The sequence below is a fragment of the Triticum urartu genome, chromosome 4A (genome assembly GCF_056163025.1).
Source record: "Triticum urartu cultivar PI428250 chromosome 4A, HENAU_Tu73, whole genome shotgun sequence".
Lineage (NCBI taxonomy): Eukaryota > Viridiplantae > Streptophyta > Magnoliopsida > Poales > Poaceae > Triticum > Triticum urartu.
In genome coordinates, this window is record NC_141876.1 from 93,196,594 (window position 1) to 93,268,682 (window position 72,089).

Sequence of the window (72,089 nt, forward strand, 5' to 3'; positions counted from 1 at the left end):
GGGCCCGAATTATCGGGGCAATACTCGATGTGGGAGGTGGGTGGGAGAGGAATTTCGATCTCTATGGACCATGGGGTTGATGCCCTGATGTTTTCAGCCTGCAAAGGGCGCGCGACCGCCGGACCGACCGAGCCGACTTGAAGAACAGACTCGTTAGTGGTTTCTAGCCCGCCGTTGTCGGAATCACGTTCCAGGAAGTACCTCGAACCTTCGCCCTTTACGGGGAGTTCAGTTGGGGGGGAGAAAGGTCGTGGATCGTTTCTTGCTCGGGAATGAGAAAGTGTGTCTCCGCGATGGGAGTTTTAGGCATGGAAACAGTCCCTTGGAGATTGGATTCATTGATCGACGAACCCATCGATCCTTTCTTGATCTTCACAGTGGAACTCTCAATGAAAGTACCATTGTCAGTGTGAAATCCGGTAGACCTCGGGGTAGGGGGTCCCGAGCTGTGGATCTCGGATCGATGGTAATAGGAACATGGGAGGCAATGTTTACCCAGGTTCGGCCCCTCTTGATGGAGGTGTATCAAGTACAGAGTTGATCTACCTCATGATCGTAAGTTGTGTTCGAACTATAGGGCTAGGTGAATGTAATTGTGATCCGGTCCCCTCTACGGGCTAAACCCCTTGGCTTACATACATGCCAGGTAGGGTATCTAGGGTTACATGGTCGGTATCCAGGAGATCATATGGAGGCGGCATGATATGTCTTGGAGTATACGTCAAGTCTCCGGGAGGTGCAGTCTTGATCCATCGTGCATCTACCAGAGTCCACCTCGAAGAGAATGGGGCCCCACCGGCCCATCCGAAGACTACGGGCCGTCTGAGTTAGTATCCCCACTTCTGGGACATCATCACCGTGATCATATCATGATGTGCCTGGACAGACGATGATGGATACCGTATAATGAATGGGCCCAAAGAGTATCTCCCCATTGTCGGAGGAGCAAATCTCAGTCTTGAATTATCAAGTCGCTCGACATATTTTTAAATGTACCTGAAAGTTACCATTATGATAACCCATTTACAAGTAACGTTGGGAAACCCAAAGTAACCATCTAGTATGAAGGTCCACAATATTCTCATGGTCCAAGGGCGTGGGTATATTTTAACATATAACATGAAAATATCGACAACAATGTTGACGATTTGATCTTGCAGTTATTTCATAAGTTGGGTCTGTCCAACACCACTATTCTGCTAACAATGTGTTATCATTATTGTCAAGATCCTTGTTTTGTTTAAAAATGCCCACCATCAGGAAAACAGGATCATCTGCAGTACATGAACTAGTCTTAGAGGCGAGACAAGGGATCTACTTGATGTTTATCTTTCCATGTATGCAACTGAGTTTTCCTCTGAATATCATATTCTAGAACCATTGAAATTATAACATAGAAACATAAACTTAATTATAAACCTGAAAAGAAATAATAATGTTTTATTATTGCTTGTAGGGCATATTTCCAATAGGAACAAGGTGGGTCTGATGCCAAATATTGGCCTGAGCTATGGACTCCGGCGAAGCCAAACACACACATAAAGATCTCGCCGAGGAGATTTTGCGTTGTGTAATTGTGTGCAACCTTTTGTTTTCTTCTTCCATTTATTCAGAAATAAAAATGATCGTGTTGATTGTGCTGATACGTCTCCAACATATCTACTTCTCTAAAAACTTTTGGTATTGTTTTTGCCTCTAATTTTCATAATTTGAATGAAACTAACACGGGTTGATGTTGTTTTCAACATAACCGCCCTAATGTTATTTTTATGGAGAAATAAAAGTGGCCAGAATTGAACGAGGATTTTTGGAGAATTATTTCAAAATATTTAATAATTTATGGAGCGGAAATGGACTGGAGGGGAGTCACCTGGCCTTGGCACGACTAGGTGGAGCCCCCTAGGGCGCGCCATGGGGGGCGTGTGTTGGGGAACGTAGCAGAAATTCAAAATTTTCTACGCATCACCAAGATCAATCTATGGAGTAATCTAGCAACGAGGGGAAAGAGAGTGCATCTACATACCCTTGTAGATCGCTAAGCAGAAGCGTTCAAGTGAACGGGGTTGATGGAGTCGTACTCGTCGTGATCCAAATCACCGATGATCCTAGTGCCGAACGGACGGCACCTCCGTGTTCAACACACATACAACCCGGTGACGTCTCCTACGCCTTGATCCAGCAAGTGGAGAAGGAGAGGTTGGGGAAGACTCCATCCAGCAACAGCACGACGGCGTGGTGGTGGTGGAGGAGCGCGGGACTCCAGCAGGGCTTCGCCAAGCACTACGAGAGACGAGGAGGAAGAGAGTTAGGGCTGCGCCAAGAGGGAGAGGATCTCGTGTGTCTTGCAGCCTCCAATACCTCAAGTATATATAGGGGAAGGGGAGGGGCTGCGCCCCCACCTAGGGTTCCCTCCCTAGGGGTGGCGGCAGCCCCCAGATCCCATCTGGGTGGCGGCCACAAGGGGGAGAGGGGGAGGCGCACCTGGGGTGGGCCTTAGGGCCCATCTGCCCTAGGGTTTGCCCCCCTTCCCTCTTGGAGGCGCCTTGGGCCTTGGTGGGAGGCGCCCCAGCCCACCTAGGGGCTGGTCCCTTCCCACTATTGGCCCATGTAGGGCTCCGGGGCTGGTGGCCCCACCTGGTGGACCCCCGGACCCCTCCGGTGGTCCCGGTACACTACCGGTGATGCCCGGAACACTTCCGGTCGCCAAAACCATACTTCCTATATATTAATCTTTACCTCGGGACCATTCCGGAACTCCTCGTGACATCCGGGATCTCATCTAGGACTCCGAACAACATTCGGTAACCGCGTACATACCTTCCCTATAACCCTAGCGTCATCGAACCTTAAGTGTGTAGACCCTACGGGTTCGGGAACCATGCAGACATGACCGAGACAACTCTCCGGCCAATAACCAACAGCGGGATCTGGACACCCATGTTGGCTCCCACATGCTCCACGATGATCTCATCGGATGAACCACGATGTCAAGGATTCAATCAATCCCGTATACAATTCCCTTTGTCTATCGGTACGATACTTGCCTGAGATTCGATCGTCGGTATCCCGATACCTTGTTCAATCTCGTTACCGGCAAGTCTCTTTACTCGTTCCGTAACACATCATCCCGTGATCAACTCCTTGGTCACATTGTGCACATTATGATGATGTCCTACCGAGTGGGCCCAGAGATACCTCTCCGTTACACGGAGCGACAAATCCCAGTCTCGATTCGTGCCAACCCAACAGATACTTTCGGAGATACCTGTAGTGTACCTTTATAGCCACCCAGTTACGTTGTGACGTTTGGCACACCCAAAGCACTCCTACGGTATCCGGGAGTTGCACAATCTCATGGTCTAAGGAAACGATAATTGACATTAGAAAAGCTTTAGCATACGAACTACACGATCTTTGTGCTAGGCTTAGGATTGGGTCTTGTCCATCACATCATTCTCCTAATAATGTGATCCCGTTATCAACGACATCCAATGTCCATGGTCAGGAAACCGTAACCATCTATTGATCAACGAGCTAGTCAACTAGAGGCTTACTAGGGACATGGTGTTGTCTATGTATCCACACATGTATTTGAGTTTCCTATCAATACAATTCTAGCATGGATAATAAACGATTATCATGAACAAGGAAATATGATAATAACCAATTTATTATTGCCTCTAGGGCATATTTCCAACAGTCTCCCACTTGCACTAGAGTCAATAATCTAGTTCACATCGCCATGTGATTAACACTTACAGGTCACATCGCCATGTGGCCAACATCCAAGAGTCTACTAGACTCAATGATCTAGTTCACATCACTATGTGATAAACACTCAAAGAGTTCTGGGTTTGATCATGTTATGCTTGTGAGAGAGGTTGTAGTCAACGGGTCTTGCCATATTCAGATCCCTATGTATTTCGCAAAACTTTATATCGTAGATGCTTCTACCACGTTCCACTTGGAGCTATTCCAAATTGTTGCTCCATTATATGTATCCGGTATCTCTACTCAGAGCTATCCGGATAGGTGTTAAGCTTGCATCGATGTAACTCTTTACGTCGAACTCTTTATCACCTCCATAACCGAGAAACATTTCCTTATTCCTCTAAGGAAAATTTTGACCGCTATCTGGTGATCTACTCCTAGATCACCTTTGTACCCTCTTGCCAGACATGTGGCAAGGCACACATCAGGTGCGGTACTTCAGCATGGCATACCGTATAGAGCCTATGACAAAAGCATAGGGGACGACCTTCGTCCTTTCTCTTTCTTCTGCCGTGGTCAAGCTTTGAGTCTTACTCAACTTCACACCTTACAACTCAGGTAAGAACCCCTTCTTTGACTGATCTATTTTGAACTCCTTCAAAAACATGTCAAGGTGTGCATTCTTTGAAAGTACCATCAGGCATCTTGATCTATCTCTATAGATCTTGATGCCCAATATGTAAGCAGCTTTATCCAGGTCTTCCTTTGAAAATCACTCTTCAAACAACCGTTTATGCTTTCCAGAAATTCTACATTATTTCAGATCTTACAATATGTCATCCACATATACTTATCAGAAATATTGTAGTGCTCCCACTCACTTTCTTGTAAATACAAGTTTCTAGCAAACATTGTATAAACCTAAAAGCTTTGATCACTCCATCAAAGCATATATTCCGATTCCGAGATGCTTGCTCTAGTCCATAGAAGGATTGCTGGAGCCAGCATACCTTTTAGCATCCTTAGGATCGACAAAACCTTTTATTGTATCACATACAACTTTTCTTACGAAAACTAGTAAGAAAACTTGTTTTGACATCCATCTGTAAGATTTCATAATCGAAAAATACAGCTAATGCCTATCATGATTCCGACGGACTTAAGCATCGCTACGGGTGAGAAATTCTCATCGTAGTCAACTCCTTGAACTTGTGAAAAGACTCTTTCCCACAAGTCGAGCTTCATAGACGGTAACATTACCGCCCACGTCCGTCTTCTTCTTAAAGATCCATTTATCTCAATGGCTTGCCGATCATCGGGCAAGTCCACCAAAGTCCATACATGGATCCTATCTCGGATTTCATGACTTCTAACCATTTGTCGGAATACGGGCCCACCATCGCTTCTCCATAGCTCGTAGGTTCATCGTTGTCTAACAACATGATATCTTAGACAGGATTACCGTACCACTCAGGAGTAGTACATATCCTTGTCGACCTACGATGTTCGATAGCAACTTGATCTGAAGCTTCATGATCACTATCATTAACTTCCTATTCAACATACATAGGTGCCATAGAAAACATCTTTCTGTGTTGCATCACTTTATGGTTGAAATAAAGGTTCAACAACCTCATCAAGTTCTATCTTCCTCCCACTCAATTCTTTCGAGAGAAACTCCTTCTTGAGAAAGGACTCGTTCTTAGCGACAAACAATTTGCCCTTGGATCTGAGATAGAAGGTATACCCTACTGTCACCTTTGGGTATCCTATGAAGATGTGTTTGTCCGCTTTGGGTTCGAGCTTCTCCGGCTGAAGCCTTAAGCATCGCATCCCCAAACGTTAAGAAACGACAACTTTGGTTTCTTGCCAAACCAATGTTCTTATGACGTCGTCTCAACGGACTTAGATGGTGTCCTATCTAAAGTGAATGCAGCTGTCTCTAACGCATAACCTCAAAATGAAAATGGTAGATTGATAAGAGACATCATAGATCGCACCATATCTCATAAGGTTCGTTTATGACGTCCGGACACACCATTACCCTGTGGTGTTCTAGGTGGCTTCAACTGTGAAACAATTCCACAATGTCTTAAGTGTTTGCCAAACTCATAACTCAGATATTCTCATTGATCAGATCGTAGGAATTTGATCTTCTTGTTATGATGATTCTTAACTTCACTCTGAAATCGCTTGAACTTTTCAAACGTTTCAGACTTGTGCTTCATTAAGTAAATATACCTATATCTACTCAAATCGTCAGTGAAGATGAGAAAATAGCGATACCCACCGCACGCTTCAATTCTCATTGGATCACACACATCTGCATGTATGATTTCCAACAAGTCACTTGCTCGTTTCATTGTACCTGAAAACGGGGTCTTAGTCATCCTGCCCATGAGGCATGGCTAGCATGTGTCAAGCGATTCAAAATCAAGTGACTCCAAACATCCATCGATATGGAGTTTCTTCATGCATCTTACGCCAATATGACCTAAGTGGAAGTGCCACAAGAAAGTGGTACTATCATTATTAACTCTACATCTTTTGGCGTGAACATGTGTATTACCACGACCGAGATTCAATGAACCATTCACATAGGGTGCATGACCATGAAAGGTATCATTCATGTAAAACAGAATAACCATTATTCTCTAACTCAAATGAATGACCGTATTGCAATGAACATGATCTAATCATATTCATGCTCAACGTAGACACCTGATAACATTTATCTAGGTTCAAAACTAATCCCGAAGGCAGATGGAGCGTGCGATGGTGATCTCATCAACTTTGGAAACACTTCCAACACACATCGTCACCTCGCCCTTAGCCAGTCTCCGTTTAGTTCGTAGCTTTTGCTTCAAGTCACCAGTAATAGCAACTGAACCGGTATCCAATACCCAGGTGCTACCAGGAGTACTAGCGAGGTACACATTAATAACACGTATATACTTTGTTGAAGTTGCCAGCCTTCTTATCTACCATGCATTTGGGGTAATTCCGCTACCAGTGACCGTTCCCCTTACAATAGAAGCACTTAGTCTCGGGTTTGGGTTCAACCTTGGGTTCCTTCACTGGAGCGGCAACTGATTTGCCATCCATGAAGTTTCCCTTCTAGCCCTTGCCCTTCTTGAAACCAGTGGTCTTGTTAAACCATCAACACTTGATGCTCCTTCTTGATTTCTACCTTTTGCGGTCTTAAGCACCGCGAACAGCTCCGGGATCAACTCCATCCCTTGCATGTCATAGTTCATCACGAAGATCTAGTAGCTGAGTGATAGTGACTAGAGAACTCTATCAATCACTATCTTATCTGGAAGTTTAACTCCCACTTGATTTAAGTGATTATAGTACCCAGACATTTTGAGCACATGCTCACTAGCTGAGCTATTCTCCTCCATCTTGTTGGCAAAAGAACTTGTCAGAGGTCTCACACCTCTCAACACGGGCATGAGCCTGAAATCCCAATTTCAGCTCTTGGAACATCTCATATGTTCTCTGGCATTCAAAACGTCATTGGAATCCCGATTCTAAGCCATAAAGTATGGTGCACGAAACTATCAAGTAGTCATCAGGACGTGTCTGTCAGGTGTTCACAACATCCACAGACGACATTGTAGGGGTTTGCACATCGAGCGGTGCATCAAAGACGTAAGCCTTCTGTGTAGCAGTGAGGACACTCCTCGGACTACAGACCTAGTACGCATTATTGCTTACAATATCTTTCAACTTGGTCTTTCTCTAGGAACGTATTGAAACAGGGAGCTACAACGTGAGCTATTTATCTACAACATATTTGCAAAGACAATTTAGACTATGTTCATGATAATTGAGTTCATTTAATGAACTCCCACTCAGATAGACATCCCTCTAGTCATCTAAGTGAAACATGATCCGAGTCAACTAGGCCGTGTCCGATCATCACGTGAGACGGACTAGTCAACATCGGTGAACATCTTCATGTTGATCGTATCTTCTATACGACTCATGCTCGACCTTTCGGTCTTCCGTGTTCCGAGGCCATGTCTGTACATGCTAGGCTCGTCAAGTCAACCTAAGTGTTTTTGCTATGTAAATCTGGCTTACACCCGTTGTATTCGAACGTTAGAATCTATCACACCCGATCATCACGTGGTGCTTCAAAACAATGAACCTTCGCAACGGTGCACAGTTAGGGGGAACACTTTTCTTGAAATTTTAGTGAGGATCATCTCATTTAAGCTACCGTCGTTCTAAGCAAATAAGATGTAAAACATGATAAACATCACATGCAATCAAATAGTGACATGATATGGCCAATATCATTTTGCTCCTTTTGATCTCCATCTTCGGGGCTCCATGATCATCGTTGTCACCGGCATGACACCATGATCTCCATCATCGTGTCTTCTTGAAGTTGTCTCGTCATCTATTACTTCTACTACTATGGCTAACGCTTTAGCAATAAAGTAAAGTAATTACATGACGTTTAAGTTGACACGCAGGTCATAAATAAATTAAGACAACTCCTATGGCTCCTGCCAGTTGTCATACTCATCGACATGCAAGTCGTGATTCCTATTACAAGAACATGATCAATCTCATACATCACATATATCATTCATCACATCCTTTTGGCCATATCACATCACAAGGCATATGCTGCAAAAACAAGTTAGACGTCCTCTAATTGTTGTTGCAAGTTTTTACGTGGCTGCTATAGGATTCTAGCAAGAACGTTTCTTACCTACGCCAAAACCACAACGTGATATGCCAATTTCTATTTACCCTTCATAAGGACCCTTTTCATCGAATCCGATCCGACTAAAGTGGGAGAGACAGACACCCGCTAGCCACCTTATGCAACTAGTGCACGTCAGTCGGTGGAACCAGTCTCACGTAAGAGTACGTGTAAGGTCGGTCTGGGCCGCTTCATCCCACGATGCCGCCGAATCAAGATAAGACTAGTAACGGCAAGTAAATTGACAATATCGGCTCCCACAACTGCTTTGTGTTCTACTCGTGCATAGAAACTACGCATAGACCTAGCTCATGATGCCACTGTTGGGGAACGTAGCAGAAATTCAAAATTTTCTACGCATCACCAAGATCAATCTATGGAGTAATCTAGCAACGAGGGGAAGGAGAGTGCATCTACATACCCTTGTAGATCGCTAAGCAAAAGCGTTCAAGTGAACGGGGTTGATGGAGTCGTACTCGTCGTGATCCAAATCACCGATGATCCTAGTGCCGAACGGACGGCACCTCCGTGTTCAACACACGTACAGCCCGGTGACGTCTCCTACGCCTTGATCCAGCAAGGGGAGAAGGAGAGGTTGGGGAAGACTCCATCCAGCAGCAGCACGACGGCGTGGTGGTGGTGGAGGAGCGCGGGACTCCAGCAGGGCTTCGCCAAGCACTACGAGAGACGAGGAGGAAGAGAGGTAGGGCTGCGCCAAGAGGGAGAGGATCTCGTGTGTCTTGCAGCCTCCAATACCTCAAGTATATATAGGGGAAGGGGAGGGTCTGCGCCCCCACCTAGGGTTCCCTCCCTAGGGGTGGCGGCAGCCCCCAGATCCCATCCGGGTGGCGGCCACAAGGGGGAGAGGGGGAGGCGCACCTGGGGTGGGCCTTAGGGCCCATCTGCCCTAGGGTTTGCCCCCCTCCCCTCTTGGAGGCGCCTTGGGCCTTGGTGGGAGGCGCCCCAGCCCACCTAGGGGCTGGTCCCTTCCCACTATTGGCCCATGTAGGCCTCCGGGGCTGGTGGCCCCACCTGGTGGACCCCCGGACCCCTCCGGTGGTCCCGGTACACTATCGGTGATGCCCGAAACACTTTCGGTGGCCAAAACCATACTTCCTATATATTAATCTTTACCTCAGGACCATTCCGGAACTCCTCGTGACATCCGGGATCTCATCCGGGACTCCGAACAACATTCGGTAACCGCGTACATACTTTCCCTATAACCCTAGCGTCATCGAACCTTAAGTGTGTAGACCCTACGGGTTCGGGAACCATGCAGACATGACCGAGACAACTCTCCGGCCAATAACCAACAGCGGGATCTGGACACCCATGTTGGCTCCCACATGCTCCACGATGATCTCATCGGATGAACCACGATGTCAAGGATTCAATCAATCCCGTATACAATTCCCTTTGTCTATCGGTACGATACTTGCCCGAGATTCGATCGTCGGTATCCCGATACCTTGTTCAATCTCGTTACCGGCAAGTCTCTTTACTCGTTCCGTAACACATCATCCCGTGATCAACTCCTTGGTCACATTGTGCACATTATGATGATGTCCTACCGAGTGGGCCCAGAGATACCTCTCCGTTACACGGAGCGACAAATCCCAGTCTCGATTCGTGCCAACCCAACAGATACTTTCGGAGATACCTGTAGTGTACCTTTATAGCCACCCAGTTACGTTGTGACGTTTGGCACACCCAAAGCACTCCTACGGTATCCGGGAGTTGCACAATCTCATGGTCTAAGGAAATGATACTTGACATTAGAAAAGCTTTAGCATACGAACTACACGATCTTTGTGCTAGGCTTAGGATTGGGTCTTGTCCATCACATCATTCTCCTAATGATGTGATCCCGTTATCAACGACATCCAATGTCCATGGTTAGGAAACCGTAACCATCTATTGATCAACGAGCTAGTCAACTAGAGGCTTACTAGGGACATGGTGTTGTCTATGCATCCACACATGTATCTGAGTTTCCTATCAATACAATTCTAGCATGGATAATAAACGATTATCATGAACAAGGAAATATAATAATAACCAATTTATTATTGCCTCTAGGGCATATTTCCAACAGCGTGTGGCCCCCCTAGTTACCGCCTTACAACAATTCCACCGCCATAAATTCACATATACACAAGAAAAATCACGGAAGCTTTCCATGATACGGAAACGCCCCAACCTCTTGTTCTTCCTTTGGAGATCTGATATGGAGTCTGTTTCTGACTCTGGAGAGGGAGATTCGTCGCCATCGTCATCGTCACCCTTCTCCAACAACAATTCTATGATGCTTCCACCCTTGTGTGAGTATTCCCATGTAGGCACATTGAGGTAGATAACAATTGGATGAGAATTCTTATGTAATCGATGTCTGATTTGTTAGGGTTTGATGCCTAGTATCCACTATGTTATGAGATTATTATTGCTATGACTTTGATATGTTTAATGCTTGTCACTAGGATCCGAGTGCCATGATTTCAGATCCGAACTCTCTATGTTTTCATGAATATATTTGTGTTTTTATCTTACATGCAAGTTGTATGCACATGCTATTGTTCTGAACCTTAGACTCCAAAGTGACAATAATTGGGATATCGATGGAAATGACTTTACCTTGAGGATTACATGTATTCACCGCATGTTAGTGCTTTGTTTCGGTTCTCTATTAAAAGAAGCGTCTTAATTACAATTTTCATTAGGATCCCGATGCCATGGGAGGGTAGAAGAATAGATGTTATGCAAGTTCTTACCGCAAGCACGTACAACTATTTATGAAATGCATGTCTACAAATGATTGATGAATTGAAGCTAATTTGTTGTTGCTCTATGTTATGACCATTCCATATTGAATCTCATATGAACAAAACCCACAATCTACTTCCATACCTACGCTTTATTTACTGTTGCTCCCGTTACAATTACTACTACTATCGCACTTTGTTACTACTCTGCAATCTTGATACTCTTAGGGGTTGTTTGGATAGCAAATATTAGGCGTTGGTTTATAGAAAACGAGTTTTTAGCTGATTTTTAGCAAAACCAGTTTTACTATTATTTCGGTTAAGAATGAGTTTGTATAAGACTACGTTTGGGTTGGAGAGTGTGTTTGTCAGTTCCTTATTCGATAATGATTCAGAGTACTATTCCTATTCTACGGTGAGCTTCTTATTTTCCCGTCACATTCCGTCGAGGTACGCAAATACAGGAGAGTTGACTCATCGATCTCGCCGGACAGCCGTGTACACGCTCATGTAGAAGCTAGCTAATGAGGCAAGCGCTCGATCAATTCGATCCGCCTACTGCCGCACGCACGAAATTACGGCCGTGAACACGCACACAAATGTAGAATCTTGCTGCCTAGAGCGATGGCTGGATCAATTCTATCGGCCGGCTGCAGAACTCACGAAATGATGCCGCCCACATGTGTATCTAGAAGCTAGCTACCGACGGGAACAAGCTGGATCGATTTGATCTGCTGGCTTCCGAGTTCCGACGCATGTACACGCTCAAGGAGCTGACCTTGGCAGCGACAACGACAAGACGGACGGCGCAGAAGAAGCGGCGGCAGGCGGCAGGCGGCCGGTGGCTAGAGGATGACGGCGTCGAGGTGTGGCACACTAGTGAGAGCCCATCGAAGCTGTCGCCGGTCACGGGCACATCTGCAGATTCTAATTCTCTGGCTGACGAACGTGCCCACGAGGATCAGCGAGAGAGATATAGGAATCACGTTTATAGAAAAATGACTAATAGTCGTTTTTGTACAAACCTGAAATTCCAGGTTTATAGGAATCCAGTTTTGCATATCCGTGGATTAGTTAGAAGACCCAAACGTGGTTTTAGTCGGTTAAACAGTTTTTTTTTTATATAGAACCGATTCTCTATATTCTATCTATCCAAACAACCCCTTACTGCCACTGCCACTGTATCATTACTGCTACCATATTAGAGCATCTCCAATAGCTTGTCTATATGGATGTCTATACTCGTTTTTCACGACGTGAGCCCAAAACAAGCGTCCAACAACTTGTCTATATGGTCGTTCAAATATATACATCCTCTAAATCGACCTCGACAATGTTCACGCCTGGACAATATGAAGGCGCCGTCTAAACTCAGCTGCGGCCACGATGTTTTGCTCTCCCCAACGATGGCCCACCTGTCACGGTCCCTGTATATAGACGTTTTGATGCAAAACTGAACATGTATACGAGGGAATCCTTTTAGACCATTGTCTATATGAATATATAGACATCCAAATATACACATGCTATCGGAAATGCTCTTACTTTTCTAGTAATAAATTATTGGAAGCAAGTTATCTATTCAGATGCAAGTTATCCACCATTTCTTTAAAAAAATTGCATTTTCCCTACGAGAGGACTAGGGAAAAAAATCTGGGCCTTTAAATGCAAAGTCGACGAAATATTTGACCAGAGCGGTGATAGAAATTGCAGCTCCCTTGCCCGGCTGCCCCCACCACACCAGAGCGCGGAGGCCACGCAAAGTAAACTTGACCACTTCCTCTCCTAACCCTTCTCTCGCTCTCCCCAGCGCCGCCCCATTTCCGGGAAGCTCGCCCGCCTGCCATGGAAGACGCCGAAGAAAATTCCATGTAAGTTCCTCCGATTTTCTTCCATAACTTTTCTCTCTTCTCAGCACATATATAACTACTTCCCGGCGCACTCGACGCACAAAGGCTTGGCCGCTTTCGCTTCTCCCGATCCCGCCCTGATTTGGTGGTAGAAAAGGAGAGGAATTTGGGAGAGAGATGTATAGAGGAGCTGAAAATGCGTGTGCGCTTTGAAGGTTCGAGACCAGCCATGTCCTCGGCGCGCTGCTGGCCTCGTCGCCGCTGCTGGCGCGCGCCTGGGACCGGTGCGCGGCCGCCGCCGCGATGGGCGCCGCCTCCTCCGGGTTCGCGCACGGCGACGGCGGCGGGGACGGGGGGACGGTGTACGTGGCCTTCTCCGGCCTGCAGGCCGCGCTGTCGGTTGCGCGCCCGGCGGTGGCGAGCGGCGCCGACGTCTTCGCGCCGGTCGGCCTCGCCGGCGACGCTGCCGGCGCGCGGGCCTTCCCGCAGCTGGCGGCCGCCGAGCCGGACGCGGCCGCCGCCGGGGAGCGTGTCGCCGTGCAGGCGCTGGCTCTGCGGTGCTTCTTGAAATTGTGCGGCTCCCCTGAGTTCCAGGTAAATTAGTCAATCAATTAGCCGAGAATTTCTCATCAATCAGCATTTAATCGAGTGTTTATCTCCTGAATTTCCCAGATTAATCATTTTTTCTTGTGATGATTGTTAGCGTGATGATCTGATATTTTTTTGGTTCTGGTCCTTTGGGCCAAGTTATGGTGATGTTGATGCGCCTGTCTTTAGTTGGTTGGTATGTCCCTGTGTTCACACTTAAAAGACTTCAGACTGCAGACATCAGTAGATGAGATAATGTACTACTACTTGATTATATTATGACAGTGTCAATTATTTGAGATTTCACTCGATAATAACTTAACAGCTTAACTGGGACAATAAATTTAATAACATTGTGGCTTGTGGAGTAATGAAACAAAAACTAAATCATTTGTTAGAAAGAAAACCAAATCTAAAGGTTGCATGTGAGATTGCCGTTGACTTAACCTTCTTTGTTTATTGTAGTGCCGTCTGAAATTGATTTTGTGTTGCGGTAGGCTAGTTCAGTGCATATCTTCTCCTTTCTGTGTGATTTTTTTACGATCAGTTTGGTGCCTTTGGCATAGAGTTTGTAAGTTCATCGAAAAGATCCAATCTCTATCAAACTTGGCGGCCAGCTTGAGGTGCTGTGCGCCTGTCCACTTTATGTCACTGCAAACAAAAAGTACGGCACAGATGGCGCATTACGCATCACCCAACCAAGACTGTATGCTATTGCTATTTTGTTGTCACTTGCATGCAAGGAATTTTGGTGTGACCCACGGGCAACAGATGAGGATGATTGAGAGCAGCATGGAAGTATATATACCATACGGCTTTATTTGGAACGCATGAATTTGCTGGGAATTTTATGCAGTAATTTCACATGAAGTGGATGCAACAACTGCATTCCCATTAGAGTCGGGGGAAATTTCCGTGTTCTGGATGAGGGCTGCATCTAGAGCATTTATGAAATTCAGTGGTCCATGAAGAATAATAGTGCGTAGTTTACTGTCATCCAGAGTACATGCTGATTTTGATGAGATATACTCTTCATGGGCTGTCCAGATGTGAACAACTTTTTTTGAATTTGGTTATAATTACGTAGTATCATTTTACTCGGTCAGCAGGCATACGACCTTAATTGTTTCTTGACAAGTTCAGTAATGCTTCAAAGATCTTCACCTGTCTTCATCTGGTGCTATAATTCTCGTATCTTTCTTGCTATTCTAAATAAAATTTGTGGCCTGTTCCTTATTTATGAATCAATCTGGATGTTTGTATTCTCCTTGATCTTTCTCCTGAAAATAGTATTTGCTATTTGCAGTTATGCATCAGAAGATTTTTTTTTTCTTTTCTAGCTCAGTATTGTAGTGGTTTGATGCTTTTTCATTGCTGAAAATTGTTTCTTACTCATTGCATTCGGTTAATGACAATACAGATGCTGCTAAATCAGATCCAGGGCAAGGCAGTGGTGTTCACCGGCCACTCACTTGGTGGAGCCATCGCCGCTCTTGCGGCGCTGCACTACCTCTGCATCTCATCGTTAAGCTCGCCATGCAGTCCATCTCCTCCTGTGCTGTGTGTCACATTCGGGAGCCCACTGATCGGCAACGGGGCCCTGTCCAGGGCCATCCTGCGCGAGCGGTGGGGCGGCAACTTCTGTAATGTCGTCTCACAGCACGACGTCGTCCCGAGGCTCCTCTTCTGCCCCCTAGACGCTATCCCTGTGCGCGTCATCATCGGTATGCAGCTGCAGCAATGGCCAGGACACACTCACAACACGGGTGTAATGACCACTCGTGTTGTGGACGCCGAGCGGGATGGGCTGCGTCAACTGATACAGGTGCATGTCCGCACGGTTGCCATGGAGCAGAAGCTCGTGGACCCAGAGTCGCGAGGCGGGAGCCCTTATCGTCCGTTCGGGGCCTACGTGCTGTGCTCGCCGGAAGGTGCAGTGTGCGTTGACAACTCAACAGCGGCAGTCCAGATGCTCTATGCCACATTTGCCGCTTGCTACGCGCGGGGCGACACGACATCCCTGGAGGCCGCACACTCTTGCTACGGCGATCTTGTGCTGAAAATGCCACAGAACTTGCTCCTCAAGCGGCGCCCGCATGCCATGGACGTGTTGGCGTCCATGTCCAACTCCAACTACGACGCTGGCATCTCCCTGGCTATGGAGGCCTCCGGCATTGGCAGCGAGGCAATGGAGGCCACGACGACGCGATACTGGCTGAAGGCGTCTAAGCGAGCGGGTCGCAGCCCAAGCTTGAACTGCGCGGGACTCTCAACACGGCTGGGGCGGATCACTCCATGCCGGGCACAGGTCGAGTGGTACAAGGCATCATTCGACGGCGACATGGGGTACTATGACGCATTCAAGCAACGGAGGTCACCTAAGAAGTTCAACATGGCCGACATGTGTCGCATCAAGCTGGGCCAGTTTTGGGATGGTGTGCTCGCAATGCTCGACAACAGCCAGCTGCCGCACGACTTCCATTGCCGGGCCAAGTGGGTGAATGCCGCCCGGTTCTACCAGCTCCTCGTCGAGCCACTGGACATCGCAGACTATCACCGCAAGAACTTCCACAAGACCAGAGGCGGCTACATCACCCATGGCCGGGACAGCAGGTACTCCCTCCGATCTATAATAAGTGTCGCAGTTTTGAACTAAGATTGAGGGAGTATGTTGGATCTGCATACACCATTTGTTCATGCTTGGTCAGTGAGCTCACAGAGATCTACACTTCACAGGTATGAGCTGTTCGACAAGTGGTGGAAGGAGAAGGGAGCCTTCACTGGTACGAGCACCGGTGACACGGCTGCCACAGCGAGGAGCAAGTACGCCGGGCTGACTCAGGATCCATGCTTCTGGGCGAGGGTGGAAGAGGCATGGGATCAGACTGAAAGCGCCCAGGCTGAGCAAGACGTGGCGATGTTGGCGATGAAGCTTGGGAGGCTGCGGGAGTTCGAGCAGTATGCCAGGGAGCTGGTGGAGAGCAAGGAGGTGTCGATCGACGTCCTTGCGCCGCAGTCCAGCTACACCCGCTGGGTGGAGGAGTGGAAGAAGCTCTTGCTCAGAGACGAAGCCAGAACAGCGTCCTTGTTTTAGTTCTGATGATGAATTAGCTGGAGCAGCTCAAGAATTCTATTTTTTTTTTGCCACTAGTTTTAGGTAACTTAGTATAGCCCTCGTATAGGCGGTTGTAAATACGCGTAGGCTTGCAGACCGCAGTGGCACTGCATTATGTTGTTGTATCAGTTCTTGCATCTTGATGCTGATTTATTCAGTTGTTTCTTCTTCAAGGCCATCGTTGATCTGCATTATTGAGCATCTGGGTGGTATAGTGTCCCTGTATGATCAGCGTCTGATATCAAACTTTGCATGACACCGTGATACCGCATCGCAAATTCAAATCTGCAAGTTTTAAAAAAATTCCAACATGTGTCTACAATCCCTAAATTTCAAATCTAAATTAAAACTACACATGGTGAAACAAAAAAAGCAAAGGGATTGTAACACATGTATCTTGTGAATATTCAAATTTTCAGATTTTTTTGAGAACTTCTAAATTAATATTTGGAGACATGTATTCTAAATGAAGCAAACTGTGTGAGATGAGTCTTTCGAATCGAAAGGCGACATTTTTGCCATGATGCTTACAGTATTCTAGATCATCGAAATCTTCAACGCCACTCACTGCACTGATGGAATCTCTCTGTCGCAGCTGAACAGCTTAAGAGAAATTACAGGGTTTTTACTCAGGAAGAACGAAGAATTTTTGGAAAACGCTGTCACAAACTTACAGACTACAGCATTCTGAATCAAAATGACATTTTGGAACACAGAACATATCTGATTGACAACGAAGCGATTCAGTGATCATCAGCCACAGTGTTGCTTGTATTCAGCGCTGATGTGCATATGTCAGGAACAGACTAATATCAGCACCTAGGAAAATGCCATGTCGCCGGCGCCTCCTCGCCCTTGCACGATCCTCTAGGAAGCGGCGAGCGGACCGACTCATCACTCATGTCGAATATCGCGTACGAGCTCGGCGCGCTCGGCGCATGCTTCCAGTACCACTGGCAACGGTCGTCATCCAGGAAGAAGATGCAGTTCCCCTTCAGATTGTACTGGGACGCACAGACAGACTTGGAGCATCTTGGCCCAAGAAACAGCACCTGGTCGTCCCCCACGCTCCTCTTCTCAACCCACTGAGACGACTGAAAGTCTGCCTCACACACCTCGAATTCAAACCGTACTGCTCTGATCTCGAACCTGGTGTGGCTGCCGGCAGGTGTGTTGCCATAGATGGTCCCGCGGACCAGCAGCAGAGCGCCGCGGGATTCAGCCAGGTATGTGTCAAATACGAGGAGGAAACCCGGGAACCGCCTGAAGGGCCAGGGAGGACCCTCGATGATGCGCTCGATCCGGGAAATGAGTAGGCTGCCATTGTCACTGTCCTCCTCGACATCGATAACGTAAAGGTTCCTCCATCCATCAACAATGAGCAACTTGCCTCCGTGGAGAATTATGTCAAGGGACCTGTCGTAGCCAAGCGCACTTACAAACCATAGGTCACCTCCCGGTCGGCACACCGCAAGGGTGCGGAGGTCCCCAACGTCAACGATGGCGGCAACAAGGAGCTCTGAGCACATGATTACCTTGTATATTGACATGGTTGCATTCAGGTCCAGACAAATGTAGCGTATGCTGTGACCGTTGATAACTTCGTCAGGCTCCTCGATGGGGTCGTACATGTCTAGGTCAGGGAGCTTCAAGGTGGCCTCAGAGAAGGTGTCTACGAGGTAGCAGATGTCGTCACATGCAAAGACAAGCCACTCACCGCAGGAACTGTGGAATTCGGCACCGTTGGGGATCTGGAAGGATTCACTGTGGGGTAAGGTGAAGAAGGTTCCACCGGGGAGTATGAACCACGGCAATGGCGGAGGCAGCTGATGCTGCCTTGCGGAGGCGCACCAATGGCGGCATACAGCTGCGAAACGGATGCGGTCAGAGTGGGCAGGGAGGCGGAGGAGGACCAGGCCAGCAAGCTCTGGTGGTATGTCCGACCATGATCGCTGGTACCTTGCCATGCTGCTGCTTCCAGGAATCTGCTTCAGAACAAAAAATGGGGGACTCTTAACAGGGAGTCATATTGTATCATTGCAAAATGAATCACAGTAATCTGGATTAGGCAGTATGAAACATCAGGAATAGGCGATTAGATGTGCTCCAGTGCTATGTGGGTGAAATTGAATGACTAATTTAGTGCCTCTGTTTCGAAGTGTGAAGTCCATTTTCACTGTCCAACTTTCATCTTCAAGCTAAAATTTCCATTTATTGTTATTCAAGTGGTTATATAATCACAACCAAAAGAAAGTGTTCAATCCAATGGTGCCAATTTCCTGTAATACAACTCACATACTATCATACTCCATTTCTAAATCAGAGGGAATATTATTTCTACATCGAGCAGGCTTTATGTCCATTTTGTGCAGTTCTTATAATCGCTCTTCTCTGCTAATAACTGAATGAGATTCAATTTATTTTTCTCCTTCACCTCCTTTCCACACCAAGAAAGTGCACACATACAAACACGGTTGGCTGTCTAAGAGATAATGATCATTGATCAATATGATTCTCTTTTTCTGGCTAATACGAGCAGTCACAATCCATCAGTTCCACCCGTTAATCTGGGACCAAATCAAACCCTAGGTAGCAGCAAAACGAGCTGCAACATTTACGGGAGACGACGACGCTAAACCAACCAGCGAGGGCAAGCTATCTGGAATCTGCCGGATGAAAATATGCTGATTTGGCGTTACCTCTACGACTTACGTTCCTCGACGGCGACATGCATCCGCCACCGGCCCACCGCTGATCTAGCCGCCGCCGGTGCGCGCGTGAGGCCGTGTGCTCTGTACGACTGTGCCGGTGTACAGTTTTTTCTTCTGAGACAATCCGGTGTACAGGTACAAAGGCTTCAGAAAATGGGCTGTAAAACTGGAATTAGGCTGGGTGCGGTGTCTGCTGGGCTTGAGGCATCTTTGGGCCTACTCGCCGTCAGGTTTGGACTGGACCTTTGAGAAAAGAGTCTGCATCTGGGAAGGCCGAGAAAACGCTCGACGCGCCCTCTGGAAGGCCGAGAAAATGTATGGGTGAACCACTTCCTACAAAACTGGGACCTAATATAAACATGCATTTTGAAAGAACTATACTAAATTGACACTTCGGTAAAAGATGGGTAATTTCTGTTAGCTACCATGGCAATTTTAGTGTTTAGTCCATGCCATTTTTATTAAGTAGACAATGACATATTCAATTTAGGTAGCATGGTATTTTTATTCTTTCAGAGCATTACAATTTTAACAGTTAGACCATGACAATTTTAATTTAGATAGCAATGACATTTCTTATTCTTTAGAGCATGACCATTTTTTGTGTCCTAACTCATGGCATTTTATAAAAGATATTTATGTTCACATACCAAATTCATTTTGGACCCTGAAAAGTGGTGTCAATTTTTTTTCTAATTCATGGCAAACTTTAAAAAAACAACACAGTTTGGCCCACTTTTCTTGATTTTGTTTTCAGTTTCAGGCCTTTTTTGTTGCTTTAAAAAAACTTTTTATTGTTGCTATAAAGCTATGCCTTTTTTTCCTCAGTTTTTGGCACGTGATGTGTGGTTCGCTGTGGGGATTCTTTCCAGCGAACGTAAAACGTTCGATGGTTCCCTCCTTCTGAGGAAACGATTTGTTCGCGCGAGGGGCTTCCCGCGGGAACATTCCCGAGTTAATTATTCACGTCCATCGAAAAAGCTAGCGTGTAATCCTCATCAAAAAACAAAAACTAGCGTCGAAAATAATTAAGAAGGAAAGAGAGGTTGCCGTCATCGATCGATCACGAAATTGCGGCAATCCCGCGAGGGCTTGTATCTCGGTTCGCTTGCATGCGATCGTGGCTGCCCTACGACGACGAGTACGACGCCGCCAAGGCCGGCCGGCCGGTGCCGATCGAATTGGCGATGACCACCATGGACTCCCTCAAGGACGACAACGTGGAGGAGATCCTGCTCCGCCTCCCATCGTGGGCCTCCCTCGGACACGCCGTGCGCGCCTCCGCCGCGTCGCCTCCAGCCCCGGCTTCCTCCGCTGCTTCCGCGCACGCCACGCCTCGTCGTCGCCCCACAGCTTCCTCGGCGTCTTCTCCCGCTGGCAACCCTCCGGCCTCCCCCTCTTCCACCTCGCCGGCCCAGCCCGGTCCGACCCCGGCCTCGTCGCCATCGCGCACGCCGGCGACTTCCTGCTCGCCCGCCTCGAGGACGACCCGGGGTGGCCGCCTCCTCCTCTCCAGAGGCAGAGGCAGATCCCTCTCCGTCTACGACCCCGTCTCTCTCTGCCGCGTCGACATAGACCGCCCGCACCACGACCCCTTTCCGGACGGCTACATCGCCGACGCCAACTGCCTGGTCGACGACGACGGCGACGCTTCCTTCCGCGTGGTCTCCCTGCAGGTAGACGATCGCCGCAGGCTGCGGGCCGTCGAGTACGACTACAAAGCACACGGGTGGCGCTTCCACCCTTGGGCGGCGGACACCGTCACGCCGCCCCCGGCGTACCAGACGATGTACGCGGCCGGGCTCATGTTCTGGAACCACGACGGGGACACCGCCGGGGCCTCGTCGCTCTTGCTCGACACCCGCACGAGGGACTTCTCCATGCTCCCTCTCCCGGCAACCATTTCGGAGGCGGGCTCGAATACCACAAGGTACTCCATCGGAGAGACCGACGACGGCAAGTGCTGCCTTGTGTGCGTCAAGGACCGCCGGCTGCAACTGTGGCTGCTCAAGGAGAACCGTGGTGGTCGCAACCGCAATATTTGGGTGTTCGAGAAGGAAAAGCCATGGATCAAGCTGCTTGGCGGATTTTGCCAGGTGCAGCACGTCGGGAAGGTGGTCGCCGGACTGGTCATCGTTTGGGCAGGCAATCCCTCTGATGGCGGCGGGGAGTCGTTTCATCAATCATCATTATGCCATTGACATAAAGAGCCTCAGCCTCAAGGCCAAGCTTTCCGTTGTTGGAGGTGGAACGGTGGTTCATCCTTTCATACTACCATATCCGCCTGCTGGGTTCTTGACGCCTGCCACGCCACACACGCCTCAGATGGATATTTGCAAAGGTATGTATATATGTGTGTGAATCTCATTTTTCTGGTGTCTACTTACTGTCTAGATCAGCTTGCTAGGAAATATATATGTGTGTGATCAGTAGTTGCAAAAATTAATCAAATCGGTGCTTGCCATAATATTTTCAATCAAACTGGATTACGATTAGTTCTGTTAGATGGACATCGTGCATCATGCATGCATGTATGCAGAATTCTGAGAATAAAATTCTTCATCATCTAAAAATGGTTGGGCTGGTAATTCCTAAACTGAATTGACAATATATAGTACTCCCTATGTAAACTAATATAAGATCTTAGTATTAGTTTACAAGGGAGCACCAGCTGCAATGACAATATATATAATGAATATTCTTTGAATATTTTTGGAGTGGATCGAATTTTGAGCAGAAAACTAACATGTTTACTGCATGTGCTTCATTAACATTTGCAGATAATGAGACGCAACAAGAACCGTCTTCTTCCAGGAAACGTTGGAACGCCCTCCCGCCCACCCTTGAGCTCCTTCAGCCGCCCATCATCACCATCTCCGACGACGCTAGCACCGTGGCGGCCTCCGCTGCTCCCAGAGCCGCCGCGCCCTCTCCTTGCCGCAGCTCGCGCATCCAGAAGTTATACAACGGGGCATGTGTTGGCTCCATTGGGCGCTTCTCCAAGCGCAAAGCCGCTGTTAGCTCCTCTGACAGCGGGATGGTGAACCGCTCATTCTCCTCCTCCTCCAGGCGGAAGAAGACCAAGGTTCAGCACGCGGCTTCCAATGCTGCGACCTGAACATCGACGCCATCCTCACTGGTGCGTCTCAGAGCTCTTCGGCGGGCATCCGCGACTGCTCGGACTCTTCTGCATCCTCCAGGTCAACCCCATGGCTAGCCGTCACCACTGCGATCACTCATTTGAGGTTGTTGCATTATGCATGCATTTCAGGAGAATCAAGTCTTTTGGCTTCAGTCTCTTCCGTCAGGTCATGTTTAATCAGTGTCAGGTTTCATGTTTAAGTAGTGTCAGGTTTCAGTTAAGCTTTCTCTTAGAGAAACCCTCTGCATGTGCTGGCCAGCCGCACTTCACGCGCTTGTATCTGCATCCTTTGCATCGTATCCAAGTGTTATTCATCCGCGCTTCAATCGCTTGAATCTGCATCCATGCACGCTCTGCCAAGTTCAGTTTCGGATCAACATGCAAATTTTGACATGAAAAGTCCAGGCGTCGTCGTATTAATTGGGGCTATGATGGATGGAAAGCTTCAACAGCTGGATCAGAGACCATGTGATGGATGATATTTGATATTGCTAACCGCAGCTTCACATGGTCGAATGAGAGACGTGAGCCAACACTAGTAAAGTTGCACACTGGACAGGGTTTTAGTTAACGCTAACCGAAAGCTGAGCTTTCTTCAGACTACAGCCACAGCAATTGCAGCAACAACTTCTGACCACACTCCCGTACGTCGCAGTAGATTTCAACAAGGAAACACCCAAGAGGAGAGTGGATGTCCTGCACGCAGCGGCAGCTGCACGCAGCGCATCCACGGCTGCGCGTTCGCGTGGTGATGCATGCAGGTTGATTTGCAAAACGGGTAAACCGGAGATACATCGCTGATACAGATAAATACACTGCCTCTCGTCCGTGCAGTGGGCTCGGGCCGTTGTACCTTCTGACATGGGAGAGGGACGTGTCACGTACGGCGTGCACAGTGGGACATTATTTTTCTGCTCCACGGGCCCGGTGGTTGTGCCAGCCGTAGATGCGCTGCGTGCAGCGATGGACTTCTCCACCCAAGAGCAAACTCTTCAGGTTTGAGAATCATTGGCTTGAGATTGAGGAGGTAAGACCGTAACAGAGATTGTTTCAAATGGGTGATGGGCGTTCCTCCCTGATCGGTTTCAAAATGACAAGGATCAGGGCTGCTATTCGAAAGTGTCTGGAGAAATGTCAACTGCATCCAAGGGAAATCCAGGGCCGGGCACTTACATCAATGTAAGCTCCTTGCGATTCGGCACAATCAGTACTGATAATTGTTGTTGGCTTCGTTTTATGATGAAATGAGACCGGAGGAAACCCCTCTTTTCCAAAAAAATTTAAAATAAATACTAGAAGTAAAAATAATAATTCAGTTTGAGCAAAGAATTGCTTTCTAGCAAAAGAAATACCCAAATGATAAGTGCCACACGTGTGGCATGAAGCACTCCGGCCCCGACGATGGTTTTTACAACTAAAGTTGTCATCCGAAAAGAGAACAAATCCAAAGAAAAAACAGAAACTTGCCATTCGAAAAGAAAGTTGTCATGCTTGACAACTAAAGTCGCCATCCTCGCGTCACTAAACTTGCCATAAAAAACGTTCGAAGTTGTCATGTGTTCGTGCCATAGGTGTGACACTTATCAGGGTCCAAGAAATATCATTTGGGGGAGATACGGGTACCATGTCATCAATAACCATACCTTGCCTTGCCAGTGTTTTCTGAACTTACTGAATCTTGCGCCGCAGAAAGTACCGACGAAAGCACCGCCTTGCCGATTACAAACACAGTGGAGTGGTGGCGTCACTGTTTTCATCAGGCGCGGCACCTTCTTGCCACAGATGGCAGTGAGAGAGATCATGGAAGCTTCGTGACGACAAGAGGCATGCCGAACCCAGGCTCGACGGTGAGCCTGAACAACGGCGCGTGCCGGTACCCGGGCGACGGTGAGAAGGCGAACTTGCTCAGCAGGCGCACGAGCACCACCTTCAGCTCCATCATCGCCAGGTTCTGCCCAGCACAAATTCTGGGCCCGTGCCCAAACGGCAGGTACATGTGTGACGGCTCGCACGCCGCAGCGGCGCCGTTCGCAAACCGATCAGGCCGGAACTCACCGGCGTCCTGGCCCCAAACATCCTTGTCGAGGTGCAGCATCGCTATGGCTATCTGGATGATCGTCCCCCGTGGGATGTCGAGCCCACCGAGCTTGAAGTCCTTCAGCGTTTCGCGCATAATCAATGACCCCGGAGGGTACAGCCGGAGAGTCTCCTGGATCACCATGGTGATCTGGAAAAGGAATGTAGTAATGGTTATGCCAGCTTCTCGAGACTGATTGATGCATGACGGGATGCTTTCTCACCGTTTTCAGTCGCCGGAGGACGTCGACGTCGAGCTCTGTGCCTCCACGGCACACCTCTAGAGCCTCGGCACGGGCACGGTCCTGCCACGCCGGGTGTGTGGCCAGCAACATCAGGCACCAGGTGACGGTGACGGCTGTAGTCTCGTGCCCAGCAAAGTAGATGCTCTTGCAGTTGTCGACGATGTAGTCCTCGGCGCTGCCACGGAAGCTGGCCGGACAATGGCGAGCACTATTGACAATCGAGCGGAGAAGGCCATTGTGTTTAGTCTTTATGCAATCGTCGTCTTCGCTGCTGCTGCCACGGCTGTGTTCCTTTGCGACATTCAGGATGAGTAACCGAACTTCTTGCTCCAGCTTTTGTATCTCTCGATTGGCCTTGGTCGGCAAACTCTTCCTGTAATCACGCACAAAACATTATGACTATAAGTTTCACTTTTTACCCCTTGAGACAGATTTTCCCCTATTTAACATATCTTGCCACATTTTAATCATTAGTACTGAACTTGTGACATTATGTCCCCGAACTGAAAAGCTAGATCCACTTGTTAGGAAGACATGGTATCTCACTACTCGTAGAAGATATATATATACCAAATTATGAAAAATCCCTCTGGTTCAGTCAAGTTCTATGAAAAATTGTGTAAGTTTTGCTGAATAGGTACTGCTAGCTGCACGGCTGCACCACACTGCTCATGCCCCATATCAGAATGAGAGTGGTTTTTCTACACCCACCCTTGATGCACCCACGGTGCACCCACGCAAGAAAACATATGAAAACATTTTGAAAAAATCTGAAACTTTGTGGGAATGATCATCAACAAATGTTAGAGAGGCTTGCAAATTTTCATGGTCAAATGACATCCAGTGAGCTCTATACAAAACAGACAAAATTACTCAAATTTACTCAAAATGTAAGTGCACTGTTTGACCAAAATTTGTAATTTTGTTATTTTTGTACAGTTTTCCTCGGATGTCATTTGACCACCAAACTTGGCAAGCCTCTCTAACATTTGTTGATGATCATTTCCACAAAGTTTCAAAAAAATTCGAGATGTTTTGGTATGTTTTCTTGCGTGGGTGCACCAAGGTGGGGTTCAGCCACTACACCCCCGGCGATTATGAACCTGAGTTGTCCACATAGTCAGCTGCATTGTCAGTCAAGGGAAATATAAATAGGATAAAAGCCATAACAAAGGTCACAACTGAGTAAAATGTGGCCAGGTATTTTAAAATAAAGTAACGTTGTCACAAGATTGCATCTACTGGGTAAAAAGTGGAAATCACTACTCCCTCCGTCCCATAATATAAGAACACTCTTGGGACGGAGGGAGTATTAATTTTATGACAGGACTGGACTAGACTTTGCCCTATGGAAAAGAGTTATCTTAGTTTGAGCAACCAGACTATTTTGGGGAAAAACATTTCGGATATTTACATCACAATTTCAGTGATTCCTGTCTGATGAATGAGAATGAACCTTATTTACCCTATGGAAAAGACTTATCTTATTCACTTCTTTTTTCATTTTCTTTTCACTATGTTAGATATGTATACTTACCACACCGCGGATAATCCAACAAGTGCATCTTGCTGAGAAATCGCCTTCTGAAGCTGCCTGAGCTTGTAGAATATTTCTTCCCCTGTTGCGAAATTGCTGCCAAAACATGCCCTGGCGATTACATCCGCCGAAAAACTCCGCAAATAACCATCCACATCTATCTCTCTACTCCCTCCCATGCCGTCAAGCATACTATCCCATGCTTCTAGCAGTGGGGCAGAAGCCTCCACTATTAGTTCTATCATGACCTGCAAACATCATTCTTGCAATTATAATGACTTTTTACAGAAATTCCAACTATAATGCCGGATCATGTTCTTAGTATTTCAACTCATATTTAAGCATGAAGAAGCTGACGTCACCTTAATCTTCTCCATGAAGAACTCTTGTGCAATGATCTTTCTCTGATAGGCCCATATATTGCCATTTGCCACCAAGATGCCTTCACCGAAGAGTGGTTTGCGAGATTTCTGTATAAAAATAGGCTTTCCGAGCTCAGATGATGTGCAGTGGCTCATGTCCTTGACCATGCCAGGGTCAGAAACATACAGAATCTCCACAGCTCCTGTTGAGTAGAGGAATACCGACCCTATTCCAAATTCACAATCCAATAGCATCATCGCCAAAAAAAGAATGGACTAATATAAGAAATACAGCACGAATAAGTATTGCAAATACCATTGAGATAAACCGAATAATTTTATATCAAATACTGTATATGTTCGCTAATTATATCTGGCAAAAAATTCAACTTTACTTTCCACTGGAGCGAAATTCCTTATTATAAAAATTAGTTACAAATGCACGGTCTTCATACAAAAAAGATTCCAGCATTTTCAGTCAACAAGCCAACTACTGATCACTTCACGCATTTTGTTTTAAGGCATAGTTGAACAATATTTCATAGAACAAGACAAAAAGATCTATAGACAGACACTTAGGTCTCGTAGGAGGCCAGGTTCCAAGAGAATTATTATATCATTAACCAAAATACTACTCCCTCCGATCCATATTAATTGTTGCTGCTTTAGTATAACTTTGTACTACAATTAATATGGATAGGAGGGAGTAGTATTTTATATCGTCAGTATTCCAATGTTCAAGAGTAAATTTCGACATCAAGAGAAAGCTGTCAGGGTTCGACTCGAACCTAAACCTGAGCTTCAGTCTGAAGATGGTGTCAACTAGAAGTCGACACTAGACGGTTCAGTTAACGGCTCAGATGCAACTGGACAAAAGAGTGACCAAAGTAAGAAAGGAGAACAAACTAGATCTTATGTAGCTTAGGGTTCGTCCTTCTTCCCCTATCGTGTCCCAATTTCAATCTTGCTCAAATCCACACACAATTCGTCCCCGATTGCAACAGCAGTCCTTCGGGGCATCACAAAAGCTTATGTAGCTTTCAATTATCCGAGTTGTTCCTGACTTTTGACTTTTGGGAGACCATTTATATACCCAGCTAAGGTTGGTAAGGATGTTCCTTTGTCACTAACTACGAGCAAGAAGACAGTGCGGAACATGTAAGTGAGTATAATGTGGCTTTATCTTTTGGATGATAGGGTTGCTAGGGTGGATGCCTTACATCAATGAAATGTACAAAGCATAAATAGCAACAGAGACGAGATGCACTGCCAACAAACTGTAAAATGTAAATTTTGTGATCTCACAGTCTTATGTCACAAGAATAGAAACATCCATGGGCCATCTAATCACTAACATACTAAAAATGACTTGTAAGCAAAGAACAAGTGTTACTGTTAAAATAGACCAAACCAGAGACTATGCGCGCATGAATTGAACTTTTGACTACATACCATATGTTTCCCTCCAGATCATGAACTGAGGGAAGAGGGTGGACATGTAGTTACTGGTGTCTTGCTTCTGCGCAGGCAATGCCTCTTGTCGGATCCTCTTTATCTCCTGGGTGTTGCCATAGAGCAAAGTAGGCCTGGGACCCCTCACACCTTGCTTCCTTAGTTTCTTTCTTATCCTCTCTGGCCTCAGCCATAGTATCTCACAGATGTACAACAGAGGTAACCCAAGAAGTACAGGAAGAAGCAGAGCTAGCAGATGAAGTTTCCCCATGGCAGAGTGAGGAAAGAGGGAGGACTTCTTGTCACACTATGTAATCCACAAGATTCCCATCTGTTTAGAACTCTAGGATATAAATGCTGTTTTTGTCTTCTACAGTTTCTGATTCTTTATTATCTTGCTTTCTGATCTTGGCATCTACTGACAATATTCTGCCAAGTTGAGGTTTTTATATATTAATTGATAAGCTTTTGGCTTAGCTGCCAAAGTATACTTTTAAACAAAGGAGGCAAATTTATACCTGGTCACAAAATAATAGTACTAAAAGAAACATTATTACCTAAAAGAATGGACTCTTGCATAGTTCATTAATAGGTGCAGCTCATCCTCCGCTGAACTGTGCAAAGTGGTGGGGAGAAAAGGTGACTAAACCCAGTAACAAGAACAACCAGGTGGGTGAACTCAGAAAAGTTTGAAAACCTTTTATCAACATTTTTACAGAGACAACACCAGCACCAATCACGTTCTGTCCACGGATCAAATTAGCTTTTTTTTCTAGAAAAAACGATCAAATTCCATTTTAGCTTGTATGTCAATAAACATTTTTTTTCAACAATCCACCACGGAGAGGTATATCAATAGCATAGAAGAAGAGGGGACACGACGCCTTTTAGCATATAACGCTAAACCAAGAGGTTAGAAACCACACCCACCATACTACAAGTCTACAACGGCACACAGCTCACCTTGTCCAAACTCAGGCCAAGGCTGGCGAAGAGGCAGGACACAAAGCACCAAGGCCGCATCACAACCGATGTCAGATACCTCAGAAGCACGACAAAGATTTCAGACCAGACTGGGTCAACGCACCCTATGATGTGCAGTTGGGAAGAGTCTGATTTCTATGAAGCAGTTGACGCCAATCGCAGCATGCAGCCTCTGTACTCTGCAGTAATCACGCCGCATTCGCCAAAGTGTATAAGTGTATTGCCTGAGCAGGAATCTGAAGATGGTGTATCAACTAGGAGAATGTCTATGAAATCAGACTGCAAATGTGACTTGACTCGATACCTAAGATGGAATCATGGAAGAGCAAGAAACCAGGGCAATAAACTGGATATCTAAAAAAATCATCATCAGGCTGATGAGCAGAGCTGTTGTGGGAATGCGTCAGTCCTCTTATAATCCCTCACTGCAAATAGCTGAAGCTTCGAAGTTACCCACAGCAAAAGGTCCAGTACAAACTAGGGAATGAACATCTCGTTGACTGGCGGTGCCGGCCAGGAACGCGTCGTTGCTAAACTGCCGACTCCGTCGATTGCGAGCACCGCGCCGACGAGAAAGAAGCAATGGGGATTAATCCAGCTTGCGGCAGATACTACAAACACATAAAGCTGCGAGAATCGTGGAGAGTGAGAGATCAATCAGCTACGAAGTTTACCAAGATGACGGGAGCAACTAAGAACGGCGACGTCGATGAGGAATCGCAGAAGGAGGGGCGGCGCTGGCGGAGGAAGACGACGCCGGACGGACGGAGTGAGGTGAGACTGGGTTTGGGGCTTGGAGAAAAGCATAGCGGAAGTGGGCCTGCTCGAGATATCACTCTCAATCAGCACATCCCCTCGGTGGGCCGGCCACCTTTTACGACCGTTTGTCGGCTTTATAATAAAGCAAACCATTACTGATTACATTCTCCCCTAAAAAAAAATCACTGATTACATTCGAGTAGACCAATACAAAGACAGGACAAAATTACTGTTATGACCTAAAGAGCTAACAAAATCGTGATTTGACCTCGTTTCCAAAAAAAAAAAAATCGATTCTGACCTCTTTGGGAGACGCCAACATCCCTGGCGCCTGGGTTGCGAAGCAGACGCCAGGCACCCTGGCGTCTGACCCCTGGCCCGCACTGCCCGCCTGCCCGTTGACCTGCTGACGTGATAAAGGGGCCAGACGCCAGGAACCCTGGCGTCTGGCCCTGGTAACTGGATAACTCACGGGAGAGTGTGTGGGACCCACCCCAAACACTTTCCCCAATCCACAACCCGAGCTTGAAGAACACTTGGAGCTCTCACACTCTCTCCTACCCCTCAAGCTCCGCCTCAAATCCTCTTCACAAGGTGCATCCCTTAGGTGGATCTTTCCATCACTTTATTGCTCTTGGTAATCTCCCCCAAATCATCCAATTATTTTTGGTTAAATCTTGTTATTTTGGTTGCATTTTATACATGTTGGTGGAACCCTAGTTCATGTTTTCTCCCTTATGTTAGTGTGAATGGCTTGGTTAACTTTGATAATATAGTGATATGCGTGGTGTGTAGTAGGAATATATGCTTGTTGAGTAGAAAGATTGGGGGTTAGGGTTAGTTAGTGATTAGGGTTAACTTTGCTTAGTGTGTGTTAATTAGTGATACTTTTGTGGACATCACCAATAATTTAGTGTTGATATGATTTGGATATAATGAGATGTATTTGGATAAACACCAATTCTCATTGAAGTCTTAAATGCATTCATGTTATTTTTAGATGGAGAGACTTGTTAATGTTCATTACATGGACAAGGAGGCATTCTTGAGTAACAATGCCGACACGGGTGAGGAACCATTGGTTTTTGATACAAGCCCTAGCTATGAGGATGTTGTTGCAAAAGTGAGACAAGTCTTAAAGTGGATGGACACCAATATTGATGTTAAGTTAATAGGAAGGTATGATGTTGGAGTTGGAGCCAAATCTCGCTTGAAAAGTATGCCTATCACCTCGGATTTGCATTGGGATGTATACAAGAAAAAAGTTTCCCAATCGGAAGACAAGTCACTTGAATTGTTTGTCACCAAGGTTGAATCTCCTCGGTTTACCTTTGATTTGAACCGGCATGTCTCTTCCCCAATGGATGACATGAGCGAGAGGACAATGGTGCCACTTGTTGAGCATAGGGTTGTGGTTGATGCCCCCAATGCTTATCGCCAACCACGTCCCCGTGTACCATCTATTAAAGCAAATGAGGTTGAGTTGTATGCCACCAATGCTTCTAGCCAACCACCAACTAGCCAAGCAAATGACGTTGAGGTGATTGGTAGTGACGAAGTAATTCAAGAGGATGAAAATGCTTATGATGACGATGAAGAGCAAGAGGAAGGGTTTCATGATAATAATGTTGGTGACTTGGATGCGTACATAGCGCAAAAGGACATGGATCATGACTTGCCTTTTAGGCGTCAATATGCGTATGACTCAGATGACGAGGATCCAGTTGAAAAGTTGGACGAGGATGGATTCACAAAGGAGGAAAACCAAATCCACTTTGAGCTGAGGGGCTTAGAAAAAAGAACTCACTTGTTTAAAGACCTCAGCCTTGCCCATAAAGTTGTTGTTGACGGTGGAATGAGAATGACGGTGATTGAGCCAACACCATGCCCGGATCCAGGAGAACCAAGGATGGAGAATGAGGACGAGAATGCTTATTTGGAGAAAGGAGTGAAGTTTCTGAGCTTGCCTATGCTGAAGTTTTGGTTGGCTGACTATGCCATTCGGAACCATAGGCCAATTTATGTTGAGCACTCCGACATGAAGTTGCGTTACACCGTGAAGTGTGAGCAAGAAGGATGCCCATGGAAGGTTCATGCAAGAAAGCTTAAAGAAACCGAAGAATGGGTGTTAAGAAGTTGTGTTGCCACTCATAGGTGCAAACCGCCATCTAAACGACTTTGAACGACACACCGTCAACTCACATCTGAGTATCTCGGATACAAATGGATGAAAGACATAGGCTTTGATCCCACTGTGAAAGTGAGGTTTCTCATGCGGACGGTGAAAAAACAATTTGGTTATGAAGTCAAGTATGGGAAGGCATGGAAGGCAAAGGCAAATGCTATTAGGATGTTGTATGGTGGTTATGAAGAAGCATACAACCAGCTCCCAAGGTTGTTGGCCGCGATTGCACATAAGAACCCGGGCATGTTTCATGTGGTCGAGGATCACGATGGAGTGTTCCACCGTGCCTTCTGGAGTTATGGACAATGTGTGGAGGCGTTTCAGCATTGTTGTCCGGTCTTGTCTATAGATGGCACGTTCTTGACCGGTAGATACAAGGGCACACTAATGGTAGCAATGGCGCACTCATAAAACGACAACGTGTTGCCGTGTGCATTTGCTTTGGTGCCTTCCGAGCACCAAGACAACTGGGAGTGGTTCATGGATCATGTTAGGCACAACGTGATTGGGGCTAGGGAGGTATGCATCATATCGGACCGGCACCATGGCATACTCAAGGCAATGGACATTGTTATTCTAGGATTTCCAAAGCTTCACCACAGATGGTGCATGAGGCATTTCGTGGCCAACTTTTACCAGGTATGTAAGAGCAAGGAGCTCAGCAAAGACCTTACCCATGTATGTGTGGCCTTCACCACCGAAGGTTTCGATGCTCGGTACAACAAACTCTTTGCAGCGGTGAACGAAGGGGGAAAAGAGTTCTTAACTAGGAATTTAAGCGAGAAGCACAAGTGGGCACACACTCATGACGATGGTGGTAGGCGATATGGCGACATGACGAGCAATCTGGTAGAATGTTTCAACAATGTGCTGAAGGGTGCTCGTGCATTGCCGATGACTGCAATAGTGGAGTACACTTTCTTCAAGCTTAATGAGTACTTTCAGAGGCATTCTGAAGAGACTGCAAAATGGATAGGTGAAAAAAAGGATTATCCGGAAAAGATTGATGAATGGTTGCAGTTACAAGCAAGCAAGTCTTCACGGCAACAAGTTATCATATTCGACAGAATTGAAATGATCTATCAAATTGATGAGCCAGGTGGCACAACACGAGACGGTTTTCAATATGGTGGTGCTGCATTTGAGGTGCGTCTGAAGACTCGGTGGTGCCAGTGCGAGAGGCCTAGTAAGTATCATTGGCCATGCTCGCATTTGATAACGGCGGCGAAGGCGAGAAACATACCTGTTTGTGATGGAAAAACCATGCGGATGCAAGAGTTCCATGTGGAAGCTACTAGGTTGACATGGGCGCCAAGATTTCACCCTTTCTTGGACCAATCACAGTGACCTGAGTACCATGGCCCTCATATTAGGCCAGACCCTCTTCTGAAGGTGGATACCAAGGGTAGAAGGAGAACTAAGAGGTTCAGGGGTGATATGGATGACCTGGCTGGATACACTGGCATGAAACAATTTGGTAGCGGTCATTTCATGGAGGCTCCTGACACTATCAACTGTGGAGTGTCCGGTCAAAGGGGACACAATGAGCGGACATGCAAGAAAAAGAAAACCAAAAAAAGAAAAACAAGTCGTGGAGGTGGCACCGATGGTGAACGAGGTGGAAGAGGTGACGGTGGTGGTGGTCGAGGAAGCACAAGTGTCAGAGGTGGTAGTGGTGGTCGTAGAGGGAGCACAAGTGCTAGAGGTGCTAGTGTTCGTAGAAGGAGTACAAGTGCTAGAGGTGGTGGTCGAGCTAGCACAAGTGCTAGAGGTGGTGGTCGAGCAGGCACAAGTCCTAGAGGTGGTGGTCGAGCAAGCACAAGTGTTAGAGGTGGTGGTGGTCGGAGAGGAAGCACAAGTGCTAGAGGTGGTGGTGGTCGTAGAGGAATGGTTGATAATGGATCGGCCTTCGGTTATTTGCTTAATCCAGATGGTTGATCTAATAATAATGGTATATTATTTGTTCATACAATTCCTAGCATTTATTGATTTACTGTATTTACACATGTACTCTCTTTGTGTCTTGTGCTAACAATTGTTCTTTTTGTAGGCATGGCTTCATCCGGTTTCAGGACGAGGCCGGCGTGCGCGGACCAAGAGGACATGCCGAAGACGTGGATGGAGGCCAGGTTGGACAAGGAGAAGGAGAAGGATGTGCCCACACCACCATGTTGGTGTGGTGATGTTTGCAAGCTGAAGGTGTCCACGGACCGCAAGAAGTCATGGACAGAAGGTAGAAGGTTTTTCGTGTGTCCCAACTATGCACATGATCGTCGAAGGCCAACTAACGCATATGACATACCACCGGTATGTTAGGTGTACATACAAAAAACCTCATCAAGTTTGAACTCATATTACTAACAAAAACATGATTTTTATGTAGTCGCCTCCTCCACTTTGCAAGTACTTTACTTGGATAGATCACGAGGTACCAAAGATGTCCAAGAGGACCAACATCGAGATTACTTACGGAGGCAGCGCCTGTTCGAGGAGTCCTTTGCACGGGGATTGGAGCATGAGCGTCGTGAGAAGGAGAAGAACGAGCGCAAGAAGCATGAGCAAGAGAGGGCACGCAAAGAGAAGGAGGCTCGTCAAGAAGAGAGGGAAAGAAAACTTGCAAGGGCTCGCGATGCACGAGAGGAGGACGAGGCACGTGACAAGAAGGGAAAGTGGCCCCGTACTACTCAGTAGACAAATGGAAAGGCACCAACGTTGATGATGGACTGTCGAGACTTTGTTTAATGTATGAACTTATCATTCGAGACCTTGTGTGGTCATGAACTACTTATGTCATTTGAGACATCGTGTGTGAACTTGTTATTCAAGACCTTGTGTGGTCATGAACTACTTATGTGCAACCTATTTGAGATTATGTGCAAACTATGCTTTGTTCATATTTTTGTTTGATTTTCAATGTTTAAAAGTGTGTGCAACAAGTTGCCAAGCAAAAACATTAACAAAATAAAGAACTCTGGGCCAGACGCCACGGTCCCTGGCGTCTGGGTCCCTATCCAGAGAGCAAAATTCCAGTTTGCAAATATGCACACCCAGACGCCATAGTCCCTGGCGTCTGGGTCCCTATCCACAGAGCAAAATTCCAGTTTGCAAATATGCACATGTAACATCCCAAAATTCTAAATTTTGGAATGTTATAATAAATAGATAGATGATTGTTTGTTTGATTGTTGTGTGATTGATTGAGTGAAATTCAAAACTTTTTGAAAGTTAAATGAGAGGGAATAAAAGGACTTTCCCAAACTTTCACCTTTTTGCATTTTGATCTCTTTGAATTCAAATTCTTTTCAAATACAAAACCCTCGAGAGAAGATGATATGACTTCTTTCATTTAATTAAATGAAAAGGGGTTTTTGAAAAGATTTGAATTTTATTTGGAAATATTTCAAATTCAAAAACTTTAAGCAACTCAATGATTATCATGAGAGAAGATAAAATGACTTCTTCAAAACATATGAAATATGAGTTGGGAGTTTCAAAGAAACTCAAATTTAAAATCCATTTGAAATTATTATTTTTCAATTTGGGTTATTTGAGTTTTATTTAAATTATTTTTCTCCAAAAACAAAATACATGGAAAATAGGGTAACATGATTCCCTACAATAGAAAATTGGAGAAAAATTAATTTGAAATCATTTTGATATTTTAAAATGATTTTTAGTGGGTTTTATTGAATCAGTAGCATTGTTTGATTTATTTGAATTTTTGTAGCTTTTATTTAAAGTTATAAAAATGTTCACATTGTAGAACATCTTTTTCTGAAAATTTTGATATATTATATGCCTATATAATACTTTTCTTTATTTCGTTTTTATTTTTCTTTGTCTGGAAAAATGTTTTAAAAAACTTCTTAGCCAGATCGGGCTAACTTGCCGAAGCCCAGCCAGCCGGCCCAGCCCAGTCCCGCGCGCTGTCTCTCTCCCGAGCGGGAGACCTGCCGCCGCACGCCATCGTCGCCTCGGCGTCCGTGCCACCTCCGGACTCCGCGCCCGCCGCCTTTGCCCTGCCCCTCCTCCACGCAACACCTCGCCCCCCTATATAAGCCTATGCCGCCGCCGCCCTCTCTCTCTCGCGCCGTCGCTTCCGCTGCATCTCGCGCGCACCGCACCGCTGCCGCACCTCCCGCAGCTCGCCACCTATCCTCGCCTTTCGCCTGCGCCACCGCGCCGCTCCCCGCGCTGCCCTTGCCCCTCGCCACCATTCCGCGCCGGAGCCGCCGCCTTGCCTCGCCCCGCTCGCCGGAGCCGCGCCGCCCTCGCCGGAGCTTGATCGGATCCGCCGCCGCCGGTTTATTCTCGCTAACCGGTATAAACCGCCGCTCAACCCGGTTTTTATTTTCGTTTTTTTTATTTTAATCGGTTTAGTTATTTAGGTTAGTTTAATTTGTGGACGTTCGTCCGTTAGGTTCGGTAGCAAACGATTTCATTCGTTAGTGTTCGGTAACGAACGCTCGCTATTTAGACTTTTTCTTTTTCTTTTTAGTTTTTTGCCAGGAACCCGTCTGTGAATATTTTTTTACAGAATAGTCTCTGTTCTTCAAACGATCACAACTTACTCGTTAGTCCAAATCCAACGAAACCAACGCCCACTTCTTCGTTATGATCCCCTCTATCCAGTAAAACAACTTAAACATGATTTTGAAGGTTTTAAAATTTGAATTAGAACATATTTGAATTCAAACTTCTTTTGATCATAACTTAAGTTTTATAACTCCGATTGAGTTGATTCTTTTTGCAAATCGAAGCTCTTGACCTAAACTTTCTGATAAGGACAAATACACATAATTTTGGTATTGTTAGAAATTGTCTTATGTTGCAAAGAGTTACTTGCTTGGTTTTGAAGCTTTCCGAATTGTGTTCTTCATTCTTCCCGATCTTTTGAGTGATTTGCTTATGTGTGGTTACTATTGATTGCTTACGATAGATTGACCGGAGTGTGACGAGTAGACCTATCAAGAGTTATGAGTGCGAATCACCTTCATCAACAGTACAGACAAGTTCACACTTTGATCATATCCCTTTCATACCCAGTTTTTATGCATTAGTTTCACCCTCAAACATTGCATGGTTAGGAATTTATAACATGTGGGTATCGGAAAGTAGTTGATGAGGTAGGAACCTATTACCCTGGATTCAAACCCTGGGAGTTACTATTACATTATGCTTATGCTGCCATGCTATGCTCGTAGACGTGGATTGGTTTGAGTGAATTCATGACAGATGTGAGAGTTATTATTTAATGGTTAACTTAAGGTGGCTACTTTAATACACATCTGGGTGGATTGGTTGGGGCACCCTGGAGCACCCAGTGGTTTTCCCGGGCACCTGGAGAACCCAGTGTTTGCCCAAGGGGATCCCGGAGGACCAGTGTGATCACCCTATGGAATATCACCCAGGCTCAAAGGGATCATAAGATTATTCATGCTAGAAACTTCCGTGTGCAGCCACAAGCTATTATGGGCTCTAGCATAGTTGAGTAAGTTGCGTGAAGCTCTTGAAGAGATAGACTAGCAGGTAGTGGGTTGTAGGTGGTATAGTCTATCCGGAGTAGAGAGTTAATGCTTCTGAAAGACTGTGTCTCGGTCATCCGTTTCTCAAACATCATGTAGTGCGAGAAATCCAATGGAGGAGATCGATTCTTGTGGGGGAAAGTGCGCAAACCTCTGCAGAGTGTACAAACTGATGTAGACCGAACCCTGTGGCGAGATCCGATCCGTTGTTAAGGCCCGACCTTTCACGACACTCTACCTTCAACAGTAGCAACCTCTCGCCCGCGCACGCGATGTACACGAAGTAGAGGGTTTGAACCTTGCGGCCCAGCACGAGAAAACCAATCTCAACGACGGTACTCACGCACAAAACAATTTCCACGAAGAGAAATCGCAACAAAGAGGTTTTCTAAAGCTTCCTCTAAAACTTAGGGATTTTTCAACAGCTTCCCCCAATACTCGATATGGGTATTTACCCTAAAAACACATCGTGTTTATTCATAAAAATATAGCTTGTCTTACATGTGACGCGCCTTGGCTTTATATATCAGCCGACTCCTAACAAAGTTGGAAACCAAATATATTTCTATCCTAGACTTGCACGGCCAAACAATAAAGGGAAACTTTAAACTGACTTGGACTCTACTGAACGGATGACTTGATGCATCTCTATCCGCAGGTGGGCCCCATCCGACTTCTTTTAAGGTAAGCTGATCACGTATGAACAATCCAATCCAGACATGCTCCTTCCATGGTAAGAAGAGGAATACAAAATAATATATATATATTTGATCCTCACGTGGCAACCAATCTTTGCTAGCAAACACACAAGATCCATGGTGGACTCCTTAAGCTTGATGCCTCCTTGTAAACGTGGCTCACCAGAATAACTGGAATATTATTTTTCTTGTTTTTCTTCTAATGCGTCTAACGCACAAGAAATTATTATCTCAACCTGAACATGCTTCTCATCTTTCCAAATCCACATGGCCTGCAACGATTGAGCGTGCGTGCAAGTATATTTTATGGGTGGTTGCTCATCTTCGTAACTCAGCAGTAGGCACTTTGATATATACCCAGTGTACTTTTGCGCCATATTGTCTTCAGTCAAAACCGTAACGACCTCTGTATTTAAATTACCCGGGGTTACATCATCCTCTCTCCCTTGAAACGAAACCGTCCTTGGTTTCAAGTCGTTCTCTGCAACAATAGCTTTACTTGTGGATTGAACGATGGCCGTAAAATTTTCAGTAGGTTCTTCCTTCCTCTTTTTTCCTTCTAATGCAGCTTGAGAAATATCTCACTTCTGACGATCAGCCATATACTTCTCCGATGTGTACGAGTCAAGTGGTAGGAATTGCCCCTTCCGAACAAACGAAAACTCACCAACAGAATGATATGTTAATTGTCTCTTGTCCTTCCATGGTTTGCCTAGTAGTATAGAGCAAGCATGCATGTGCATAGGAAGCACATCACACACGACCAGATCATAAAATCCGCATAGAGTGAACTGTACCTCAACGTGATGCATGATCTTGATAAATTTGTCCTTCCACCAAAGCTCGTATGGCTCTGGGTGTTCAACCAAAGGCAGATTCAAAGCATCAACCATAGTCTGACTCACCAAATTCAACGTTGCACAACTCGCCGGTCCGACACGCACACGCGTGAAGCATTGGTACCAAGGCAAGGCACACAATGGATCCTTCTCCATCGACATCATCATTTGCGAACTACAATATTTTCTCATGATAAAAAATTCAATAGTAACCCGGAAAAAAAATTGTACCATGAACAACATTTGCTCTGATACCATCTGATGTAGATCGAACCCTGTGGCGAGATCCGATCCGTTGTTAAGGCCCGACCTTTCACGACACTCCACCTTTAGCAGTAGCAACCTCTCGCCCGCGCACGCGATGTACACGAAGTAGAGGGTTTGAACCTTGCGGCCCAGCACGAGAAAACCAATCTCGACGACGGTACTCACGCACAAAACAATTTTCACAAAGAGAAATCGCAACAGAGAGGTTTTCTAAAGCTTCCTCTAAAACTTAGGGATTTTTCGACAGCTTCCCCCAATACTCGATATGGGTATTTACCCTAAAAACACATCGTGTTTATTCATAAAAATATAGCTTGTCTTACATGTGACGCGCCTTGGCTTTATATATCAGCCGACTCCTAACAAAGTTGGAAACCAAATATATTTCTATCCTAGACTTGCACGACCAAACAATAAAGGGAAACTTTAAACTGACTTGGACTCTACTGAACGGATGACTTGATGCATCTCTATCCGCAGGTGGGCCCCATCCGACTTCTTTTAAGGTAAGCTGATCACGTATGAACAATCCAATCCAGACACGCTCCTTCCATGGTAAGAAGAGGAATACAAAATAATATATATATATATATATATATATATATATTTGATCCTCACGTGGCAACCAATCTTTGCTAGCAAACACACAAGATCCATGGCGGACTCCTTAAGCTTGATGCCTCCTTGTAAACGTGGCTCACCAGAATAACTGGAATATTCTTTTTCTTGTTTTCCTTCTAATGCGTCTAACGCACAAGAAATTATTATCTCAACCTGAACATGCTTCTCATCTTTCCAAATCCACATGGCCTGCAACGATTGAGCGTGCGTGCAAGTATATTTTATGGGTGGTTGCTCATCTTCGTAACTCAGCAGCGGGCACTTTGATATATACCCAGTGTACTTTTGCGCCATATTGTCTTCAGTCAAAACCGTAATGACCTCTGTATTTAAATTACCCGGGGTTACATCACAAACTAATCATGGTTAGTCGTGTCCCCGGTTATGGACGTCTTGAGTATCTGGTTCTTGGATTATCATATTGATCTCATCACGTTACTTAAATAATTTGTTGGGTTATTAATGTTAATTTGGGATTGAGTTGGAGGAACCTTCTCAATATTTTCAACCAACTTTGTAGTTAAATAAAATATATTCCTTTGTAGTAGGGAAAAATTAGCTTTTCGCAAAAACATTATAACCATAGAGCTTTTCCACCAGCCAAATATGCATGTAGTGATAGCGTTTATTCATCATTATCCTATGGTGTGAATTTGCCAGTACATTTAGTGTACTGACCCTTTGTGGCTGCAACGTCTCATGTTGCAGGATTCTTACGACGAGTAAGTGGTACGTTAGGGTTACGATTTCTACACTCAACTTTGCCGTTGGTGTTGATGGGAATCCACAACCTTGTTGTTACTTCCGCTATTTGGATTGAGGTAATAGTATTTATGTTATTTTATACATGTGTTTTACCTCTATTATAAATCCTCGAGTACTGTGTGTGTCGGCATACCGATCTAGGGATGACACTTAAGCACAGAGACTTGACCGCCTGAGGTCGAGTCGCTACAAGATGGTATCAGAGCACATGTTGACTATAGGATGTGATCCCTAGAAATTGGCAAGCCCATAGGAAAGATTTTCTCTAAAACTTTCTTTTCAAACAGATCTTTTACCTCTCTTCTCTTCTGAGCTTATTCAAAAAAAATTCTTTTAGTGGGACTATACCCCTTTCCCCTTTTGACCACGAGGATTCGACTGATGATACCACTCCAAGAAGTACAAGATATCGGACAACTAAGACCACTTCGGAATGAAGAAGATTTTACCATGCATTATAATAATGGAAACTGCAACGGTTGAAGACTCCGAAGACTCGGAGAATTTGAAGACTCTAAAGAATTTCCAGAGTGGTATGACCTAGGAAAGTTACCCTTATGGAACTTGGCAGACTATGGAAGTTGTCAATACCCGAGATCGAGGTGTATCGGAGAAATACTGGAACATGGAGCGTAAAACTCAAAGTTTTGCCAAGAAACCTAAGGAAGGAGATATCAACTATGGAATGATAGCTCATGGCAATGACAAGGGAAGAAACACGGTTATCCGTGATGTCATCGCCACTGATACTATGGTCACCGAGCTGAGCTAAGCATGCATTTCTTCAGAAGGATTGGATGGTAGAAGGCTGATGGAGCATCTATCAGCAAAAAATGAAGTTTTAACCTTAGCCGGTGTATCACCAGGATCTGGAGTAGTACATTAAGAATTTTAAGATGGAGCTCCAGGAAGCCGTATTAGACAAGGAAGCATTTCGTGAAGAACTCAGGAACCATAAGCTGAAAGTAGCCAAGATGGAGGAGCTACAACCTCGAGATACCGGAGATTTGTCAGGAACTGAAGGACAGTAGGACCATGGTTCATGCCAAGGAGATTGAAATCCAGAAGTTTGGAATGCAACCCCAGAATATTGAAGGACGTCATGAGAGACTTCGCGTCGACACAGATGATCTGGCAAAAGAACTTGAGAAGGACAAGCACGATTGGAAGTAGCCATCAGAGACATGAACAAGATGTGAAGAGTTTGATGAATTTGAAGATTCATTGACCTTTAGAAGACCAAACCCCTGATATACCTACGTTAGATGCGACGATTGTGAGCTGTCATTTGTTTGATGTTTTCCCGACAGCCACAAATAAAATCTTTTGTCTCTTCAAAACTATTGTTTGCATTGTGTGTATCCCTCTATATCTCTCTTATCTCACCCCAAAACCCATGGACCCAATAGAGGATGAATGGAGATGAGATTGTATTTTCTGGACCGATGAGTCAGTTGGAGACAGACCGATGGATTGAGAACATGGAGGATCACATGAAGAATAACACTATAGCCGGAAAGGATATGGCCCAGCATGCTCTTTGGTGGACGGTGTACCAAACCATGAATGGATGGCAAGGAGTAACCACTTGGAATGAATTTAAGTTGACTTTGCCAAAGTCTCGGTTTGTGTCCCAGAAGTTGAAGCCTTATGGAAATGATATGAAGAAGCATTGTGCATGCAAGCTCTGTGGAGAAATAGGACACACCCATAAAGAACACAAGGATGAATGCCCTAATTGTGAAGGAAGTCACCCAGCTGAAGAATGCCCCACTAGGCAGATCACTTGTTTCTTGTGTGAAGGGACTACCCACTACCCTTCTCAGTGTCACATTTACCCCATGGTACGAACAACCGTACAACAGAAGCAAGAAGTAAAGAAAGGAGCCCTTATGGAAATTTTAGAAGAACCCGTGATGAAGGAAGATGTCGGGGACACACCTAAAGAAGAACCAATTAAACCCCGCACCAAGTCATGCTATTCATGTGGAGAAGAAGGACACATCTCCCAGAATTGTATGAATGGGGATCTAGTAGAATTCTCGACGGAGGAAGTAGAGTATGACCCACAAGAAATAGAAGCCATGATTGGCATGGAAAAGTCCAGGAAGAGAAACCGATTGGAGTCCAGGAAGGATCTGAGTCATATCACCTGCTACAGGTGCAAGGAGTCAGGGCACTACCTCAGCAGTTGCCCAAAAAGGAAGCCAAGGACCCAAGGAGGCTTTGTAATCACAAGGAAACCTCAAGACTTGTCAGAAGTAATATGTTTTCGTTGTAATGAAGCAGGGCACTTTGCCAGGGATTGTCCCAAGGAGAAGGAGACTTGTGATAATTAGTTGTGTCTGTGAGAACTAATGTAGTAGTAGTACAAGTAGTGGGAACAACTCTTTTATATCAAGGTGTTGAGTTGAGGCATTAATGGAAGTGCATGAGATTGTAATACTTTGAGAATCAATAAAGTTAGTATCATGGGTACTATTTGGATTTTATGAGTTGTTACTCTATGAAGAAAGCTTTTGACCATTTTCGAGGATATGAGAAATATGGTGTATGGAAGATTGGAGCATTTTAAGGGTGGTAGTACCCTGTGAGGGCCCTTGACCCCTGGAAAAAGATAATGATATTCCACGGAGTGGATTTCAAACAAAATAAGAATGAGTTTTGTCTCGATAAGTGGGATATCCCAAGAGTATGAACGGATGAAGTATTATTGGCTATAAAGGAGGTATGATGTTGGAAATATAGAGCAATTGTAACTCCATGATGAGTCTGAGTAATCACGTCTTGGTTTGGTGCCAATAGAAGGAAGAGATACAATACAATTGGAAGGATTTAAGAATGCCAGGAAGCTGGGTGTTTGGAAAATAATCAGTTGCCCCTAGGATGAGCTCAAGGATTACAAGTAATGAGATGGGCCATAACCCACAGGCCCCAGGACCTGCCAAGGAGCAACCACACTCTTGCTGAAGGAAAAACCCTGGAAGAAGTTACGTTTATCGGCAGACGATCTTATAGAGTAACGCAAAACCTAAGAGTTGTGAAGAACGATGGATGTTTGTTTGGCTTGCAGAATCAATGGATTTATCCGAACTTAGTTCGTTGACAAGAGAAATTCGGCAATGCTTGTGAGGATGACCGAGAGTTAGAACGTGAGATTCGCTAAACTGTATACATGGTAATGATTTGGGTGAGGGATGGATTGATCACCGTACCGACTTACTCTTATTATTCGCCTTGCTATATGGGATGGTAAATCTATGTGACTTACCTATAGTAGAGAGACGACAATATTAAACCTTGTTTAAACCTTAGAATGGTATAAGAATTTTTCCCTTGTACACGGCAGCTTCTGCCAACCGTAGGTTATACGGTGAGGATCAACCCAGACCCATTTCCTGCGGGAGAAACCATAATTGGATGGCCGCCATGAGATATCGATAGTTGATTAGTATTGGCGCCAGACCCGTCAGCTAAGAAGACCCAATCTCAGAATAACCTCACCAAGATGAAAGGACATAAGTATTGTGGTAAAAGTTATGCCGCTACCGGAAGAGCCCAGAGAAGGAATTTTCCCGAGAATCTAAGAAGACCGACACTGTTAATAATATGGATGAAGTATATGAGTTTCGATGGAACCATAACCATGCTTATAAGGGTGGTAGAACCCCAGACCCCCTCCTGCGACAATTGATGGATTTTGAGGAGACCCCCAAACCCTAACATTTTTCTTGCTAGCCTCTCCGAACCTCGAGGACGAGATTCATTTTAAGGGTGGTAGGTTTGTAACATCCCAAAATTCTAAATTTTGGAATGTTATAATAAATAGATAGATTGATTGTTTGTTTGATTGTTGTGTGATTTATTGAGTGAAATTCGAAACTTTTTGAAAGTTAAATGAGAGGGAATAAAAGGACTTTCCCAAACTTTCACCTTTTGCATTTTGATCTCCGTGAATTCAAATTCTTTTCAAATACAAAACCCTCGAGAGAAGATGATATGACTTCTTCCATTTAATTAAATGAAAAGGGTTTTTTGAAAAGATTTGAATTTTATTTGGAAATATTTCAAATTCAAAAAATTTAAGCAACTCAATGATTTTCATGAGAGAAGATAAAATGACTTCTTCAAAACATATGAAATATGAGTTGGGAGTTTCAAAGAAACTCAAATTTAAAATCCATTTGAAATTATTATTTTTCAATTTGGGTTATTTGAGTTTTATTCAAATTATTTTTATCCAAAAACAAAATACATGGAAAATAGGGTAACATGATTCCCTACAATAGAAAATTGGAGAAAAAATAATTTGAAATCATTTTGATATTTTTAAAATGATTTTTAGTGGGTTTTATTGAATCAGTAGCATTGTTTGATTTATTCGAATTTTTGTAGATTTTATTTAAAGTTATAAAAATGTTCACATTGTAGAAAATCTTTTTCTGAAAATTTTGATATATTATATGCCTATATAATACTTTTATTTATTTCGTTTTTATTTTTCTTTGTCTGGAAAAATGTTAAAAAAAACTTCAGACCGGGCCAACTGGGCCGAAGCCCAGCCAGCCGGCCCAGCCCAATCCTGCGCGCCGTCTCTCTCCCGAGCGGGAGACCTGCCGCCGCACGCCATCGTCGCCTCGGCGTCCGTGCCACCTCCGGACTCCGCGCCCGCCGCCTTTGCCCTGCCCCTCCTCCATGCAATACCTCGCCCCCCTATATAAGCCTGCGCCGCCGCCGCCCTCTCTCTCGCGCGTGCCGCTGCTTCCACTGCATCCCGCCGCCGCTGCATCTTGCGCGCACCGCGCCGCCGCCGCACCTCCCGCAGCTCGCCGCCTACCCTCGCCGTTCGCCTGCGCCACCGCGCCGCTCCCCGCGCTGCCCTTGCCCCTCGCCGCCGTTCCGCGCCGGAGCCGCTGCCTTGCCTCACCCCGCTCGCCGGAGCCGCGCCACCCTCGTCGGAGCTCGATCGGATCCGCCGCCGCCGGTTTATTCTCGCTAACCGGTATAAACCGCCGCTCGGTCCGATTTTATATTCGGTTTTTTTATTTTAATCGATTTAGTTATTTAGGTTAGTTTAATTTGTGGACGTTCGTCCGTTAGGTTCGGTAGCAAACGATTTCGTTCGTTAGCATTCGGTAACGAACGCTCGCTATTTAGACTTTTTCTTTTTCTTTTTAGTTTTCTGTCAGGGACCCGTTTGTGAATATTTTTTACAGAATAGTCCCTATTCTTCAGACGATCACAACTTTTTACTCGTTAGTCAAAATCCAACGAAACCAATGCCCACTTCTTCGTTATGATCCCCTCTATCCAGGAAAACAACTTAAACATGTTTTTGAAGGTTTTAAAATTTGAATTAGAACATATTTGAATTCAAACTTCTTTTGATCAAAACTTGAGTTTTATAACTCCGATTGAGTTGATTCTTTTTGCAAATCGAAGCTCTTGACCTAAACTTTCTGATAAGGCCAAATACACATAATTTTGGTACTGTTAGAAATTGTTTTATGTTGCAAAGAGTTATTTGCTTGGTTTTGAAGCTTTCCGAATTGTCTTCTTCGTTCTTCCCGATCTTTTGAGGGATTGCTTATGTGTGGTTACTATTGATTGCTTATGATAGATTGACCGGAGTGTGACGAGTAGACCTATCAAGAGTTATGAGTGCGAATCACCTTCATCAACAGTACAGGCAAGTTCACACTTTGATCATATCCCTTTCATACCCAGTTTTTATGCATTAGTTTCACCCTCAAACATTGCATGGTTAGGAATTTATAACATGTGGGTATCGGGAAGTAGTTGATGAGGTAGGAACCTATTACCCTGCGTTCAAACCCTGGGAGTTACTATTACGTTATGCTTATGCTGCTATGCTATGCTCGTAGACGTGGATTGGTTTGAGAGAATTCATGACAGATGTGAGAGTTATTATTTAATGGTTAACTTAAGGTGGCTACTTTAATACACATCTGGGTGGATTGGTTGGGGCACCCTGGAGCACCCAGTGGTTTGCCCGGGCACCTGGAGAACCCAGTGTTTGCCCAAGGGGATCCCGAAGGACCCGTGTGATCACCCTATGGAATGCCACCCAGGCTCAAAGGGATCATAAGATTAGTCATGCTAGAAACTTCCGTGTGCAGCCACAAGCTATTATGGGCTCTAGCATAGTTGAGTAAGTTGCGTGAAGCTCTTGAAGAGATAGACTAGCAGGTAGTGGGTTGTAGGTGGTATAGTCTATCCGGAGTAGAGAGTTAATGCTTCTGAAAGACTGTGTCTCGGTCATCCGTTTCTCAAACATCATGTAGTGCGAGAAATCCAACGAAGGAGATCGTCTTGTGGGGAAAAGTGGGCAAACCTCTGCAGAGTGTACAAACTAATCATGGTTAGCCGTGTCCCCGGCTATGGACGTCTTGAGTATCTGGTTCTTGGATTATCATATTGATCTCATCACGTTACTTAAATAATTTGTTGGGTTATTGATGTTAATTTGGGATTGAGTTGGAGGAACCTTCTCAATATTTTCAACCAACTTTGTAGTTAAATAAAATATATTCCTTTGCAGTAGGGAAAAAATAGCTTTTCGCAAAAACATTATAACCATAGAGCTTTTCCACCAGCCAAATATGCATGTAGTGATAGCCTTTATTCATCATTATCCTATGGTGTGAATTTACCAGTACATTCAATGTACTAACCCTTTGTGGCTGCAATGTCTCATGTTACAGGATTCTTACGACGAGTAAGTGATAGATTAGGGTTACGATTTCTACACTGAACTTTGCCGTTGATGTTGATGGGAATCCACAACCTTGTTGTTACTTTCACTATTTGGATTAGGTAATAGTATTTACGTTATTTTATACATGTGTTTTACATCTGTTATAAATCCTCGAGTACTGTGTGTGTCAGCATACCGATCCAGGGATGACACTTAAGCACAGAGACTTGACCGTCTGAAGTCGGGCCGCTACAACACACCCAGATGCCACGGTCCCTGGCGTCTGGGTCCCTATCCAGAGAGCAAAATTCCAGTTTGCAAATGTGCACACTTAGACGCCACGGTCCATGGCGTCTGGCTCGTTTTGGTCACGCTGGAGACCAGACACCTATCTGATGTGTCTGATGCCTCGCGGCGACCCAGACACCACAGACCATGGCGTCTGGCTCGTTTTGGTCGCGCAGGAGACTGGACACCTGTCTGATGTGTCTGATGCCTCACGGTGACCCAGACGGCACATACCATGGCGTCTGGCTCGTTTTGGTCATGCAGGAGACCAGACACCTGTCTGATGTGTCTGATGCCTCGCGGAGACCCAGACGCCACAAACCATGGCGTCTGGCTCGTTTTGGTCACGCAGGAGACTAGACACCTGTCTGATGTGTCTGATGCCTCTGGGTCCCTATCTAGAGAGCATTTTTGGTGTTTGCAACTGTGGTCACCCAGACGCCAAGGTCCCTGGCGTCTGGGTCCCTATCTAGAGAGCTTTTTGATGTTTGCAGTTGTGCACACCTAGACGCCAAGGTCCCTGGCGTCTGGGTCCCTATCCAGAGAGCAAATTTCGAGTGGATAAGATTCTTTGGGCCCACCTCTAGCCCTCTCATCCATTCATCTCCACCTCTACCCCTCTCATTCCATTCATCTCCACTCACTCTCACCTCTAGCCCTGCCAATGTCACTCCCTCTCAACCACCCTAACCCCCCTCAAATCTCTCATGAATCGCTCCGGTTTCACCGTTGGATCTTCAGGATTTCCAAACAAGAAGGTAAACCAACTCCACCCCGATTTTTGGTTGGTTCAATGTATCATAGTTTTGTGCAAACCCTAGTTTGTTTTCCTCATGGTTTTATGTATCATAGGTTAGGTACTAAGAGATTTGTGTGTTGTAGATGGCTAATGGTACTCAGTGGGTGCTTAGCCCTGTTGTTCATGTCCAAGGCTTGTCTCCATGTGTTGTGCAAGTTAGTGAAGTGGACCTCACTTTCGATTGGTTGAAGACTAAATTCATGTTGAAGCAAGGGTTGAAGGAAGAGGATTTTGTGTACTACGTCAACAAGAAGCAGTCAGATGGCCCCGGGGAAAGAAAATTGATTGACATAACTGATGATGGCAAGATTCAAGAAATGTTGCAAGAATGGGAATGGAAAAGGGTTGTTGACTTGTGATGACCCACAAGTATAGGGGATCTATCGTAGTCCTTTCGATAAGTAAGAGTGTCGAACCCAACGAGGAGCAGAAGGAAATGATAAGCGGTTTCCAGCAAGGTATTCTGTGCAAGTACTGAAATAAGTGGTAACAGATAGTTTTGTGATAGGATAATTTGTAACGAGCAACAAGTAACAAAAGTAAATAAAGTGCAGCAAGGTGGCCCAATCCTTTTGTAGCAAAGGACAAGCCTGGACAAACTCTTATGTGATGTAAAGCGCTCCCGAGGACACATGGGAATATCGTCAAGCTAGTTTTCATCACATTCATATGATTCGCGTTCGGTACTTTGATAATTTGGTATGTGGGTGGACCGGTGCTTGGGTGCTGCCCTTACTTGGATAAGCATCCCACTTATGATTAACCTCTATTGCAAGCATCCGCAAATACAACAAAAGTATTAAGATAAACCTAACCATAGCATGAAACATATGGATCCGAATCAGCCCCTTACGAAGCAACACATAAACTAGGGTTTAAGCTTCTGTCACTCTAGCAACCCATCATCTACTTATTACTTCACAATGCCTTCCTCTAGGCCCAAACAATGGTGAGGTGTCATGTAGTCGACGTTCACATAACACCACTAGAGGAGAGACAACATACATCTCATCAAAATATCAAACGAATACCAAATTCACATGACTACTAATAGCAAGACTTCTCCCATGTCCTCAGGAACAAAAGTAACTACTCACAAAGCATAAACATGTTCATAATCAGAGGGGTATTAATATGCATATAGGATCTGAACATATAATCTTCCACCAATTAAACCAACTAGCATCAACTACAAGGAGTAATTAATACCACTAGCAACCTACTAGCACCAATCCCGGACTTGGAGACAAGAATTGGATACAAGAGATGAACTAGGGTTTTGAGATGAGATGGTGCCGATGAAGACGTTGATGGAGATTGCCCTCTCCCGATGAGAGGAGCGTTGGTGATGACAATGGCGATGATTTCCCCCTCCGGGAGGAAAGTTTCCCCGGCAGAACAGCCCCGCCAGAACCCTAGATTGGCTCCGCCAAGGTTCCGCCTCGTGGTGGCAGAGTTTCGTCCGAGAAGATGGCTTATGATTGTTTTCCCATCGAAAGAGTCCATATAGCAGAAGATGGTCATCGGAGGGCCACCAGGGGGCCCACGAGGTAGGGGGCGCGCCCAGGGGGGTAGGGCGCGCCCCCCACACTCGTGGGCAAGGTGTGGCCCCCCTGGTGAAGTTCTTGCGCTCAATGTTTTTTATATATTTGGAAAACATCATCCGTGAAGTTTCAGGACTTTTGGAGCTATGCAGAATAGGTTTCTAATATTTGCTCCTTTTCCAGCCAGAATCCCAACTGCCGGCATTCTCCCTCTTTATGTAAACCTTGTAAAATAAGAGAGAATAAACATAAGTATTGTGACATAATGTGTAATAATAGCCCATAATGCAATAAATATTGATATAAAAGCATGATGCAAAATGGACGTATCAACTTGCATTGCTACAGGAAACCGAGTTATATGTGATGTTCATGTCGTTTCAACTATCGTGGACCATCGTGGTCATGAACTAGTTATGTCATTCGAGACATTGTATGTGATGAACTTCTCATTCGAGACTATTTGTGTAATTTGAGATTATGTGATAACTATGTTTGTCATTTGCTATTATGTGAACACTAATGTTTGTCATTCGATACTATGGAGTGTTTGCTAGAACAAAATATCTATGTCATTCGATACTATGCTTTGACAAAATATGAACAAAATGAAAAAAGTACTACACTAGGGCCAAACATGGCATCTCGCGGCCCTGTTTCTGCTGTCCAGGACTCTGCTTTTGCTTCCAGTCGACCACCAGACGGCAGAGACCGTGGCGTCTGGTCCTCTGACTTGAAACCAGACGCCAAGGACCCTGGCGTCTGGGACCCTGTACATTATTTTGAACTTGCTGTTTGACACAAGAAGATAGCACATATATATTCATATGACAGGTTCATACAACACAGAAGATAGCACATTTCACAGAACTTTCACCACGACAAATTCTTGCGTACAAACGACAACAAGTTCACAGATTTTTCATCACGACAAATTCATGCATACATAAGACACCAAGTGCATACATAAGACACCAAATTCAAGACAACCTTAATAGTTTTTACCACAACACCAAGTTCATGCATACAAACGCCACCTAGTTCATGCACTTACAAACAAGAAGCTCACTTCCTCGTTCCTCTCTTCACAAGGGTTGCAAGTGTAGGCTCCTCCTCTTCGCTAGCCTCCTCCTCCTCTTTGTTGTATGCCTCCTCCTCCGCCTCAATGTTGGCCTTATATCTTTGCATTCCTGTTGGGATAAGCTGATGAGGATACTCCGGACTATGGAATTGTGTGTTCCATGTCTTCTTTCTACCTTCCTTGCCTGGTGTCTTAGCTATGGCTTTGCCTTTCCTAGAGCGAGCATTGCCTTGTGTCAGTTGTGTAACCTGTGATGGTTGTGGAGCATCAACATCATACTCATGATCCTCTTGATGTGTTGCATCATACTCATGCTCCTCATGATGTGTTGGCTCCTCTTGATGTGTTGGCTCCTCTTCATGGACCTCCTCCTCCATGTCCTCATCGTTCTGGAGATAACACCGTCTATTAGCTCTGGCGGCGCGGCTACCAGGTGCATACACGTCACTGGACTGGCCCGCGCCGTTATCCACTTACCAGGGCCAGATGCCAGGGTCCTTGGCGTCTGGCCCCTTTGCCACGTTAGCAGGTCAACGGGCAGGCAGGCAGTGCGGGCCAGGGGCCAGACGCCAGGGTTCCTGGCGTCTGGTTCGCAACCCAGACGCCAGGGATGTTGGCGTCACCCAAACAGGTCAAAATCGATTTTTTTAAAACCAAGGTCAAATCGGGATTTTGTTAACCACATAGGTCAGAACAGTAATTTTGTCCACAAAGACATGCCAGTATTGCACACAACACACTCAAGACAAGATAGAAAGGTGTCGCGCACCGTCACACCATCCCACTGACTACCAAGCAAACTACAAATGTGCAAAGAAGGCCGCTTGGAGCCGACGGAGATCACCATCATGAACAATCCACAACGGAGAGGTGAGACGGACAACGGTGAAGTCAGGACTCCAAAACGATGCCTTCCAAAAGGGTACGATCATGGATAGCAGCCACTGCCCAATCCCGTATATCAAGTTTTCACTAGAAGCAAGATGAAAGGAGTGGGAATGCCGCGATCAACGGATGCCGCTACCGTCGATCAGTACAAGGACTGGGCAAGTGATGTACCCCGGCGCTCACACCTCTCCCTCACACCCTAACTCTGTCAACCACCCGCAACCAAGCCACTCGCGTAGCCATGGCTGCCCCGCCCGCACATGAGACGCACGCTCCGCCCATGAATGCCACACCTCCCGCCATCAGGGTCGTCGTCCTACATTCAAACATCCCCACGACCAGCCAAAGTGATCGGCTTTGGTCCAAAGGAAAAGTGATCGGCTTTGGTCCAAAGGAACGCCCCCGCCCGACGAAACTGCAACCCATGTCCCGCCTTGAACATCGTCGGAGTTGCATCCGCGCGCAAAAGGACCGGGAAAAGGGGAGGAGGTGGAGCAGACGCATCCACGGCCGACACAACCCCGTGCTGACGACAGGCAGCCCTAGCGTCGACGCCACTTACCCTCCACCCAACCTCCCCACCGAACACCACGTGTGTCGCCCCACTGCAGCGATCGATGCAGATCCACGCAAGGCCACCAAGGAACGCCCATCCACTGGCAAGGGGGCCAAAGACCACCGCCCACCGCCAAGACTGATCACCAGTAAGCCCATCCATGCCGCCCACCATCGACCAGCATCAGATCCGGTTAGAACCCGGCCAACACGCCGGCCAGATCCGCCACAGAAGCGCCGCTACCCCCACCAGCCGAGCGTCAAGGTAGGGGCGGCCGGCACCCCCACTGAGCAGGGCTAGGCCGCCTCCTTGGCCACTGTCCACGTGCACTATGCGCAGCAGTACGCTGCCGCCCCGACAAACACGACAAGGCACGCCGCCACCAGCCGAGCCGCGCCCCGATCCAAATTCGTGTCATGGCGCCGCCACCTTGAGCCGCCGGAGAGGAGGAGGCCCGACGCCGCCACCCTAGCGTCCGCCCCGACGCCGGCGGAGCCCTTTGTCCAGGGCCAACGCGCCGCACTAGTCGGACCCCTCACCATGTGAGAGGAGGAGACCCGCCGCCGACGCGAGCCGAGTGGGGGTTTTCGTCTGCGCCGGCCACCTTTTATGCCGTCACGCCCTCCTGCTACGCGGCGCCCACACCTCCCACCACCACCGCCCACCAGGCCGTCGGGCTGAGCCTATGCCTCATTTTCTTTGAAAAATGTAATGCTATCATCTGCAAATAATAAATGATTAACACATGGTGTCGTAGGTACCACTTTTATACATGCTACATCATTTTTGTCCCCCGGCCCTTTTATCAAGCGTGAAAGTTCTTCGGCCGCTAGCAAATACAAGTAGAGTGAGATAGAGTCACCTTGTCGGATACCTCTAGTTGGTTTAAATACTTCTAGCTTGTCTCCATTAAAGATAACTGAGAAGGACACCGAGACAACACACCTCATTACCCTTTCAAACCAACTAGCATTAAAACCAAGCTTGAGCATAACCTCCATCTGATACTAGGTCTTCATCATATCGAGCTTTAGAGCACAACAAATATTCTTCTTTCCCCTTCCAATTTTCATGTAATGTAGGCATTCATATGTCGTGATCACATTGTTGTAGCGAGTCTACCTGGCACGAAATCAGTTTTTCGACAAAAATAATCTCCGATAGAATAAGCTTCAGACAATTACTCTGATAGAATAAGTTTCAGCCGATTAGCAAGTACCTTCGAGACAATTTTATATATCACATCCCACAAGCTTATTGGTCGAAACTGAGACAAAAGTGTCAATTTTGCTACCTTAGGGATAATAATGATGAATGTTCTGTTTAACTATTCCATGGAGTCCTCTCCATTGAGAATCCGCAAAACCATACCAGTCACCTCTTCGCGACAAAGATTTCGTTTCTTCTGAAGAAAATGTGCAGGCAGTCAATCCGGCCACGGGCTTTTGTTGGAAATATCTAAAATAAAACATCTTTTACCTCCTGCTCATAAAACGGGGCGTTGAGCTGCTGATTCATCTCCGGGGAGACTTTCCAAGGTATGTGTGAAAGAACTTCAATTGCGATTCGGCAGATCAGCATTGATGTTGCACTCCCTTCGTCTACTCGATCATCGTCGTGGAGAGCTCCCGAGGATCGCATGGGTTTGACCCTTCCACTGGGCACGGCTGATGAGCACCGACGTCCGATTGCTCGTAGCCAACACCAACTGGTTGAGCAAAGAATGAAAAATCTGCGATGTTTGGCTTGTAGCTTTAGGCTAGTTTTGATTCGGTTGGTTTTGTAATAATTTGAACATGGCCTTAGTCCGTTCGGCTACTCTGGGTTCAACCCGAGCACTAGAATTGTTGTTGGCTTCGTTTTATAATGAAACGGGGCAGGAGGGAAACCCCTCTTAAAAAAAAAAGAATGCCACTTTGAATCTGAATTAGTCCATTTTAGATGAATTTTGGACCGATCGAATGGCCCAGATAAGACAAGATTTGCATCCACAGTTGATCATGATGACTTGCACCAGTCGTGCTTCAACTACTCAACAGAAAATAAAAGATTTTGATAGGAGTAGCTCTGCAAGAAGCCAACAGCAGTTGATTTATGATGGCGGCTTCATACATTTCGTGAAGTCATGCATTCTTGCTTTTGAGCAGCACATCAGACATCAGTGAGCCTCGCTAGCGATGAAAATCTACCACGGTCTGAAAACATATTATGCAAAAACAATAATCAAAACTAACATTCAAACTCAGCATTTACAGTTTGATTTGCTATATAGAAGTACTAACGCCAAGGCTTTACAAAAATAAGCTCCACATGTGAGCTTCAGACATGCCAGAAAATAATAGACTAATTCTGGAAAGAATATCTGAAACAAAATAACAGTAAAATACGAGATCAAACTGTTTTCTTAAAAAAAAAATCTGAAGCAAGGTAACAGGGTAATACTAGATCAATAGGTTTCTGAGCACATTTAGCAATTCCACTAGTGCTTGGTTGTGCTCCTTATAACAAGTTAATTCTCATAACAAAATCATGTTCTCTGTTTTCCAATGCCATATCACTCAGTTTAAAGTAGCACATACAGAACAGTGTATAGCAAGCTATATACATTGATCTAACTATCAAACATTACTTGCATTATGATTAATTGTCCACAGACCATAACGAACTAATCAAGCAAACATACTGAGGCTGTAAAGAAAAAACGCAGGGCAACAGACAAGAAGCAAAGGCATACCTGGAGTGTAGAAGCCCATGTAGGGTAAGACGCTGAAGTACTTCCCAGACTCCGCGACCTTCTTAACCAGCCCAGAATTTAGCTTGATTGTGAACAAGCCAACATCTGCTCACGAATATGACACCCACACCCTCTGCACATCCGACAACGACTGGTTCCTCATCAGGATTGGCTACAGGTATAACTTTCTCCAGCTTGATGGCCCTGCAGCGCATCCATTCTGCATCTCCTTCTGCATTCACCTTCCTTGAGAACAGACAAAGGCTGGAATTCTCAAGGCAGGGAAACCCCAGTGAACCGTCCTCCATCGCCATGAGGGCAACGTCGTCGTACACATTCGGGTCCGGTGGATCAACCATGGATATGCAATTCTTGGCCCAGTCATATTTGATGATTGCGTTACCCTCACGAAGCGTGAAGTAGGTTTCATCTCCAATAACGACACCCCGCCTAGGCTCGACATAGGGGATATAGTAGAATGATCCATCAGCAGCAAGAACATCTCGCCTGTGCCGAACATAGGATTCACAGCCGTCGTCGAGTGTCACTGGCGTGCTCCACGCAGCTGTCCCTGATGAGTACACTGCCGCCTTGACTAGCTCGTCGTAGTCGTCGGTGGCCACAAAGACAACCCGGAAGGGGCCGCCGTGGCAGTCAAGGTGGCCGCAGCCGGCCACAGGGCAGAACACGGCGGCGGTGTAGATCAGCCACGGGATGCCGGGCTCCGGGAGGCTCTGCTGGTCGCCGGTGACGGGGTCCCAGACGGTGAAATGCCAACCCCTGCCCCTGACCCACACGTGGAGGAGGACGCGGCCATGCCGGCAGTCAAGCGCCCGCGAGCGGTCGCAGTCGGGGTAGGGAGAGAGGGGCGCCGATGTGGTGGGGGCGAGCCGGGGCGCGGGGTCTCCTTGGATGACCTGGAGCCTGTGGAGGAGGCCCAGAAGCGGAGGGGTGCCGTGGAAGGTGCGGTACCGGCGGCGGAAGCCGGGGTCGCGGAGAACGCGGAGCCAGGGCTTGCAGACGAGCGCGGCGCGGAAGAGGTGCTCGGGCTCGTCCGGCGGCAGGCGGAGGAGGATCTCGGCGGTGACGTCGTCGATCAGCGGCGCCATCGGTGGTCGGCGGCGGGTGCGAGGGTTTGGTGGGGTTTCGGGTTGGTGCGCGACGGAGGGAGACCGGCGCACCACACGGCCTCTCCTAGTCGGTTGGGTTCAACCAGATTGAGCTGTGCTGGGTCACGCTGCCTCGCTCCCCCAACCCTTCTAATCTCTCCACTACTATTAAACAATCAAACAAAAAATTTCTTACGTGCACCCAACAATTAGTCCCACAAAACGCACAAATCAATCATCACCACACAATCAGTCCTACGTGTCTCAATCTAACAGCCATCGTTTATCTGGTAGATTTATGGTGTGGACTTGGCAAATTCCAATGACTCACCGTACTCCACCTCCACCATCCACCCACGAGAAGAGAAATGTGCAACAACCGACCTTGCGTCCATCCCCTACAATCACGCAGTTCTCATCGCAAACTAAGGAAACTAGAACGAAATCAGCTCCCCTCGCCCTTAACCTCGACGCCGCTCACCAACAGCGCGACCTCGCACGATCACCATCGCCATCGCGAGCAGCGTGGCATCCGTCCGCGAGATCACCACAGCAGGGAGGCGATGCGACAGAACACCCAGGACCCTGCCATATCAGCGTGTCACCCGTCCGCGGGATCGCCAGTGCCAGGAGCCTGTTGACTCCCGATCCAGTCTTCCCAAAATTGTCATTGCCAGCCCGCCGCCTGCCGCCGCTCCTCTGCTGGCTCGAGTGAACGGAGCCAATTGGTGGAACGAAGAGATGGGCGGCGGCGGGTGAGGCGACGGTGTGGGCGTCATACAAGGGGTCCCGGGTCATCTCCGCCACCACGCAAAATTTTTCTTACGTGCACCCAACAATTAGTCCCACAAAACGCACAAACCAATCATCACCACACAATCAGTCCTACGTGTCTCAATCTAACAGCCATCGTTTATCTGGTAGATTTATGGTGTGGACTGTTGGGTTTCGTAGTAATTTCAAAAAATTTCCTACGCTCACGCAAGATCATGTGATGCATAGCAATGAGAGGGGAGAGTGCTGTCTACGTACCCACGCAGACCGACTGCGGAAGCGTTGACGTAACGTAGAGGAAGTAGTCGTACGCCTTCCCGATCCGACCGATCAAGCACCGAAACTACGGCACCTCCGAGTTCGAGCACACGTTCAGCTCGATGACGATCCCCGGATTCCGATCCAGCAAAGTGTCGGGGATGAGTTCCGTCAGCACGACGGCGTGGTGACGATCTTGATGTACTACAGCAGCAGGGCTTCGCCTAAACTCCGCTACAGTATTATCGAGGAATATGGTGGCTGGGGGCACCGCACACGGCTAAGGAATAGATCACGTGGATCAACTTGTGTGTTCTAGGGTGCCTCTACCTTAGTATATAAAGGACCAAAGGGGGGAGGCTGGCCGGCCACAAGGGGCACGCCAGGAGAGTCCTACTCCCTCCGGGAGTAGGATTCCCCCCCCCCAATCCTAGTTGGAATAGGATTCCTCGGGGGGAAAGAGAGAGAGAGGGGGCCGACCACCTCTCCTAGTCCTAATAGGACTAGGGGAGGGGGGAGGCGCGCAGCCCACCTTGGGCTGCCCCTTTCTCCTTTCCACTAAAGCCCACTAAGGCCCATATGGTTCCCGGGGGGTTCCGGTAACCTCCCGGTACTCCGGTAAAATCCCAATTTCACCCGGAACACTTCCGATGTCCAAATATAGGCTTCCAATATATCAATCTTTACGTCTCGACCATTTCGAGACTCCTCGTCATGTCCGTGATCACATCCGGGACTCCGAACAACCTTCGGTACATCAAAATGCATAAACTCATAATATAACTGTCATCGTAACCTTAAGCGTGCGGACCCTACGGGTTCGAGAACAATGTAGACATGACCGAGACACGTCTCCGGTCAATAACCAATAGCGGGACCTGGATGCCCATATTGGCTCCTACATATTCTACGAAGATCTTTATCGGTCAGACCGCATAACAACATACGTTGTTCCCTTTGTCATCGGTATGTTACTTGCCCAAGATTCGATCGTCGGTATTCCAATACCTAGTTCAATCTCGTTACCGGCAAGTCTCTTTACTCGTTCCGTAATACATCATCTCGCAACTACCTCATTAGTTGCAATGCTTGCAAGGCTTATGTGATGTGTATTACCGAGAGGGCCCAGAGATACCTCTCCGACAATCGGAGTGACAAATCCTAATCTCGAAATACGCCAACCCAACATCTACCTTTGGAGACACCTGTAATGCTCCTTTATAATCACCCAGTTACGTTGTGACGTTTGGTAGCACCCAAAGTGTTCCTCCGGCAAACGGGAGTTGCATAATCTCATAGTCATAGGAACATGTATATGTCATGAAGAAAGCAATAGCAACATACTAAACGATCGGGTGCTAAGCTAATGGAATGGGTCATGTCAATCAGATCATTCTCTTAATGATGTGATCCCGTTAATCAAATAACAACACTTTGTTCATGGTTAGGAAACATAACCATCTTTGATTAACGAGCTAGTCAAGTAGAGGCATACTAGTGACACTAAGTTTGTCTATGTATTCACACATGTATTATGTTTCCGGTTAATACAATTCTAGCATGAATAATAAACATTTATCATGATTATAAGGAAATAAATAATAACTTTATTATTGCCTCTAGGGCATATTTCCTTCAGTCTCCCACTTGCACTAGAGTCAATAATCTAGATTACACAGTAATGATTCTAACACCCATGGAGCCTTGGTGCTGATCATGTTTTGCTCGTGGAAGAGGCTTAGTCAACGGGTCTGCAACATTCAGATCCGTATGTATCTTGCAAATCTCTATGTCTCCCACCTGGACTAGATCCCGGATGGAATTGAAGCGTCTCTTGATGTGCTTGGTTCTTTTGTGAAATCTGGATTCCTTTGCCAAGGCAATTGCACCAGTATTGTCACAAAAGATTTTCATTGGACCCGATGCACTAGGTATGACACCTAGATCGGATATGAACTCCTTCATCCAGACTCCTTCATTTGCCGCTTCCGAAGCAGCTATGTACTCCGCTTCACATGTAGATCCCGCTACGACGCTTTGTTTAGAACTGCACCAACTGACAGCTCCACCGTTTAATGTAAACACGTATCCGGTTTGCGATCTAGAATCGTCCGGATCAATGTCAAAGCTTGCATCAACGTAACCATTTACGACGAGCTCTTTGTCACCTCCATATACGAGAAGCATATCCTTAGTCCTTTTCAGGTATTTCAGGATGTTCTTGACCGCTGTCCAGTGATCCACTCCTGGATTACTTTGGTACCTCCCTGCTAGACTTATAGCAAGGCACACATCAGGTCTGGTACACAGCATTGCATACATGATAGATCCTATCGCTGATGCATAGGGAACATCTTTCATATTCTCTCTATCTTCTGCAGTGGTCGGGCATTGAGTCTTACTCAATTTCACACCTTGTAACACAGGCAAGAATCCTTTCTTTGCTTGATCCATTTTGAACTTCTTCAAAATTTTGTCAAGGTATGTTGTTTGTGAAAGTCCAATTAAGCGTTTTGATCTATCTCTATAGATCTTAATGCCCAATATGTAAGCAGCTTCACCGAGGTCTTTCATTGAAAAACTCTTCTTCAAATATCCCTTTATGCTATCCAGAAATTCTATATCATTTCCAATCAGCAATATGTCATCCACATATAATATCAGAAATGCTGCAGAGCTCCCACTCACTTTCTTGTAAATACAGACTTCTCCAAAAGTCTGTATAAAACCAAATGCTTTGATCACACTATCAAAACGTTTATTCCAACTCCGAGAGGCTTGCACCAGTCCATAAATGGATCGCTAGAGCTTGCACACTTTGTTAGCTCCCTTTGGATCGACAAAACCTTCTGGTTGCATCATATACAACTCTTCTTTCAGAAATCCATTCAGGAATGCAGTTTTGACATCCATCTGCCAAATTTCATAATCATAAAATGCAGCAATTGCTAACATGATTCGGACAGACTTAAGCATCGCTACGGGTGAGAAGGTCTCATCGTAGTCAATCCCTTGAACTTGCTGAAAACCTTTTGCGACAAGTCGAGCTTTGTAGACAGTAATATTACCGTCAGCGTCAGTCTTCTTCTTGAAGATCCATTTATTCTCAATTGCTTGCCGATCATCGGGCAAGTCAACCAAAGTCCATACTTTGTTCTCATACATGGATCCCATCTCAGATTTCATGGCTTCAATCCACTTTGCGGAATCTGGGCTCACCATTGCTTCTTCGTAGTTCGTAGGTTCATCATGATCTAGCATCATGACTTCCAGAACGGGATTACCGTACCACTCTGGCGCGGATCTTACTCTGGTTGATCTACGAGGTTCAGTAGTATCTTGTTCTGAAGTTTCATGATCATTATCATTGACTTCCTCACTAACTGGTGTAGGTGTCACAGAAACAGTTTTCTGTGATGTACTATTTTCCAATAAAGGAGCAGGTACAGTTACCTCGTCAAGTTCTACTTTCCTCCCACTCACTTCTTTCGAGAGAAACTCCTTCTCCAGAAAGTTTCCGAATTTAGCAACAAAAGTCTTGCCTTCGGATCTGTGATGGAAGGTGTATCCAATAGTTTCCTTTGGATATCCTATGAAGACACATTTCTCCGATTTGGGTTCGAGCTTATCAGGTTGAAGCTTTTTCACATAAGCATCGCAGCCCCAAACTTTCAGAAACGACAACTTTGGTTTCTTGCCAAACCACAGTTCATAAGGCGTCGTCTCAACGGATTTTGATGGTGCCCTATTTAACGTGAATGTGGCCGTCTCTAGAGCGTATCCCCAAAACGATAGCGGTAAATCAGTAAGAGACATCATAGATCGCACCATATCTAGTAAAGTACGATTACGACGTTTGGACACACCATTATGCTGTGGTGTTCCGGGTGGCGTGAGTTGCGAAACTATTCCACAATTTTTCAAATGTACACCAAACTCGTAACTCAAATATTCTCCTCCACGATCAGATCGTAGAAATTTTATTTTCTTGTTATGATGATTTTCAACTTCACTTTAAAACTCCTTGAACTTTTCAAATGTTTCAGACTTATGTTTCATTAAGTAGATATACCCATATCTGGTTAAATCATCTGTGAAAGTGAGAAAATAACGATATCCGCCACGAGCCTCAATATTCATCGGACCACATACATCTGTATGTATGATTTCCAACAAATCGGTTGCTCTCTCCATAGTACCGGAGAACGGTGTTTTAGTCATCTTGCCCATGAGGCACGGTTCGCAAGTACCAAGTGATTCATAATCAAGTGGTTCCAAAAGTCCATCAGTATGGAGTTTCTTCATGCGCTTTACACCGATATGACCTAAACGGCAGTGCCACAAATAAGTTGCACTCTCATTATCAACTCTGCATCTTTTGGCTTCAACATTATGAATATGTGTGTTATTACTATCAAGATTCAACAAGAATAGACCACTCTTCAAGGGTGCATGACCATAAAAGATATTACTCATATAAATAGAACAACCATTATTCTCTGATTTAAATGAATAACCGTCTCGCATCAAACAAGATCCAGATATAATGTTCATGCTTAACGCTGGCACCAAATAACAATTATTTAGGTCTAATACTAATCCCGAAGGTAGATATAGAGGTAGCGTGCCAACTGCGATCACATCGACTTTGGAACCGTTTCCCACGCGCATCGTCACCTCGTCCTTAACCAATCTTCACTTAATCCGTAGTCCCTGTTTCGAGTTGCAAATATTAGCAACAGAACCAGTATCAAATACCCAGGTGCTACTGCGAGCATTAGTAAGGTACACATCAATAACATGTATATCACATATACCTTTGTTCACCTTGCCATCCTTCTTATTCGCCAAATACTTGGGGCAGTTCCGCTTCCAGTGGCCAGTCTGCTTGCAATAGAAGCACTCAGTTTCAGGCTTAGGTCCAGACTTGGGTTTCTTCTCTTGAGCAGCAACTGGCTTGCCGTTCTTCTTGAAGTTCCCCTTCTTCTTTCCTTTGCCCTTTTTCTTGAAACTAGTGGTCTTGTTGACCATCAACACTTGATGCTCCTTCTTGATTTCTACCTCCGCAGTTTTCAGCATCGCGAAGAGCTCGGGAATAGTCTTGTTCATCCCTTGCATATTATAGTTCATCACGAAGCTCTTGTAGCTTGGTGGCAGTGATTGGAGAATTCTGTCAATGACGCAATCATCTGGAAGATTAACTCCCAATTGAATCAAGTGATTATTATACCCAGACATTTTGAGTATATGCTCACTGACAGAACTGTTCTCCTCCATCTTGTAGCTATAGAACTTATTGGAGACTTCATATCTCTCAATCCGGGCATTTGCTTGAAATATTAACTTCAACTCCTGGAACATCTCATATGCTCCATGACGTTCAAAACGTCGTTGAAGTCTCGATTCTAAGCCGTAAAGCATGGCACACTGAACTATCGAGTAGTCATCAGCTTTGCTCTGCCAGACGTTCATAACATCCGGCGTTGCTCCTGCAGCAGGCCTGGCAACCAGCGGTGCTTCCAGAACGTAATTCTTCTGTGCAGCAATGAGGATAATCCTCAAGTTACGGACCCAGTCCGTGTAATTGCTACCATCATCTTTCAACTTTGCTTTCTCAAGGAACGCATTAAAATTCAACGGAACAACAGCACGAGCCATCTATCTACAATCAACATAAACAAGCAAGATACTATCAGGTACTAAGTTCATGATAAGTTTAAGTTCAGTTAATCAAATTAATTAAAGAACTCCCACTTAGATAGACATCCCTCTAATCCTCTAAGTGATTACGTGATCCAAATTAACTAAACCATAACCGATCATCACGTGAGATGGAGTAGTTTTCAATGGTGAACATCGTTATGTTGATCATATCTACTATATGATTCACGCTCGACCTTTCGGTCTCCGTGTTCCGAGGCCATATCTGTATATGCTTGGCTCGTCAAGTATAACCTGAGTATTCCGCGTGTGCAACTGTTTTGCACCCGTTGTATTTGAACGTAGAACCTATCACACCCGATCATCACGTGGTGTCTCAGCATGAAGAACTTTCGCAACGGTGCATACTCAGGGAGAACACTTCTTGATAATTTAGTGAGAGATCATCTTATAATGCTACCGTCAATCAAAGCAAGATAAGATGCATAAAAGGATAAACATCACATGCAATCAATATAAGTGATATGATATGACCATCATCATCTTGTGCCTGTGATCTCCATCTCTGAAGCACCGTCATGATCACCATCGTCACCGGCGCGACACCTTGATCTCCATCGTAGTATCGTTGTCATCTCGCCAATCTTATGCTTCGACGACTATCGCTACCGCTTAGTGATAAAGTAAAGCATTACATCGCGATTGCATTGCATACAATAAAGCGACAACCATATGGCTCCTGCCAGTTGCCGATAACTCGGTTACAAAACATGATCATCTCATACAATAAAATTCAGCATCATGCCTTGACCATATCACATCACAACATGCCCTGCAAAAACAAGTTAGACGTCCTCTACTTTGTTGTTGCAAGTTTTACGTGGCTGCTACGGGCTTAAGCAAGAACCAATCTCACCTACGCATCAAAACCACAACGATAGTTTGTCAAATAGACTCCGTTTTAACCTTCGCAAGGACCGGGCGTAGCCATACTCGGTTCAACTAAAGTTGGAGAGACAGTCGCCCGCAAGCCACCTATGTGCAAAGCACGTCGGGGAAACCGGTCTTGCGTAAGCGTAAGCGTACGCGTAATGTTGGTCCGGGTCGTCTCATCCAACAATGCCGCCGAACCAAAGTATGACATGCTGGTAGGCAGTATGACTTATATCGCCCACAACTCACTTGTGTTCTACTCGTGCATATAACATCAACATAAATAACCTAGGCTCTGATGCCACTGTTGGGTTTCGTAGTAATTTCAAAAAAATTCCTACGCTCACGCAAGATCATGTGATGCATAGCAATGAGAGGGGAGAGTGTTGTCTACGTACCCACGCAGACCGACTGCGGAAGCATTGACGTAACGTAGAGGAAGTAGCCGTACGTCTTCCCGATCCGACCGATCAAGCACCGAAACTACGGCACCTCCGAGTTCGAGCACACGTTCAGCTCGATGACGATCCCCGGACTCCGATCCAGCAAAGTGTCGGGGATGAGTTCCGTCGGCACGACGGCGTGGTGACGATCTTGATGTACTACAGTAGCAGGGCTTTGCCTAAACTCCGCTACAGTATTATCGAGGAATATGGTGGCTGGGGGCACCGCACACGGCTAAGGAATAGATCACGTGGATCAACTTGTGTGTTCTAGGGTGCCTCTACCTTAGTATATAAAGGACCAAAGGGGAGAGGCTGGCCGGCCACAAGGGGCACGCCAGGAGAGTCCTACTCCCTCCGGGAGTAGGATTCCCCCCCCCCCAATCCTAGTTGGAATAGGATTCCTCGGGGGGAAAGAGAGAGAGGAGGCCGGCCACCTCTCCTAGTCCTAATAGGACTAGGGGAGGGGGGAGGCGCGCAGCCCACCTTGGGCTGCCCCTTTCTCCTTTCCACTAAAGCCCACTAAGGCCCATATGGTTCCCGGGGGGTTCCGGTAACCTCCCGGTACTCCGGTAAAATCCCAATTTCACCCGGAACACTTCCGATGTCCAAATATAGGCTTCCAATATATCAATCTTTACGTCTCGACCATTTCGAGACTCCTCGTCATGTCCGTGATCACATCCGGGACTCCGAACAACCTTCGGTACATCAAAATGCATAAACTCATAATATAACTGTCATCGTAACCTTAAGCGTGCGGACCCTACGGGTTCGAGAACAATGTAGACATGACTGAGACACGTCTCCGGTCAATAACCAATAGTGGGACCTGGATGCCCATATTGGCTCCTATATATTCTACGAAGATCTTTATCGGTCAGACCCATAACAACATACGTTGTTCCCTTTGTCATCGGTATGTTACTTGCCCGAGATTCGATCGTCGGTATTCCAATACCTAGTTCAATCTCGTTACCGGCAAGTCTCTTTACTCGTTCCGTAATACATCATCTCGCAACTACCTCATTAGTTGCAATGCTTGCAAGGCTTATGTGATGTGTATTACCGAGAGGGCCCAGAGATACCTCTCCGACAATCGGAGTGACAAATCCTAATCTCGAAATACGCCAACCCAACATCTACCTTTGGAGACACCTGTAATGCTCCTTTATAATCACCCAGTTACGTTGTGACGTTTGGTAGCACCCAAAGTGTTCCTCCGGCAAACGGGAGTTGCATAATCTCATAGTCATAGGAACATGTATATGTCATGAAGAAAGCAATAGCAACATACTAAACGATCGGGTGCTAAGCTAATGGAATGGGTCATGTCAATCAGATCATTCTCTTAATGATGTGATCCCGTTAATCAAATAACAACACTTTGTTCATGGTTAGGAAACATAACCATCTTTGATTAACGAGCTAGTCAAGTAGAGGCATACTAGTGACACTAAGTTTGTCTATGTATTCACACATGTATTATGTTTCCGGTTAATACAATTCTAGCATGAATAATAAACATTTATCATGATTATAAGGAAATAAATAATAACTTTATTATTGCCTCTAGGGCATATTTCCTTCAGTCTCCCACTTGCACTAGAGTCAATAATCTAGATTACACAGTAATGATTCTAACACCCATGGAGCCTTGGTGCTGATCATGTTTTGCTCGTGGAAGAGGCTTAGTCAACGGGTCTGCAACATTCAGATCCGTATGTATCTTGCAAATCTCTATGTCTCCCACCTGGACTAGATCCCGGATGGAATTGAAGCGTCTCTTGATGTGCTTGGTTCTTTTGTGAAATCTGGATTCCTTTGCCAAGGCAATTGCACCAGTATTGTCACAAAAGATTTTCATTGGACCCGATGCACTAGGTATGACACCTAGATCGGATATGAACTCCTTCATCCAGACTCCTTCATTTGCCGCTTCCGAAGCAGCTATGTACTCCGCTTCACATGTAGATCCCGCTACGACGCTTTGTTTAGAACTGCACCAACTGACAGCTCCACCGTTTAATGTAAACACGTATCCGGTTTGCGATCTAGAATCGTCCGGATCAATGTCAAAGCTTGCATCAACGTAACCATTTACGACGAGCTCTTTGTCACCTCCATATACGAGAAGCATATCCTTAGTCCTTTTCAGGTATTTCAGGATGTTCTTGACCGCTGTCCAGTGATCCACTCCTGGATTACTTTGGTACCTCCCTGCTAGACTTATAGCAAGGCACACATCAGGTCTGGTACACAGCATTGCATACATGATAGATCCTATCGCTGATGCATAGGGAACATCTTTCATATTCTCTCTATCTTCTGCAGTGGTCGGGCATTGAGTCTTACTCAATTTCACACCTTGTAACACAGGCAAGAATCCTTTCTTTGCTTGATCCATTTTGAACTTCTTCAAAATTTTGTCAAGGTATGTTGTTTGTGAAAGTCCAATTAAGCGTTTTGATCTATCTCTATAGATCTTAATGCCCAATATGTAAGCAGCTTCACCGAGGTCTTTCATTGAAAAACTCTTCTTCAAATATCCCTTTATGCTATCCAGAAATTCTATATCATTTCCAATCAGCAATATGTCATCCACATATAATATCAGAAATGCTGCAGAGCTCCCACTCACTTTCTTGTAAATACAGACTTCTCCAAAAGTCTGTATAAAACCAAATGCTTTGATCACACTATCAAAACGTTTATTCCAACTCCGAGAGGCTTGCACCAGTCCATAAATGGATCGCTAGAGCTTGCACACTTTGTTAGCTCCCTTTGGATCGACAAAACCTTCTGGTTGCATCATATACAACTCTTCTTTCAGAAATCCATTCAGGAATGCAGTTTTGACATCCATCTGCCAAATTTCATAATCATAAAATGCAGCAATTGCTAACATGATTCGGACAGACTTAAGCATCGCTACGGGTGAGAAGGTCTCATCGTAGTCAATCCCTTGAACTTGCTGAAAACCTTTTGCGACAAGTCGAGCTTTGTAGACAGTAATATTACCGTCAGCGTCAGTCTTCTTCTTGAAGATCCATTTATTCTCAATTGCTTGCCGATCATCGGGCAAGTCAACCAAAGTCCATACTTTGTTCTCATACATGGATCCCATCTCAGATTTCATGGCTTCAATCCACTTTGCGGAATCTGGGCTCACCATTGCTTCTTCGTAGTTCGTAGGTTCATCATGATCTAGCATCATGACTTCCAGAACGGGATTACCGTACCACTCTGGCGCGGATCTTACTCTGGTTGATCTACGAGGTTCAGTAGTATCTTGTTCTGAAGTTTCATGATCATTATCATTGACTTCCTCACTAACTGGTGTAGGTGTCACAGAAACAGTTTTCTGTGATGTACTATTTTCCAATAAAGGAGCAGGTACAGTTACCTCGTCAAGTTCTACTTTCCTCCCACTCACTTCTTTCGAGAGAAACTCCTTCTCCAGAAAGTTTCCGAATTTAGCAACAAAAGTCTTGCCTTCGGATCTGTGATGGAAGGTGTATCCAATAGTTTCCTTTGGATATCCTATGAAGACACATTTCTCCGATTTGGGTTCGAGCTTATCAGGTTGAAGCTTTTTCACATAAGCATCGCAGCCCCAAACTTTCAGAAACGACAACTTTGGTTTCTTGCCAAACCACAGTTCATAAGGCGTCGTCTCAACGGATTTTGATGGTGCCCTATTTAACGTGAATGTGGCCGTCTCTAGAGCGTATCCCCAAAACGATAGCGGTAAATCAGTAAGAGACATCATAGATCGCACCATATCTAGTAAAGTACGATTACGACGTTTGGACACACCATTATGCTGTGGTGTTCCGGGTGGCGTGAGTTGCGAAACTATTCCACAATTTTTCAAATGTACACCAAACTCGTAACTCAAATATTCTCCTCCACGATCAGATCGTAGAAATTTTATTTTCTTGTTATGATGATTTTCAACTTCACTTTAAAACTCCTTGAACTTTTCAAATGTTTCAGACTTATGTTTCATTAAGTAGATATACCCATATCTGGTTAAATCATCTGTGAAAGTGAGAAAATAACGATATCCGCCACGAGCCTCAATATTCATCGGACCACATACATCTGTATGTATGATTTCCAACAAATCGGTTGCTCTCTCCATAGTACCGGAGAACGGTGTTTTAGTCATCTTGCCCATGAGGCACGGTTCGCAAGTACCAAGTGATTCATAATCAAGTGGTTCCAAAAGTCCATCAGTATGGAGTTTCTTCATGCGCTTTACACCGATATGACCTAAACGGCAGTGCCACAAATAAGTTGCACTCTCATTATCAACTCTGCATCTTTTGGCTTCAACATTATGAATATGTGTGTTATTACTATCAAGATTCAACAAGAATAGACCACTCTTCAAGGGTGCATGACCATAAAAGATATTACTCATATAAATAGAACAACCATTATTCTCTGATTTAAATGAATAACCGTCTCGCATCAAACAAGATCCAGATATAATGTTCATGCTTAACGCTGGCACCAAATAACAATTATTTAGGTCTAATACTAATCCCGAAGGTAGATATAGAGGTAGCGTGCCAACTGCGATCACATCGACTTTGGAACCGTTTCCCACGCGCATCGTCACCTCGTCCTTAACCAATCTTCACTTAATCCGTAGTCCCTGTTTCGAGTTGCAAATATTAGCAACAGAACCAGTATCAAATACCCAGGTGCTACTGCGAGCATTAGTAAGGTACACATCAATAACATGTATATCACATATACCTTTGTTCACCTTGCCATCCTTCTTATTCGCCAAATACTTGGGGCAGTTCCGCTTCCAGTGGCCAGTCTGCTTGCAATAGAAGCACTCAGTTTCAGGCTTAGGTCCAGACTTGGGTTTCTTCTCTTGAGCAGCAACTGGCTTGCCGTTCTTCTTGAAGTTCCCCTTCTTCTTTCCTTTGCCCTTTTTCTTGAAACTAGTGGTCTTGTTGACCATCAACACTTGATGCTCCTTCTTGATTTCTACCTCCGCAGTTTTCAGCATCGCGAAGAGCTCGGGAATAGTCTTGTTCATCCCTTGCATATTATAGTTCATCACGAAGCTCTTGTAGCTTGGTGGCAGTGATTGGAGAATTCTGTCAATGACGCAATCATCTGGAAGATTAACTCCCAATTGAATCAAGTGATTATTATACCCAGACATTTTGAGTATATGCTCACTGACAGAACTGTTCTCCTCCATCTTGTAGCTATAGAACTTATTGGAGACTTCATATCTCTCAATCCGGGCATTTGCTTGAAATATTAACTTCAACTCCTGGAACATCTCATATGCTCCATGACGTTCAAAACGTCGTTGAAGTCTCGATTCTAAGCCGTAAAGCATGGCACACTGAACTATCGAGTAGTCATCAGCTTTGCTCTGCCAGACGTTCATAACATCCGGCGTTGCTCCTGCAGCAGGCCTGGCAACCAGCGGTGCTTCCAGAACGTAATTCTTCTGTGCAGCAATGAGGATAATCCTCAAGTTACGGACCCAGTCCGTGTAATTGCTACCATCATCTTTCAACTTTGCTTTCTCAAGGAACGCATTAAAATTCAACGGAACAACAGCACGAGCCATCTATCTACAATCAACATAAACAAGCAAGATACTATCAGGTACTAAGTTCATGATAAGTTTAAGTTCAGTTAATCAAATTAATTAAAGAACTCCCACTTAGATAGACATCCCTCTAATCCTCTAAGTGATTACGTGATCCAAATTAACTAAACCATAACCGATCATCACGTGAGATGGAGTAGTTTTCAATGGTGAACATCGTTATGTTGATCATATCTACTATATGATTCACGCTCGACCTTTCGGTCTCCGTGTTCCGAGGCCATATCTGTATATGCTTGGCTCGTCAAGTATAACCTGAGTATTCCGCGTGTGCAACTGTTTTGCACCCGTTGTATTTGAACGTAGAACCTATCACACCCGATCATCACGTGGTGTCTCAGCATGAAGAACTTTCGCAACGGTGCATACTCAGGGAGAACACTTCTTGATAATTTAGTGAGAGATCATCTTATAATGCTACCGTCAATCAAAGCAAGATAAGATGCATAAAAGGATAAACATCACATGCAATCAATATAAGTGATATGATATGACCATCATCATCTTGTGCCTGTGATCTCCATCTCTGAAGCACCGTCATGATCACCATCGTCACCGGCGCGACACCTTGATCTCCATCGTAGTATCGTTGTCATCTCGCCAATCTTATGCTTCGACGACTATCGCTACCGCTTAGTGATAAAGTAAAGCATTACATCGCGATTGCATTGCATACAATAAAGCGACAACCATATGGCTCCTGCCAGTTGCCGATAACTCGGTTACAAAACATGATCATCTCATACAATAAAATTCAGCATCATGCCTTGACCATATCACATCACAACATGCCCTGCAAAAACAAGTTAGACGTCCTCTACTTTGTTGTTGCAAGTTTTACGTGGCTGCTACGGGCTTAAGCAAGAACCAATCTCACCTACGCATCAAAACCACAACGATAGTTTGTCAAATAGACTCCGTTTTAACCTTCGCAAGGACCGGGCGTAGCCATACTCGGTTCAACTAAAGTTGGAGAGACAGTCGCCCGCAAGCCACCTATGTGCAAAGCACGTCGGGGAAACCGGTCTTGCGTAAGCGTAAGCGTACGCGTAATGTTGGTCCGGGTCGTCTCATCCAACAATGCCGCCGAACCAAAGTATGACATGCTGGTAGGCAGTATGACTTATATCGCCCACAACTCACTTGTGTTCTACTCGTGCATATAACATCAACATAAATAACCTAGGCTCTGATGCCACTGTTGGGTTTCGTAGTAATTTCAAAAAAATTCCTACGCTCACGCAAGATCATGTGATGCATAGCAATGAGAGGGGAGAGTGTTGTCTACGTACCCACGCAGACCGACTGCGGAAGCATTGACGTAACGTAGAGGAAGTAGCCGTACGTCTTCCCGATCCGACTGATCAAGCACCGAAACTACGGCACCTCCGAGTTCGAGCACACGTTCAGCTCGATGACGATCCCCGGACTCCGATCCAGCAAAGTGTCGGGGATGAGTTCCGTCGGCACGACGGCGTGGTGACGATCTTGATGTACTACAGTAGCAGGGCTTTGCCTAAACTCCGCTACAGTATTATCGAGGAATATGGTGGCTGGGGGCACCGCACACGGCTAAGGAATAGATCACGTGGATCAACTTGTGTGTTCTAGGGTGCCTCTACCTTAGTATATAAAGGACCAAAGGGGAGAGGCTGGCCGGCCACAAGGGGCACGCCAGGAGAGTCCTACTCCCTCCGGGAGTAGGATTCCCCCCCCCCAATCCTAGTTGGAAT

The 72,089-nt window shown here is 45.7% G+C and overlaps 3 protein-coding genes and 2 pseudogenes across 9 annotated transcripts; 2 read left to right on the plus strand and 3 right to left on the minus strand.

Moving 5' to 3' along the window:
- Positions 1-12,912: 12,912 nt before the first annotated feature.
- On the plus strand, positions 12,913-16,922 carry LOC125550769 (lipase-like PAD4). Its single transcript, XM_048713856.2, has 4 exons — positions 12,913-13,067; positions 13,262-13,640; positions 15,055-16,247; positions 16,371-16,922. The coding sequence occupies exons 1-4, from the start codon at positions 13,042-13,044 to the stop codon at positions 16,726-16,728; spliced, it is 1,956 nt and encodes a 651-aa protein (XP_048569813.2). The 5' UTR covers positions 12,913-13,041; the 3' UTR covers positions 16,729-16,922.
- On the minus strand, positions 16,763-19,631 carry LOC125550770 (uncharacterized). Its single transcript, XM_048713857.2, has 2 exons — positions 19,449-19,631; positions 16,763-18,734 (listed from the first exon to the last, which is right to left on the minus strand). The coding sequence occupies exon 2, from the start codon at positions 18,714-18,716 to the stop codon at positions 17,562-17,564; it is 1,155 nt and encodes a 384-aa protein (XP_048569814.1). The 5' UTR covers positions 18,717-18,734; positions 19,449-19,631; the 3' UTR covers positions 16,763-17,561.
- A 773-nt stretch (positions 19,632-20,404) lies between these two features.
- On the plus strand, positions 20,405-22,488 carry LOC147974930 (uncharacterized; annotated as a pseudogene).
- A 1,474-nt stretch (positions 22,489-23,962) lies between these two features.
- On the minus strand, positions 23,963-30,087 carry LOC125550767 (cytochrome P450 714C3). Of its 6 annotated transcripts, none has more exons than XM_048713853.2 (6): positions 29,933-30,063; positions 28,275-28,703; positions 26,823-27,049; positions 26,461-26,708; positions 24,903-25,296; positions 24,072-24,829 (listed from the first exon to the last, which is right to left on the minus strand). In XM_048713853.2, exons 2-6 carry the CDS (start codon positions 28,543-28,545, stop codon positions 24,401-24,403), a joined length of 1,569 nt encoding a protein of 522 aa, XP_048569810.1. In that variant the 5' UTR covers positions 28,546-28,703; positions 29,933-30,063; the 3' UTR covers positions 24,072-24,400. The 6 variants fall into 6 exon arrangements, with proteins under 6 accessions (XP_048569812.1, XP_048569810.1, XP_048569805.1 ...); XM_048713848.2 differs by having other exon boundaries at positions 28,275-29,437; positions 29,563-30,059; XM_048713850.2 differs by having other exon boundaries at positions 29,238-30,059.
- A 23,800-nt stretch (positions 30,088-53,887) lies between these two features.
- LOC125554619 (uncharacterized) lies at positions 53,888-56,761 on the minus strand (annotated as a pseudogene). Its single transcript, XR_015600429.1, has 2 exons — positions 55,526-56,761; positions 53,888-54,986 (listed from the first exon to the last, which is right to left on the minus strand). The product of XR_015600429.1 is annotated as an uncharacterized LOC125554619 (transcript).
- Positions 56,762-72,089: the final 15,328 nt, after the last annotated feature.

What these genes read in the sequence shown, in the direction of transcription:
- LOC125550770 (XM_048713857.2), bottom strand. Translation starts at nt 18,716, where the DNA reads ATGGCAAGGTACCAGCGATCATGGTCGGACATACCACCAGAGCTTGCT.
- LOC125550769 (XM_048713856.2), top strand. Translation starts at nt 13,042, where the DNA reads ATGGAAGACGCCGAAGAAAATTCCAT. An exon ending in GCGGCTCCCCTGAGTTCCAG is followed by an intron (nt 13,641 to 15,054) that starts GTAAATTAGTCA and finishes ATGACAATACAG; the next exon opens with ATGCTGCTAAATCAGATCCA. An exon ending in ACCCATGGCCGGGACAGCAG is followed by an intron (nt 16,248 to 16,370) that starts GTACTCCCTCCG and finishes TACACTTCACAG; the next exon opens with GTATGAGCTGTTCGACAAGT.
- LOC125550767 (XM_048713853.2), bottom strand. Translation starts at nt 28,545, where the DNA reads ATGGGGAAACTTCATCTGCTAGCTCTGCTTCTTCCTGTACTTCTTGGG. An exon ending in TCTTCATGGAGAAGATTAAG is followed by an intron (nt 26,709 to 26,822) that starts GTGACGTCAGCT and finishes TGATGTTTGCAG; the next exon opens with GTCATGATAGAACTAATAGT. An exon ending in TCCTCCGGCGACTGAAAACG is followed by an intron (nt 24,830 to 24,902) that starts GTGAGAAAGCAT and finishes TTCCTTTTCCAG; the next exon opens with ATCACCATGGTGATCCAGGA.